At 38.0% G+C, this 72,089-nt stretch overlaps 1 protein-coding gene across 1 annotated transcript; it reads right to left on the bottom strand.

Annotated features, from left to right (window-relative positions):
• Positions 1-12,867: 12,867 nt before the first annotated feature.
• ADAM7 (ADAM metallopeptidase domain 7) lies at positions 12,868-68,672 on the bottom strand. The gene is made up of 22 exons (XM_010848225.1): positions 68,621-68,672; positions 67,070-67,173; positions 63,439-63,515; positions 59,984-60,062; positions 58,371-58,447; positions 54,741-54,933; positions 53,115-53,168; positions 51,870-51,941; positions 48,572-48,741; positions 44,263-44,347; positions 42,505-42,635; positions 40,785-40,959; positions 39,222-39,311; positions 37,962-38,157; positions 37,200-37,302; positions 32,365-32,551; positions 27,846-27,926; positions 26,428-26,506; positions 25,407-25,512; positions 24,929-25,028; positions 18,722-18,778; positions 12,868-12,924 (listed from the first exon to the last, which is right to left on the bottom strand). The coding sequence occupies exons 1-22, from the start codon at positions 68,670-68,672 to the stop codon at positions 12,868-12,870; spliced, it is 2,325 nt and encodes a 774-aa protein (XP_010846527.1).
• Positions 68,673-72,089: the final 3,417 nt, after the last annotated feature.

The raw sequence follows: 72,089 nt of genomic DNA, 5'->3' as shown, positions 1-72,089 counted from the left end.
GGGGGAGGAGGGATGGTTTGGGGATGATTCAGGCATGTTACACTTATTGTACACTTTATTTCTATCATTATTACATCAGCTGAACCTCAGGTCATCAGGCATTAAATCCTGGAAGCTGGGGACTCCTGCTCTAGGCCAAGCCTTACTCCTCATAATCCTACCAGCCATGTCTCTTTGTGTCCATATTTTATGCTTAAAAGAGGTGATGTGAATAGGAACAGGGCCTAATGCAAAGGATGGAGAGGGTAGTTTAAGGGGTTTTGTTTTTTTTTTTTTTTGCATATTTCCTGAGATTATAGTGAACTGAGTTTCATAATATTTTAATGACTTAACTAGATAAAAGCCGATTTGTTTTAGAGTCCCATGTATTTGCATGCGGCACCAAATGCGGAAAAAGGATGAATGTTCTCCCCACCTCTGCATGAAACTAAGCAGATTTTTGACGTGTAGTCAATGGGGTCTAGGCAGCTCACAGATGTCACACTCAGCTGAGGGTAATTGATGAGTATGCATGAAAAGAATAGCAAGAAGAGAATTTTCTGTTTTGGAAAAAGGTGTGATTAGGGTTTTAGGAGAGTCAAAAAAGATGGTAAAGCATCTCACGTCTACTCAGTGTCTTCCCAAGTTTTTTTTTGTTTTTTTTTTAAATAGGATTTCTCTCTCATACTAAATATTCAGCACAAAAGCCGTGTTTAAGTAAACAGTGGCCAAATGTCTTCATCCTAAGTGCTTATCCCCCAGTAGCACATTGGGTAGGTGGGGAACTCTAAATAGCTTCTTACTTAGGAGAGAGGTGGGCAGTGAGGCTGAAAATGCATGTTAACGATCTGCCTTCAGTGGTAGCAGAGGCTGAGCATGGGATGCCCTTGTTACAGAAGATTATTTGTTCTCGTTCTGACTGTTTTAGGACATCGACAAACCATTTTCTATGCTGAGAATGGAGATGGGAAATCAGGCATGACTCATTTTTCTAAGTTAAAAACACAGCATTTCTTTTTAAATTACAAAAAGTAATCTCCATTGGCTTTTAACTAGTAAATTATGCAAACACACAAAGAAAAGTTTAATAATCTTCTTGCTTCCTTTATTTCCTTTTCTCTACAATAACCAAAGTTTTGAGCCTGAAAGATGGCCTATCAGAAAGTCTCTGGGGTTCAAATCAATCCACACTCACTTATGCCACTTAACATGAGACTTTTTCCTTAAAAAAATTAACCTTTTTCCCCCAAGCTGATATAAGTAAGTGCCTTGAGAACAGGATGATTTAAAGTATCTTTTGGAGACTTCCCTGGCAGTCCAGTGGTCAAGACTGCTTCCTGGTGCAGGGGTGCAAGTTCAATCCCTGGTCAGGGAGCTAAGATCCTATATGCCTTGGACCAGAAAGTCAAAACATAAAAACAGAAGCAATATTGTAACAAATTCAATACAGAAGGTCTTTAAAAATGGTCTACATCAAAAAATCTTTGAAAACATAAAGTATCTTTTGTGTCCTATCAGATAAATCCTTACCTCCCAAACCAATCAAACCCACACAGCACCAAGGTGCTGCAGACCATGTCTTGGGCTTCCTACCATACTCTGGTTGCCGTTAGAAACACCAAAGTTTCCTTGGTTATCACTGGCTTTATTAAAAAAGCTAGCTAACTAAAGCAAATCTTGTAGTCCTATTTCTAATATGTTGTCAAAATGCAAGTGCCTTAAGGAGGAACTTTGTACGTTTTGTAATTAAGGGAAAAATATATATATAATATGCATGGGCTTCCCTGATGGCTCACACAGTAAAGAATTTGCTTGCAATTCAGGAAACCCAGATTCAATCCCTGGGTTGAGAAGATCCTCTGATTCCAAGGGAATGGCTATCTACTCCAGAATTCTTGCCTGGAAAATCCTATGAACAGAGGAGCCTGGTGGGCTACAGTCCATGGGGTCACAAAGAGTCAATCATGGCTAAGCACATACAACATATACATAGATCAAAATTTTGGTATGAAAAAGGGAAGGATTTTAACCATAGGACTGCAAGTATTAGCATCACTGGCTTAGAAGATTTTACCATTTTTCTTGTGACATAGCTATTCCTCTTCTAAAAACCATTTTTAGTTATCTCATACAAGTGGGCATTCTCTGACTCTGCTAATAAAATTTTTTCTCAGTGATAAGAAGAAAATTGCACTACCATCTGCTAAGTACTGTAGTGTAATGTAAGATAGTCTGATCACCACTACATCTAATTAAAATAGTAAATCACTTTTAAAAATCCTTCTGTATTATGAAGATTTGACTATAACAGTCCTATATTAGCAGTGCCTCTTAAAGAGGTTAAGTAAACCCATTACCCAGAAGATATCAGCCCTCAGTGCCAGACTTCTTAGTCAAAAGCAGGATGCTTTGTCAAGTCAGTCAGATTTCTAGTGGCACTGACATCTTATGATGCTGTTTTAGCATTACAGCAAAGCTGGGTTCTGTCTTGATCACTCAAAGACTGGTAATCTCATGATTTACAGAAGCCATGCATTGAATTTCACAAGAGAGAAATTTACCCTTTGTATTCATATGTGTGTTTGTTTGTTCAATTTCTGAGTCTTTTCATAGGACTGAGCTTCCCTGTGGCTCAGATGGTAAAGAATCTATCTGCAATGCAGGAGACCTGGGTTTGATCCCTGGGTTGGGAAGATTCCCTGGAGAAGGAAACAGCAACCCTCTCCAGGAATTCTGTCCTGGAGAATTCCATGGACAGAGGAGCCTAACAGGCTACAGACCATGGAATTGCAAAGAACTGGACATGACTGAGCAACTCGCACTCACTCATTCACTTCATAGGACAGTCTGGTTTCTTGTCCCCTCCATCTTCTTTATTGGTTGAACTCACAGATGCCAATGTATATGAAGAATTCACACAAGGCTAGTGGCAGGCACAGACTCCCATCTCTCTAATTATTCCAGACCACCTCCTATTCTACTCATTCCAACAAATTGTCCCTAAATTGCCTAGCTCTCCAACTCCAGTTAATTTTCAATATGCAATTTCTTGACACTTCTTTTACTGCATTTTAAGGACCCACTTTGTACATGTCTCTTTGGATCAGCCTCAGTTTTGTCTCTTAGTCAATTTTACATTGTCCCTCTGGCAGAATGATGATGGCACAGTCGTGGTGCTTGTTGAATCAATGCCGGGATTTAGTCTGCCCTGCCTAAACTCTCCACTGCTGCTGCTGCTGCTAAGTCACTTCAGTCATGTCCGACTCTATGCGACCCTAGACACAGCAGCTCACCAGGCTCCCCCGTCCCTGGGATTCTCCAGGCAAGAACACTGGAGTGGGTTGTCATTTCCTTCTCCAATGCATGAAAGTGAAAAGTGAAAGTGAAGTCGCTCAGTCATGTCTGACTCTTAGCGACCCCATGGACTGCAGCCTACCAGGCTCCTCCATCCATGGGATTTTCCAGGCAAGAGTAATAGGGGAAACGAACTTGTAATATAGGGGAAAAATTATTGTGAAGATCAGAAAATGGCATCTTTTGATTTTCATCCAGAAAATAAATATATTAAATTTTCATCACAGTTGCCTACATTATTTTATTTATATGAACCAAAACTTTGATTTCTAAATTAGGTTACTGAGTCTCATAAAGGACAGCTGTCTTATCTTTTTCAAAAGTTTTTTTTTTTTCCCCAAAAGAATAGGTGCTTGCATATGTAACACTGAAGCACTTTGCTGTACACCTGAAACTAACACATTATTAATCAACTATAAACCAATATATAATAAAATTTTAAAAATAAATACAGTAATTTTTCATGAAATACATATAGTTTAAAATATCCAATAATATTCAAGATTTATAATGAAAGATAAGGGCTTCTGCTGCATACTTCCCCATTCCTGGTTTCCATCCACTATACACCAAACAATCAATACTATAAGTTATTTCCACTATCTCAATATTTCTAAATAAGTCACTTACACTTCCCCTCAGCTATATCTCACAATGCTACTTAACTGGATACCTTCTTTAGACCTGTCATAAAACTTATTAGTTCTCTCTTTGGCTATGTCTAACATGCTGCTCAGCACATCCATTGCATTTTAATTTTTAATTATACTTTATCTATTTTTAAATCTACAGGTTATTTTTGTTCCTTCTTTTTCTAGTCAATTTTTAACTCTTTAAAAGTAATTATGTACTTATTTCTTATTTTTGAAACTGCTAATTCCAACATTAATTATATTTGTGAATTTTAGTCTGTTGTTTTTTTTCCTACTAATTCTCACTTCTAATGATTTAATTTCAATTCTGCTTTGAAATTTTCCAAAATATGGTATGCTGTTCATTGAATCCTTACTATGAGACAAAAATTGAAATTGTGATTAAAGTGGCATTCATTTAGCTTGCATTTCTGAATTCATGTTTCCCACGGTTTCTGAATTCATAGAATTTCCTTTGCTTCTCTGGTGGCTCAGACGGTAAAGAATCTGCTTGCAATGAAGAAGAGTCAGGTTTGATCCCTGGGTTGGGAAGTTCCCTTGAAGAAAGGAATGGCTTACCCACTTCAGTATTCTGGCCTGGAGAATTCCAGGGACAGAGGCTACAGTGCACAGGATTGCAAAGAGTCAGACATGACTAAGCAACTAAAACTTCCCCTTTCCTTCAGCTCCTCCTCTCTCTCCTCCAGCCAGTAACTCTTCTTGCCTGTTCACTAGATGCCAGCCCCTGTATGCCCGCTGTTATACTGTACTACTTTACTTTTCAAGGTACTGCACAGCAAGATTAAAAAGGTTTTATTTATTTTTTTGCTTTTATTTTTTATGCATTATTTGTGTGAAAAGTTTTATAAACCTATGACAGTACACTACTATATAGCCAATTGTGTTAGTTGGGTACCAAGGCTAACTTTGTTGGACTTACAAACAAACTGGATTTATGAAATGTCTTGGAATGAAACTTGTATTTAGGGGACTTACTGTAGAAGAGCCCACCCTAATGACCTCGTTTAACTTAATTATATCTTTAGAAGCATTATCTCCAAATACAGTAAAATTCTGAGGTACTAGCTATTAGGATTTCAGCATATGAATTCGCAGATGGGGAATCAATTCAGCCCATAACACACCTCCCTCTGGCTTCTCCATATTCATGTCCTTCATGCATGCAGAACACATTCACCCCATCACAACAGCCCTAAATGTCTTAACTCATTCTAGCATGTGCTCTGAAAGTCCAAACTTTCGTCTAAATATGATCTAAATCAGGTATGGGTGAGACTCAAGGTATGACTCAACCTAAGATGAAATTTCTGTCTAGCTGTGAACCTGCTTTTGTTTCTGGCTCCTTGGAAATGGCAGCTGGTTTTGGTGTTTATGTATCTTGCTGTCCATAATTTGCCACAACTTCACATGCACACATTTATTTTTAGTCCCTTGTATTAACAGTTACTTGGTGTTTTGTTGCTTGAGGAAGTATTTGTCCAGGTGCAAAAACTGCAGCAAAGGTCTCAGGTCCCAGGTCCCAGTCTGTCTCACCCGATCCAGCCATCAACCTGAGGATGGGGAGGAACTGTGTCCTGTATCAACATCTAGGGGAATTGAGTCCTGTGCCAAGAATTATCAATATCTCAGTTATTTTCCACTAAGTATTTGACATCATTGGGCTTTATTTTCATCACTTTAAAAAGCAACACATTTATTTTAAATCTAAACAGTAGGTAATGAACCTATCTTGTATTCAACCCTGTGCTACTGATCCAAGGATCTACTGGAAGTAGTCAGCTTTTAGCACAATAATTGAGACAGTGAAGAAAAAGTGAAAAGTGTTAGTCGCTCAGTCATGTCTGACTCTTTGTGATCTTATGAACTGTAGCCCCCAGGCTCCTCTGTCCATGGAATTCTCCAGGCAAGAATACTGGAGAGGGTTATCATTTCTTTCTCCAGGGTATCTTCCCGACCTAGGAATCTAACCCAGATTTCCTGTATTGCAGGTGGATTCTTTACAATCTGAGCTAAAAGAGGGAACAGAATAAATATTTTTAAGTCACCTTTTTAAAAAAAGTAATAAAACTTTTCTGAGTAATTTTCTCTAGTTTTACTTTGCTATCATATTAATTCACTACACTATCTACATAAGAGTCAGTTAAAAATGTCTCCAACTTACCATATTGCCTCTAGTCTAAGCTGGCTCATCCTCTCTCTTGGTGAAGGACCTGATGAAGCCTTGTCTATATAGAACAGAACCCTAGAAACCAATATCAACTTCCCCTCTGCCCCATTCCTCTCCCCTCACTCAGAAAAAAAGCTTTGTGAAGCCACTGTCTTCTGTCTGTCTTTACCATACTTGGTCTCTATAAAGCATGGCATCTTCTAATCTGGACAATTCATGAGTTTCTCTCTCATCCATATTTATTAGTGTCTTTTTTTCCTTTAAAGACAAGTTTGATCATGCTGCTGTCCCTGAAATCCCTTTAATAAGTCCCACAGCCTTTAAGGTAAACTCACATAGAATACCCTCTACAGTCACCTTCAACGTGTGCTGATTATACATGTTTTCCCATACACCTTATAATTCATCTACAGTAACTACTCACTATGAATGAACCCATTAAACCACATACTTTCCAGTTCTCCTTGTAGTCCTCATTTTCTGCTTGGTAAATCTTTGTATATTTGTTAAGATCTTAATGAAAATGTGCCTTCTTGAAGGCTCCTCCACTCTAACAAAGAGTGTACACCTCCTCTTCTTTAACCGGGGCAACCCCACCTATTACCTTCCTCCTTTGTGCCTTTCATCACCTGTTTTGCCTTTCTATGGGGCTTGGGTTCCTTGGGCTTTCCTAGTGGCTCAGGTGGTAGAGAATCTGCAATGCAGGAGGCTCAGGTTCAGTCCCTGGGTCAGGAAGCTCCCCTGGAGAAGGGAATGGCAATCCACTCCAGTATGTTTGCCTGGGAAAACCAATGGACAGAGCACCCTGGTGGGCTACAGCCCATGGTTTCACAAAGAGTTGGGCATGACTGAGCAACTGACTTTTACTTTGAATTTTTCGTTGTCGTTCAGTCACTCAGTTGGGTCTAACTCTTTGTGACCCCGTGGACTGCATCACGCCAGGCTTCCCTGTCCTCCACCATCTCCCACAGCTTGTTCAAACTCATGTCCATCGAGTGGGTGATGCCATCCAACCATCTCATCCTCTGTCATTTTCTTCTCCTTCTGCCTTCAATCTTTCCCAGCATCAGGGTCTTTTCTAATGAGTCGGCTCTTCGGATCAGGTGGCCAAAGTATTGGAGTTTCAGCTTTAGCATCAGTTATTCCAATGAATATTCAGGACTGATTTCCTTTGGGATTGACAGGTTGGATCTCCTTGCAGTTCAAGGGACTCTCAAGAGTCTTTTCCAACACCACAGTTCAAAAGCATCAATTCTTTGGTGCTCAGCCTTCTTTATGGTCCAACTCTCACATCCATACATGACTAATGGAAAAACCATAGCTTTGACTATATGGACCTTTGTTGGCAAAGTATTGTCTCTGTTTTTTAATATTCTGTCTTGGTTGGTCATAGGTTTTGTTTCAAGGAGCAAACCTCTTTTAATTTCATGGCTGTCATCATCATCTGCAGTGATTTTGGAGCCCAAGAAAATAAAGTCTGTCACTGTTTCCACTGTTTCCCCATCTGTTTGCCAGATGTGATGGGACTGGATATGCCATGATCTTTGTTTTTTGAACATTGAGTTTTAAGCCAGCTTTTTCACTCTCCTCTTTCACCTTAATCAAGGGGCTCTTTAGTTCTTTGCTTTCTGCCATTGGGGGGGTGACATCTAATGTACCTAGAATAATAACCTTCAATACAGCAAGTATGCGTTGAATCCATGCTGAATAATGGAGAAAATGGATAATTAAAGAAGCAGAACCTAAATGGTATCGATCCATATTTGCTATATATTTAGTTATTTTAAGCCATTTTTCCCCTCTGAAATGTATAAGGATTATTGGTCTCTATTTCTAGGTTTTTCTTGTTTGCTTAAAGAGTTACTTTAAGTGAGGGAGTTCCTAATGAAAAAGATCATATTTTGGCTGTTTTGTGATCCTGGAAATGATTTTCATTGTAACACCCTCTTTTTTAAATTAACTTTTATTGGAGTATAGTTGCTTTACAACGTTGCATTGGTTTCTACTGTACAGCAGAGTGGATCAGCTATATGTATTGTATACATGCATTCTCAGCCAGTCGCTCAGTCATGTCTGACTCTTTGGGATGCTTTGGACTGTAGTCTGACAGGCTCTTCTGTCCATGGGATTTCCCAGGCAAGAATACTGGAGTGGGTTGCTATTTCCTCCTCCAGGGGATCTTCCTGACCCACGGATTGAACTCTCATCTCCTGTGTCTCCTGCTTTCCAGGTGGATTTTTTTACCTGCTGAGCCACAGGGGCAGCCCTGTATGTATGCATATATTCCTTCCCTTTTAGATTTCTCACTCTTCTTTCTGAGAGTTGAATATCCAAGTGACCCCAGGGTGCAGTTGGCATTACACTGGACTTATGACTGATAATTCATTTCTGAAGGTGGGATATTACATGTCAAGTGTCCAGCTGGTGTTGTTTTCAGCATAGAACCTGTTAAACCACCAAGGCAGCATTAATAAGATGGAATGAATTGATTTCTACTCTGGATTGACCAGCACGGCCTCAATACTGTGGCACCTAATATGCTCTGTGTGCTACTTGGAAGGTATTTTTTCATTCCTTCAGCAGCATAAACACTCCAATAGGTAACAGTATCTAAATCCAAGTCTCTCTTCAAAGAGAGCACCACACACATTTCTGAGATCAAATTCATCTCCATTTACTTTCCCTGGACCTTAATAAGCATGTCCCTGAGTCAGGACCTGAGGTTTTTTTGTGTGTTTTTGTTTTTGTTTTTTTAAATTTCACCATTCCTGGGTCATCAGTATAAGCTATTATATCAAGAGCCTGATGCTGATAAGGTAAGAGAATGAAAGAGTTTAAATATGAGATGAGAATGATTTTTATTATTTCTTTATTTTTTGAAATCAATGGGACACTGTTATCCTTTTTTAAAAATATTAAAAAAATATATTTTGGCTGCGCCACGCAGCATGCAGAATCTCAGTTCCCTGATCAGGAATCAAACTCTTGCCCCCTGCAGGGGAAGCTCAGAGTCTTAACAACCAGACTTCCAGGGAAGTCCCAAGAATGATTTTTAAATGTTGGATGATTTGCCTAAAATCATTTGTTTTTCTATCCAATGAGCCTTTTTTGAGTCCAGCTGGAATGATGACAGACCTTTGAATATTTCCTTCCCTCTAATCATTACTTTGAAGAACCTGCAGAAGATGTGAAAATGAAATTGATATCTGCTGCTTTATGGCAAAAACACAGGCCCACCCACTGCACCTGGGTGGCAAACCACTTTCTAGATCAATGTTGCCTTCTCCAAGAGTGAACTCTGAAGTCATTCTGTGACCACCTGTGATGTTGTTGTCATCTTGGGGCATGACTCAGTGCTCAGTAGCTAAGTTGTGTCTAATTCTTTGAAACTCCACGGACTGTAGCCCAACAGGCTCCCCAGTCCATGGGATTTCCCAGTCAAGAATACTAGAGTGGGTTGCTATTTCCTCCTGCAGGGGCTCTTCCTGACCCAGGGATGGAACCCACATGTCCTGCATTGGCAGGCAGATTCTTTACCACTGAGCCACCTGGCATGACCAATCAGCCTCAAAACTGGAGTGGGGAAGAGTTCAGATTGTGGCTTTGGTCTGAAGCATAGATCAGATTTTTTTGTTTTGCCATTTACAGCTGCATATCTGGGGACCGGTTATGCTTAGTTTTCTCATCTGTAAAATAATACTGGTCACAAAGCTTTGCAGAGGACATCCCATGGGTGAGCGTATAAAAGTCTGGAAGTTTAGACCTGGAGTCTAAAAGGGTGCAGTACAAATGTCCTCTCTTTCCTTACCTATTAAAGATGACCATTCATCTGGTGCATTCTATATTCAAGCAAGCAAGAAGGTTTCATTAGAGACTCTGACTCTGTATTGATGCCTACCATCCCCCAACGCATTGGCTCCTTTCGAGTGTCAATAATTCTGCTGGTCTTCCTTCTCTGCACAGATGGTGGGGCAGCATCAGACAGCTTTCCTAGGCATGCTAAACTGAAGTAGAACATCACCCAGAAAGAGCCCTGTCCTGTTGAGAAAGCATCCTCCAGAGCCTAGAAAGTGAAAGTGTTAGTCGCTCAGTGTGTTGGACTCTGTGATCCCATGAAATGTAGCCCGCTAGGCGCTACCGCCCATGGGTTTCTCTAGGCAAGAATACTAGAGTGGATTTTCATTCCCTTTTCCAGGGGATCTTCCTGATACAGTGATTGAACCCAGGTTTCCCTCATTGCAGGCAGATTCTTTACCATCTGAGCCCCAAGGGAAGCCAGAACCTAAAGTAGTTGTAAAACACAGTAAAGATTCCGGGATCACAAGCACCTCCTAGGGAGTGGCCAACAGAATGGTAAAAGGAACTGAAGCCTCAGCTGTATCCCCAAACACAGCCCTCTGTGAACAACAGCATCTCAACTAGCGAGTTCCTAAATTGGGGGGTCACTACTGGGTGATTCTCTTGTCTTTCCTGGCTGTGTAAACCTATGAATCATTGTCCCTGTGGCTCCAAAGGTTAGGAAGTTTGCTGGATGGAAAATGAAAGTGGGAGTGAGATATATTCATTTCCTTTCTAGGAGTCTGAAATTGAGTGAGTCTGCCTTTTCCCTATCAAAATTATATTTACCCAAGAAACATGGGAGTGATTGAAAGCATACTCTTTGGAGTTAAGACTTCCTGGGTTGATGTCCTGACTATGATATTTAATAAGCTAGCTCTCTCTCAGTGGATTATTTGACTTTTGAGCTTAATTTTTCTCAAACTGTAAAATGAGGATAATAATATTAGCTCACATGTACGAATGTAAGAGTTAGACCATAAATAAAGATGAGCGCTGAACAACTGATGTTTTCGAATTGTGGTGCTGAAGAAGACTCTTGAAAATCCCTTGGACAGCAGTGAGATCAAACCAGTCAATCCTAAACGAAAGCAACCCTGAATAGTCATTGTAAGGACCGATGCTGAAGCCGAAGCTCCAGTATTTTGGCCACCTGATGTGAAGAGCTGACTCATTGGAAAAGACCCTGGTCCTGGGAAAGACTGAGGGTGGGAGGAGAAGGGGATGACAGGATGGGGTGGTTAGATAGCATCACCACCTCAATGGACATGAATTTGAGCAACCCGCAAGAGATAGTGGAAGACAGAGGAGTCTGGCATACAGTTCAGGAGATCACAAAGAACTGGACTCGGCTGAACAATGCTCACAGAGTTGTTTCAATTTAAAAATGAAATTATGCTATTAAGTGCTTAGATTAATGCTTAACAAATAGTATGCACCCAATAAATGCCGTCTTTGCTCTCCTGGTAGCAAATCGCTGGTGTCCACGGCTTTTGCAGTCACTTATCTAGGATTCTCTAAGATAGCTCTGGCATGGTTTCTTCCAAACTAGCCCTCCTTTATGTCTTTCATCTCTGGAGACCCCAGAAGGTTTAAAGTTATATCTTCTTTTCTGAGCAATCGATATCCATTATGTATAGCTTAGGATAGCTTTTCCTGGAGAAAGATGTTAATGCATTCTGTCAAAGCCTCCAGGCAGCCACTTCCTTACATAATGACTTCTGAGTTTCCTAAAAGCCTGACCTTCAGTCAGAAAGCGATCAGGAAGCTGCCAATCAGCTCAGTCTTCCAATTATTTCTCAGTCTTTGGTGATGATCCATTGTCATCAAGGGTCCACCATTGAGTCCCAGCAGTCACACAGGCTGTGGCTTCTCCTGACATTTAAAATCCATTAGGTGTACCTGGTTGGCGGGGGAGGGGGGGTGGTACCTTCAAGCGTCCATGGCAGCAGTGGCCAATCTGATGGATTCCAAAAACTAAGTAAACAAGATACTACAAAATTTAAAAACAAAAGCAAAACTCACAAGAGTCTTCAGGAGACTGGGTTATTTGGGGCTACTGACAAGCCAGCTTCAACAAGACTGGATTTCAAAACAGAATAAACAGGACTTGTCTTTCTAGTTAGAATCTCCAGTCAAAGCTTTCAGGCTGCCAACCCGGCTCTCCTTTCTTTTCAGCGATATGCTCTTTGTTTTCTCCCTGAACCCACGATCCTGGCAGACAAGGAAGTTATGTCTGTCAAAATTCACCCAGAGCTACTTCCTTAATAATCAGGAAGAGGACTTTAACAAAATTCTTAGTGAGTTTGTTTACAGTCACTGTTTCCTACGACTGCTGCTGCTGCTGCTAAGTAGCTTCAGTCGTGTCCGACTCTGTGCGACCCCATAGACGGCAGCCCACCAGGCTCCCCAGTCCCTGGGGCTCTCCAGGCAAGAACACTGGAGTGCGTTGCCATTTCCTTCTCCAATGCATGAAAGCGAAAAGTGAAAGTCAAGTCGCTCAGTCGTGTCCGACTCTTAGCGACCCCATGGACTGCAGCCTACCAGGCTCCTCCGTCCATGGGATTTTCCAGGCAAGAGTACTGGAGTGGGGTGCCATCACCTTCTCCGTTCCTACGACTGGTGTCTAACAAAGGAATGGAATCAGGCTACCTGCTCGCAGATTTAGTTTTCTATGTCGCCTCCTAGTGACCCTTCTAGGAACTTCATTGATGGATTTTCAGATACCGAGAGACCTGCCGCAGAAGGGAAATGTTTATAAGGAAATGTTTAGCTTTCTTCAGAATGATTTCACAATTGTAGCACATCCAAAGTCCATTTTTTCAATTCCACAATCACCTATCAGTCCAGATGCCTTGATAAAAAGGCAGAGTGGCTCTATATCTGGTTGATATTTGAGAAGACAGTTTTCTGTTTCGCATCTAGGAATTCAACCTAGATGAAAAAACATTAAAAAAAAAAAAAAATTGAACGTTCCAAAAGGCAAAAATTGAATTTGCCACATCTCAGCTATTATTTATGTAGCATTTACATTGTATTTATAACTATTAATAAAAGAACTATTTTCTTTGCATTAGGTATTATAAGTAATATAGAAATGAGTTAAAGTATACATTTGCATTGCATAAGTGTTAGATGCTCAGTCTTGTCAGTCGCTCAGTCTTGTCCGATTCTTGGCGACCCCATGGACTGTATGTAGCCTGCCAGGCGCCTCTGTCCATGGAATTTCCCAGGCAGGAATACTGGAGTGGGTAGCTATTCCCTTTTCTATGGGATCTTCCAGATCCAGAGCTTGAACCCAAGTGTCCTGCATAGCAGGTGGATTCTTTACCATCTGAACCACCAGGGAAGCCCATAGATTACATGCAAATAAAAAAAAAAAAAAAAAAAGAACAAGTTCACCATTTTATGTAAGCTACTTGAACTTGGGAGGAGGTTAGTCTTCCCTGGGGGCCTGGAACTAATCCTCTGTTGATACCCAAGGAGGACTGTAATGGATGCTACTGGGAATGTTGGGTTTGTTTTAGTTTGTGTTGTCATCACTGCAGTCCTAGGCTTCCCTAGTGGCTCAGATGGTAAAAAATCTGTGTGCAATTCAGGAGACCTGGGCTCTATACCTGAGTTGGGAAGGTCCCCTAGAGAAGGGAATGGCTCACTGCAGTCCTGGCAGGACTGATGTAAAAATATACTTGATATTCCTTGGTACCATAACATTTAGATAATATAGTGTAACAAATACAGATTTTAATTTATTTTTTCAGAGGATTTTTAAAAGTGACTTGCAGAAACTTACATTGCAGAATTCATCCCCTGCCCATCCTTCACCCTTTGAGATGTACAGCCACTAGTAGCTCTGATCAATTTGACTTCCTTTTATATTTTATACTGTTTTTTCTATGGGGTTCCCTGATCCTGCATCACTCAGTGGTTGGAGATTTGGGTACTGGTTTTGTCCAAACTCTGGGAGCCTATAAACCTTTGGCCCTCAGCCATTGATCTGCATGTGGGCTGGGGAGCATAGTCAGGGTTCAGCTGGGTTTCACCCCAGTCTTGGATTTTCCTCTTTGTGGCGTTCTCCTGAGTACTCAACACCCAGGCAGGTCGTTCCCCAGTTAACTGGGAGGATGTGGGAGGCTCATCAAACCTACCACGCTTCTCCTATGCCTACATCCTTCTTGTACCATTTCAGGCTGGTCCACTCTCACTCTCCCCGTGATTACAACTTCAGTCTAAGGTGCATTTTTGTCCTATTTGTTTCCGATTGGCACTTTAAAAAATTAATTAATTAATAATTAATTGTCTTAATTAATTAAGTCTTAAATACTTAATAATTAATTCTTATAAGTGGAATATAGTTGCTTTACACTGCTGTGTCAGTTTCTGCTGTACAACAAAGTGAATCAGCCACATGCATACACATATCCCTTCTTTTGGGATTTCCTTCCCATTTAGGTCACCACAGAGCACTGAGTAGAGTACTGTGCTGTATACACACACTGAGTAGTGTGTTCCCTGTGCTATACAATAGGTTCTCATGGCTGATATATGGTTTGAATTTCTTCTTCCCAATCCACAATGGCCCACTGAATGTCACTGAAAAAAAATATAAATGCAAAATTAGATAAAAGGTCTTGGAAGCAGCAGCATATGTGATGGGCCCTGAAGAGCCCCAGATTCGTTAGCTTCCAGATAAATCCACCTCTGTCCAGGGCAGAGGGCACTTGACTAAGTGCAGAGAGCCAGTCCAGCATCTCAAGACACAACATTCCAGGCTAGTAGCAAGTTCAGATTAAGCTGAGGCATTAATAAGGGTTGTTTATTCATGACTGGACAGCAAGATGTTCAGGGGGCAGAGGTGGAGGGCAGAGTTGCTTAGATAGTAGGTCTAGCAGGTGTGTCCATTCCCAGAAGGAGCCTTGACAGTGCTTGTGGATTCAAGGGGTAGGAGTCAAACCCCAGGGAAATGACAAGAGCCAGAAATATTAGGGCTATGAAATCGTAACTGCTCCACAACCAGAGACAGAACTGTGTCTACAAGGGGACCACTGGTTAGAGGTGGCTGTGAAAATGCTTCTGAGTCTGTAGACAGTATTAGAAGAAGATCCCTAGGAAATAGAGCAGAGAGAGGCATTTGAAACGAGTGTAAAGTCTTGAAGGCCTAGGGTGAGTGATATGGACGAGCATGATGAATATTACTTAAAATTAAAAAGAGGCTTAATTGTCAGAAGACTCCTGGGGTTGTTTGAAAAACAGGGTAGCAGATGAGAAGTCTAGAATGATTATCTAGGCAGGAAGCAATGAAGTGGGAGGACTTAGGGAATTCCAGACATTTATAATTGGAGAGAGAGAGAAATTTGGAAAAAAAAAAAAAAATCACTAGAAATTGGTAGGTAGTTGAATGTGGAGCCCAGGACAGAGGAAATGAGTGATGATGGAGAGTTCCCTGAAGGAGATGTGGGAACAATAAGGAAAGTAACAAATCAAAAACAAAAAATCATTCTTTTAAAGGGAGAATAAGATATCACCAAAATGTATATTGTTCATCAACACATGTATTGTCCAGGGGACTGGAATATGTGAACATCTCTCCATTTTGTCAAATTAAAAAAAAACAAACACTATTCATAGTTGATATACAATGTTGCGTTAGTTTCAGATGTACAGCAAAGTGAATCACTTGTACATATACATATATTCACTTTTTTATATTTTTTCCCATATAGGTCATTACAGAGTATTGAACAGTTATCTATTTTTATATAGATATGTGGATATATGTCAATTCCAATCTCCCTATTTATCCTTGCCCCCAGCCCAGTAATCATGTTTGTTTTCTACATCTGTGAGTCTATTTCTGCAAATAAGCTGATTTATACCACTTTTTTAGACTTCCCATATAAGCAGTATCACATGACATTTGTCTTGGACATGAAGATTATTGCTTGCTTTAATGAGGCTAGTGTATATGATACAGAATTTTTCTTTTTTCAGAAATTTACATAAAATGTTTCAATTAGCATGTTTTCTTTAAGCATGCATTTATCAGTATTCTTTCTCAAGGAATGGCTTTAATAAGAACAGATGCTTACTGAAAGCACACTAGGTATAAAGTGCTGAGTCACTGCTATCCTTTGCTGATTTAACTAGCTCCTCCCATCAACCAGTCGGCATTGCAACAGAAATGCACCAGGAGCAACCAGCTTTCTTCTTTCATTTGCAGCTTTTATTTAATTGAATCAGAAAATTTGCATTTAGCACTTAAAACCTTTATTTCAGTAAATTAAAAAATGATTGCGGATAGCTTGAGCAGTTAAGAAAAAAGAAAATAGAGAACATAGGAGAACATGATGAGATGCTTTCTTATAAGAAAGAGCTGAAATCATTCCCAGGACAACCCCACATACCAAAGTAATCAACTGGAAACAGCACAGAAATTGCACACTGGAGTGCTCAAACCCATCTCAAAAGCCTTTCATGGAAATTGTATTTCCTCTCTGCTGGAGTCAGTTTTTTGAAAATTTTGTACGTCTATGAGTTTTCTGGCTAGTTTTCAAGAAGTCTAAAAAATTAAGGAAGTTAGAATTGACTTCTAGGCTTTTTGAATGACCAGGAGAGCTTCATGTCCTCTTTGGCCACCCTCACAAGTTTAAGAAAGATTTGGTAGCCAAAATGATTATTCTTTTTCCTCCTTCAGCGATAGGGAATGATCAGAACAGCCATTGACCTTTTAATTAGGAAGTGGAATCTGATTCTTCCTGCATGGATTTCCTCGGCATCTCCGCAGGAGAGAACTTTATTTAAACTATAATTAGTGGTAATTATGTCAGGTTCAAATTAAGAGAAGTACTTTTATGTTCCCAAAGCAATAACCTGTAATAAAAGATGTTTTCCTTCTTAGATTCAACATTGTAATTTACTTCCAAGTTTTAAGTAATTAGATTAATATTTTGCAAGAACATACTAGTGTAAGAAGACTACTTATTGTTGTATGAAGCTAAAGGAGCATGTAAAAAAGGATAGTTTTTTTTTTTTTTGATATATTAGCATATGTCTAAGCCACAGGTTGTGAATTCTACAAGTAAATGTTATAGAAAGATACTGCTTCTCTTCAGCATGTTCTGTCTGGATAAAGAACACCTGAGAAACTATCAGAATTTGTGTAGCAAATATCTAGGGAAGGTTAAGAAGATCTTGCTTCCAGGATCCTCAGCCTAGCCTCGCACAGCCATTTTGGATATCCAATTTCAAGCTCTAAATAAAAAGAGATGGTTAAAAGTGAATTATTTTCTGCAAAATCTATAAGCATGTTATATTTCAGTGACTCATCTATATCTGCTAATTACGGTAACCTTTTTTACATTCTGTTGTACTATATTTATGCATGCTTTCCCAGATCTCCTTAGCCATGGCTGATTAAGCAGTTATTGTAAAATCGACCAGTCTGTCACAGAAGAAAGAAAGCCGTTTTGTTTTTTAATACAGAAAGGCAAACAGTTTGCTTGCCCTAAGGACCATCTCTCTCTGCTCTCCAATGTGAGACAGCTTCATCTTTGTGGAGTGGAAGGACAGCTTGAAAACATTTCTGGTGGCTCAGTGTTAAAGAATCTGCCTGCCAATGCAGGAGACATGGGTTTGATTCCTGGCCCAGGGAAGATCCCAGATGCAGCAGGGCAACCAAGACTGTGCACCGCAGCTACTGAGCCTGTGCTCTAGAGCCCATGCTCCACAAGAGAAGCCACCACAATGAGAAACCCTCACACCACAACTAGAGAGTAGCCGCCCCCCACCCCAGCCGCAACTAGAGAAAAGCCTGCACAGCAACAAAGACCTAGCACAGCCCAAAATAGAATAAATAAAGTTATATTTAAAAAAAGAACACATTTCTAAAAAACATTTCCTTCTCCATCCCAAAAGGGAAAGTGTATTGGGCAGGATTTCCAGGAGAATGCTTTCTAGGGAAAACCCTCCTATTAACCCAGTACTTTGTAAAGACTCAAGAAAAGTCAATGAACGGATGAATGAGGGAATGAAAACAAAAACTCTAAAATGAAGTCAGTCACACAATGCTCTTTTGTCTCCCTTTGCAAAAATTACAAATTTTTGATAAATTTTCTATCATTAGACATACTCATTCAAAATAAAATTATACATCAGGTTTAGTGAATTATTGATTTGTAAGTGAAAGCTTTCACAAAGCAATCATGCAGCAAACTGTTCCATTAGAAAGGATAACTTTTCTATAATCGTTTAGTTGCTCAGTCATTTTGGACTCTTTGCGAGCCTGTGGACTGTAGTCCTCCAGGATCCTCTGTCCATGGGATTTCCCAGGCAAGAATACTAGAGTGGGTTGCCATTTCCTCCTCCAGGGGATCTTCTTAAACCAGGGATCAAACTCTCATCTCCTGTGTTGGCAGGCAGATTCTTTACCACTGAACCACCAGGGGAGCCCATTTTCTATATCTTTATTTTGTTTTTGTTATTGTTTCCTAAATGCATTCAGACTCTGACACTGTTAAATTCTAGCTTACTCCTTTGGTAAGGTTGAAAACTCTTGGACTAAAATGAGCACTGCTGAATTATCTGTGAGACATTTAAGCACATCACGGAAAACAATTTTAATCATCTCAATCTTTTGATAAGAACAGAGAATCTCTCCAATCAACGAGTAGGCAAAAAACACAAAAATAAGCTAGCATTGAAAAGGAGGGAACCATTTGATGTGGGAACTTACCATTTTGGCACTTGAATTGGGATCTGCCATTCCTCTGTGTTCTTTATTTGCAGATTTCTATAATAAACGTTTTGTTGTGTCAGGAACTGAACCAGAAGATATCGTGCACAGACACACATACACACTCAGACCACCTCTTTTTGATCCATGAAAAACTAAGACTGTGTAGGAATGAAGTGGGCAAATGTGGGTGAGGGTGGGGGTGGTACTGGTTAAGTGATGTTTTATCAGAAACCATGTTTTCTTGTTAGCCTTGCTGTAACCACCCTGCCTGTCCAGCATGCTCTGAGACCCTTTTGTGTGATATGAGGATTCTGTGAAGCCACAGACTGAACACTGTCTTGGTCACCCCTTCTATTCATTAAAGAATGCATAATGAGAATTGCTGATTTTATAGAGACATAGTTGAGCATCTTGGTGATTAGCACCCAGCTCTAAATAATACATGTTCTATGTGTACTTGAGGATACTGGTGCAGATAAAGACTCCAGTGGTTCAGGTGATCTTAGAGACTCTGTAATCTCTGTCTTCTTTTTGCATCCAAGTAAATGACAACTTCGGGAAGTAAGCCCATCAAAGACACTGGAGATTATGAGATATTGGTGCATATTCAGAGATTGTATGATTCACTCAAATTTCCCGTCACAAATAATCATCTCCTAAAGAAGGCTGAGCACTGAAGAATTGATGCTTTTGAACTGTGGTGCTGGAGAAGATTCTTGAGAGTCCCTCGAACTGCAAGGAGATCCAACCAGTCAATCCTAAAGGAAATCAACCCTGAACATTGGAAAGACTGATGCTGAAGCTCCAATACTTTGGACACCTGATGCACAGAGCTGACTCATTGGAAAAGACCCTGATTCTGGGAAAGACTGAGGACAGGATGAGAAGGGGGCAGAAGAGGATGAGATGGTTAGATAGCATCACTGACTCAATGGACATGAGTTTGAGCAAGCTCTGGGAGATAGTGAAGAACAGGGAAGACTGGCATGCTGCAATCCATGGAGTAGCAAAGAGTCAGACATGGCTGAGCGACTGAGTAACAATATGGTGGTAAAAATTATAAAAGAAACCTATAAATCTGAGCTAAGGAAAAATATCTGGGCTCGTTTATCGTAAAGAAAGATATGTTTTACTTCTCTGCTTTCCTACTTATGTAATGTCTCTGTTTTGGCTCCATGTCTCTCATGCATGTGTGTGCTGATTTAACTACTTGGTTTCTCTGTCATCAATATTGATTTGGGAAACACACCTCCTCAGTTAGTGGAAAGCCCTCTGCTGCTCAAGGCCTCTCTGGAAGCCATCATTCAGCTTGACCCCTGAGAACCAGGGCTGGGTCTAGAGCAGGGTAAGCAAGGCATTGTCCCACGAATAACATTTAAGGGCTACAGACAAGCTCTGTGATCACAGTAAATAACATGTTACTGTGTTTTTTTAAAAAATCAGAACTAATTTCCAAGACTTCATGATGAGACAGTCAGTGTTTTAAATAAAGACAGAATCTGTGTACTTACAGGAGTCATTGTACTCCTATCACCGTAATCCCAGCCCTGCTGAGAAGTTCCTATTTCTGCCCAGAGTCAGAGAGCTGTGTTATATCACTGGACCTTTTCAAGGAACTGATGAGTGGTTAAGTGGCACCAAGATTATTAGTGATACGGACACAGATTAGCACAACTAATACAGAGGAGGGACATACCAAAGTGATGTAGTGTGGACTGGAGAAGCTGGTTGGAAGTCTCTCCAAGGACTCTGTGGTTCTTCGCTGGTGAAAAGAGATACTCTTAAGCCTTCAGTTAATGCTCAAATAGGACTGTTTCCCATGCCTACAAAATCATTTTTCGAGTCCTCCCTAGAATATAGTCTTAGTAAATGTACAAATGTTGCAACACACAGAGATAACATTCTTGCCTAGGTTGTTCTCTTGTGAAGGATGAGTCTAAGAACCTACTTATAAAGCAATCATACTTTTGAGAGAGTGGGAGTTTCTTTGCATGTGTTAATGCTAAGTTATTTTAAACTCTTTGAGACCCCATGGACTGCAGCCCGCCAGGCTCCTCTGTCCATGAGATTCTCCAGACAAGAGTAACTGGAGTGTGTTTCCATGCCCTCCTCCAGGGGATCTTCCTGACCCAGGGATTGAACCCATATCTCTTATGTCTCCTGCATTGCAGGCAGGTTCTTTACCACTAGTGCCACCTGGGAAGCCCAGGAGTTTCTTTATGTTCTGGCCTAGGTTACCCTTTGTTAGGTGCTGTCTCTTAACCCTCAGTGGTTTTTATAATACAATCAGAAAGAATGGTTCAGTGGAAACAGAACCGGGAGAGGCCCTGGGTACCAAAAATCTAACCAAGCATCATTAATGTAACTGAAAAAAGGATCCCAAACACCATCGTTCCCCAAACCACTGTTTTCCTAAGAACTAGCCTTTTGATGGGTAACTAATGTATCAAACAGGCATCAGTTGAATCATGATTTATATAATTTTATGACAAATAATACAAAAAGCCTAAACAAGAAATGCAAGGACTCAAACTGTCCTCTACAATCTGCTGCTGCTGCTGCTAAGTGGCTTCAGTCGTGTCCGACTCTGTGCGACCTCATAGACGGCAGCCCACCAGATTCCCCCGTCCCTGGGATTCTCCAGGCGAGAACACTGGAGTGGGTTGCCATTTCCTTCCCCAATCCATTAAAGTGAAAAGTGAAAGTGAAGTCGCTCAGCTGTGTCCAACTCTTAGCAACCCCATGGACTGCAGCCTACCAGGCTCCTCCGTCCATGGGATTTTCCAGGCAAGAGGACCCGAGTGGGCTGCCAATGCCTTCTCCGGTCCTGTACAATCTACACTTACAGTATATCATGCTATGTGCATATGTGTGCTCAGTAGCTTAGTCATATCTGACTCTTTGTGACTCCATGGACTATAGCCTGCCAGGCTTCTCTGTCCATGGGATTCTCCAGGCAAGAATATTGGAGGGGTGGTCATTTCTTCCTTCTGGGGATCTTCCTGAATCATGGGTCGAACCTGTGTCTCTTATGTTTCTTTCATTGGCAGGAAGATTCTTTATCACCGTGCTACCTGGGAAGCCCCATATTATTCTATATAGCTAAATTCGCCCAAATATTTATTAAACTCTTCTTCTAAGTTCCCTCATTTAACTAAAATTTCGGACTTCCCTGGTGGCTCAGACGGTAAAAGCATCTGCCTACAATCCAGGAGACCCGGGTTCAATCCCTGGGTTGGGAAGATCCCCTGGAGAAGGAAATGGCAGGCCACTCCAGTATTGTTGCCTGGAAAATCCCATGGACAGAGGAGCCTGGCAGGCTGCAGTCTATGGGGTTGCAAAGAGTCGGACATGACTGAGCGACTTCACTTTCACTTTCTAAGTTCCCCCATTTAACTAAAATTTTGGATAGCTCTTAGGGATTTTGTATTCTAGAAGTGCAACAAATATGCCCCAGGCTCTATTTGAACTTCTGGTAACTATTTATCATTGTTCATGTGGTCAGAGGATGAGATGGTTAGATAGCATCACTGACTCAATGGACATGAATCTGAGCAAACTCTGGGAGATAGGGGCTTCCCTGGTGGCTCAGATAGCAAAGAATCTGCCTGTAATGCAGAGACTCTGGTTCAATTTCTGGGTCGGGAAGATCCCCTAGAGAAGGGAATGCCTACTCACTCCAGTATTCTTGCCTGGAGAATTCCATGGACAGAGGACCCTGATGGGCTATAGTCCATGGGATCGCAAAGAGTCAGACACAACTGAGTGTCTAACACTAACTGCTGCTAAGTCACTTCAGTCGTGTCCAACTCTGTGAGACCCCATAGACGGCAGCCCACCAGGCTCGTCCGTCCCTGGGATTCTCCAGGCAAGAGTACTGGAGTGGGGTGCCATCGCCTTCTCCTAACACTAACAACAGGAGTTAGTGAAAGACAGAGGAAACTGACGTGCTGCAGTCCATGGGATTGCAAAGAATTGCAAAGAATCAGACATGACATAGTGACTGAACAACAGCATATAGTCAGACTACCTTCTCCCGACTACCTTCTCTGAGAGTGAAACTGTTTTGCATATTACTTTAAAGAAAATACAATTGGGAAATCTACTGCAACAGTGCATGAGGCATAGTAGATAATTAACAGACATTAAGTGCTAAATATATATAAACACGGGGCTAAGTGCAGTTATATACAGTTTCTTATTTAACCCTGATATTGACATCCTGTGTTTCCATATCAGAAAATCTCAGTGTAAGCTTAAAAAAGTACCACACAATATTTCCTGTTCATCTGAGTGGACAATGAAGACTTGTTTCTTGGGGTCACTATTGTCATAATAAAAAGTAAGCATGGATAAAAATGAGAAACCATCATATTACCACAGAAGGAGTATACAACCCTGAGTAAGAGAAGTTCAGTAAAAACCTTTCTACTATCATGTCATAGATATGTCCCTGGGGGTATGGTGGGAGCATGTTCTATAATACTGTACAGTAAAAAGCACAGGACTTATCAGAAATGGAGAGTTGGGGCAAGATCACTAACCAAAAAAAATTCCTAATTTTAAACACTAACACCACTATATTTTCATTGGCATTTGCATCTATCAATAATCAGTTCATACTTCCTTCAAGAAATAGGTCCTTGTGGGCAGTTGCATTGGTATAATCTTATCACCAAGTTTTCTTCATTGGTTAATTTTTTTAAAGAATGCTTTCGTAGCTTCTTAATCAGCACTCACACTTGTTTTCCCCCCACTGAGCCAAATACATTGGAAATCATAACTATTGTTAAAGGTACTAAACAAGCCATAACTTGCTGGGATTTCTCCAGGATTGTCATCTTTTTTTTATTATTATTATTTCTATAGGTATTATTTTAATAAGCTTTCCCTTTAAAGTAAAAAGATACACAAAGAAATATATGAATAAAAAGTGTTGAGATGGGTGAATTTTCCACAAATGAGCACATCTGGGTAACCAAGCTCCACCAAGATCAAAAAAAGAACTGTACTGCCACCCCCTACCCCCCAAAAATCCACTCTTCCCTGTGATAACAACTACCCGGACATCTAATATCATAGATTGGTTTTGTTAGTTCGAACTTATGTAAGTTGAATTGTACAGTTTGCCTTTGAGTCTGACATGTTGTCTAGCAGTATGTTTGTGGTAGTATTACATCACCTATAATATGTTGTAAACATCTATAGTTTGTCCATTTTTCCTTCTCTGTAGTATTCCACTGTATGAATATATAGTGAATCGTTCCCCTTTTTTGTTACTAAATATTTGTATTATTTTTGCTTTTTGCAAAAAATGCTGTTGGAACATTATTGTTGATGTTTTCTGATATGCACATGTACCTCTTTCTGTTGGGTGTATTCATATGACTGAAATTGCTAGATTACAGGGAATGTATATGATCAGTTTTAGGCCATAGTATCAGTTTTACCTACTGGTTGTACCATTTAATTTTCATTAGCTTTTATGAGAGTTTTCACTCTGTATATCCCCACTAATAATTGGCATTATCATCCTTATTCATTTCTAGTCATTTCATGAGAAAATACAATACAGACTAAAAAAAATACACAAAACAGATTCGTGGCTTAATGAAACATTTAAGGTAAATACCCTTGTAATTACTAAACTGATTAAGAAATTTCAAGTTTCCCATCATTACTGCCACCCACTTCCTACCCCTCTAAATTAACCACTTTCCAATCTTAAAGTAATGACCTCCTCCTTGCACACAATTATACTTTCACCCCTGAATATTAATCTCTTAACACTATACACTGTACATTTTTAATTTTTATGAGAAAAAGACTTTTCCCAATATTTTTCTGCCACTGATTTCTAATAGAATTTTATTTTGAGGACATATTTTGTATGACACCAACTCTTTTAGATTTATTAAGACTTGTCTTATATCCCAGTGGTGGTTTATATTTGTAAAATTTTCTAGCTGTGCACAAATTAGTATTGTATTTAACCAATATATTCTTCAGAAATAATGTCTTGATTTATTTCAGTCCTGACATTCTTTCCTTCCTTATCTGTCAATAGAAGATCATTGATATGGAATCATGTTAGACTATTCTTCTACATTTCCCACTTCACTTAGCTTAGGGATAGTTCACTTCAAACATACATACAGCTACTTTTGCAATTGATTAAAACTAGTGCAATCAATATTTTCTTACATGTAGAGGATGAATATCAGGTAAGATGGGCTCATTCCTTGTCTGCTGCTCATCACCAAAGTATCCTTTATTCTCCACTCCTAGGGTTTCTCGAGGTGGGCTGTCAAGAAGGAATTGAATATTGATACCAGCTATAGTATGGGATAAGCCTATGGTTAATAGTAAATCATCTAGGAGATTTTTAAAAGACTGATTGATACTCATGTGCCACTCTATAACAATTACATCTGAAGGAGGAATCAAATTTAGCGTAAAAAAAAAAACAAACAAACTTGTAATTCTGATGTGCAGAGAAGTTGGGAACCATGGGGCTAACATCTGAATGAGAATGAAGTGTGTAAAAGCTCAACTTGTTACACTTTTACTTGGTCTTCAGTAAGAGGTTTATACCTTCTTCCCATCAAATATTCTTTGTGGCCACAAAGTTTATACTGTCTTGGTAATGGTCCCCTTCAACACATAAAGAATACAGACCTACCTTTGAACTTGCTTCAACCTAATACACTTTTTGTAACGAATTAGTAATATGACAACCACAACACCAAAAATAACCAGGAAAAGCACGACCACCAGGATGGAGAGATCTGTAACATGAAAACACATGAGCTTCAGCCAAGACATCAACCTTGGAACAATGGAATCTTAACATTTAACTGAGATGTTAAAGTTATGTTTCTGTCTTCCTTGAAGGACTTTAATTCTACCCTCCTCTGTTTTTTGGTTTTTTTTTTTAAATAAAGTCAAAGACCAGGACATTGTACAAATTATTATCTGTATTAGGAATGGACTTTCCACCCAAGATTACATTATGTTTAAGAGAATCCCAGTCGGTGGAAAAATTTGGATTATCAGTGTTTAACTGACTAGAAAAGGTCTTACTGGGTTAAGGGTTCTTGAAGGAACTAATCTACATTTAACTGGAAGAAGATACATTCATTCCAGATTAATTGTAGTAAATTCAAACTTGGGTATTTAAACATTAACAATAAGAAAAATATCATACAAATCCATACAGAAATACAACACATGTGTAGCAGACCTGGCATATAAGCAGAAAGTATTCTCACTGGTGAGGTTTCTGATATATATGCAAGATATTATGTGTACATACTTTGTTGTTTTATTGTTTAGTTGCTAAGTCGTGTCCGACCCTTTGTGACCCCATGAACTGTAGCCTGCCAGGCTCCTCTGTGCATGGGATTTCCCAGGCAAAAATACTGGAGTGAGTTGCCATTTCCTACCCCAGGGGATCTTCCCAACCCAGGGATCAAACCCATGTCTCCTACATTGGCAGGCAAAATCTTTACCACTGAGCTACCAGGCAAGCCCCTATATATTTTTTAATAATTATTATTTATTTATTTTTTGGTCGCAGTTCACAGAATGCAGAACTCCCCTGACCAAAGATTGAACCTATGCCCCTTTTAGTGGAAGCACAGAGTCTTAGCAACAGGACCACCAGGATGTTCTAAGATAGTATATTATTCTGGGATGCTCACTGGTAACATTTAAGGTTTCCTCCCATTCCGTAGAGGCCTGAATTCCCTCGCACTGACACTCAAGTTCACCGTCATCCACCTGCAAGAGCCATAAATCAAATAATTCATCACATGACTGACATAAAACTTGTGTTTTCCACCTCATTCAGCTTAGTGTTCACACACACCCAAAATACACACACCCACACACTATGAACATTTTATTGACTAATTAACTAATCCAAAATCAAGGTTGGGAAAAATAAGGCAATAAAATACAAGGAGCAGCTATCTTTGAAGATGGCCTTGGAGCAAGAGAAGGATTCTGACATATTTGAAACTCAATGAACCAGATGGTTTGGCTTATCTTTCCAGAAGCCATCAATCTTATTGAATGAATAGCTCTTGCCAAATTTGGGCATATCATAGCCAAAGAGAAGACTTCAACTAGATTTTGTGAGATGACATTAATGTGAGGGAAAAAAAGCAGTGACATAAATGCTTACTTCATCCAAAAGCATTGTGTAATGGTTAAGGACATACACTGTTTCTATACTGAAAGCTCAGCTTTTCCTTTCATAGAATATCAGTGTGATTGCTTCACAATCTCTGAAAGAAGGCATAGGAATAGTACTTATCTTTCAATTATGAAACTTTTAAAATTTAATATATACATAAAACTCTTGAAAGAGTACAACTCTATATAGTGTTACTGATTAATTTGATTTAGGAAAGATATTATCCACAAAAGCAAACTGCTAGATACTGCTAGTATTGAACAGCGTCAAAATGAGTGAAAAAATTGTTGTTGCTTTTTTTGTTTGTTGTTTGTTTGTTTTTCTCAAAAGCTTTGGGCTAATGTTAGTACTGGTATAATTTAACTGTAAGAGAAATTATGATAGATGCAACTTTTAAAAAAGTTTTTTTGGAAGTAGATCATTTTTAAAGTCTTTATTGAATTTGTTACAATATTGCTTCTGTTTTATGCTCCGGGTTTTGGGCCAAGAGGCATGTGGGAGCTCAGTTCCCCGATGAGGGATTGAACCTGAATCTCTTGTATTGGAAGGTGAAGTCTTAAAGTCTTAACCATGGTCTGCCAAGGAAGTCCCAATAGACCCAACTTTAAACTTTTGGTTTAAACTTCATACATACATAAATTACTGGGTTTCTAGATTACCAGTCCAATGATAAGACATATACTTGCAATATTGGCATTATCTATGTATAACACTTGGTTTGGCTCTTTGGTTCAGTATTATTACTGCATGAAAAAATATGGATCCCAAATGCATATTTGATTTAAAAATCACCATGCATACATATATACATACACACACACACTCATGGGTGCACCTGTACTTATACACAGGCTCAGAAATGAAGTCTTGTGCAAACAAGTGACTGGTAAGACATTAATTTAAAAAGGGGTCAAACCTTACAGAATTTTCATTGCACTGAGCAGAGCAATCAGTTGAATTGTAGGCCTTTTCAATAGTCACACATTCACCATTGCTGCACACCTAGAAATGAAGTCACCAAGATCAATTAGAATTACTCACTCAGAATTTGCATTATTTGTCCTAATGAAAAACCACATGTAGAGTCTTCTGTGGAAAAAGAAATCTTCTATAAATGTTAAGTGGGTATTTGAAAAAAATGCACTGTACAATCAAATATTGTTATATACAAATACATTAATCATTATAATGTCTATGTCCTCATGACTTCTTCAAATGTTAACCTATCAATGATTCTACCATTGTAATTGCAGCAATTTCTTCTATTATTTCTACCATATTTTCTTCTAATTTGATAAGGATCCATGTTTGTTATATCACAGTTGCTAGCTGGGCATTTTGTCAATATCCATTAATCTTATTATTATGATTTATACTTATTAATTTTGTTTTAAATTATGCTTTTGGGGGGGTAAGTTTTATGACCAAATTACTGTTCTGTTGCTCTTGGTTATTACCTGGCTTATCTTAGCTCATTTATTTGCAAAGAGTCAGACACAACTAAGGGACTAAACAAACAGTTTCTTTATCTAGAATTCCTATTAAATCTGTATCAGATTTCTTAGAACTACATATCTTACTTTAATTCACTTTCTTTTCTTTTTAGAAATTTCATCTTAGTTTTATTTTTTAAGAAGAGTAGCTTTCAATTTACTGATTTTTTATAGTTTTGATTCCATGGCTTACTGCATAAATTGCATAAAAGCAATCATGATTCATTTTGTACTCTGAAGGCAGTGCTTCTGGATTTCAAATTGTATCATTTTTATAAATTTAGTACCCTTTTTAAAAATTTTAAAATAATAGCATCTTTTATTTTTTAAATTAATTTTTAGTGGAGCATAGTTGCTTTATAATATTATGTTTATTATATATATAATATATATGTTGCTATATAATGTTATATATCCATTAAAATATAAATTTAATTTATTTCTAAAGGATTTTCCTCTTTCTAAAAATGTATCAGTTTCACAGAAACTATCATCTTTGATTTCTCAGACTGTCTCCTTTGTTCACCACCTGGTTTCTTTCATGTCTGTTTTTCAGTCTTCTTTCCTTATGTTTACTGAATGGGTTTTCTATATACATGATTAAACACTGAGAAACTTTGTTTTAAAACCCATGCTGACCTCTTTTCAAGGATTTCAGGCTCAACCAAAGGAAAATACTGAGATGTTTCTTATTTTTATTTTGCAATTTTAAATGTTTACTAAAGAGATAGCTACAGAGACCAATTTTGAGCAATTCTGTATGAGAGAACGAACCAGCGAATTTCCTCTTTTCTCTACTCTTAATCTCTCTGCAGTCTACATCTTTCTATCTTACCTTCTCTTCTCTTTTTGTCTTTTTTTTTCTTATCTATGTTGTACATTCTGTAGTATAACTAAGGAAAAGGGCACCTAGGTGTAATGGCATATGCTTGCCCTCTTTTGCTATGCCAAATCAAATTGACCAAGAAAGAATAACTGCTAAGAGAAACTAGAATGCTTTTAAGGCATTTGAAGTTCCTCATGTCTAAAAAAACTAGTAACTCAAGTCTAAAACATACTGTAAATATGAAAATGACAAATTCTATAAGTAGTGTCTTTGTGATACCTCTATAGACTAGCGTTTGCTATGCACAGCTTCCCTTATGAGGAACCAACAGCATTATGAGTGGTGGTGCACTTCTGCACAAGCTTTCTCTTGAAGGAATCAGGTACTCTGTGCGGTGGTGGTACCTAGTCACGGTGAGTTTGCACCATCACTAAATGCTCTTTAACAACTGCTCCCCTTTCAACTTCTTTGTTGAATCCCAGTCACTCTATGAAGGGGACCTCATACTTTTGCTTGATACCTCTGGCTGATTTTCCTTACCTGAAGTGAACAGAAAACTATTTGGTATTTTCTTTAAACTGATGCCTCATACACTCTGTTATTGAAAGCTCTTGACCTTTCTAGATTGTGGTTGCTACACAAACAAATTTTCATAACTATTGACTCCTCACCATTTTTATATTTATTTAGTCATTTTCATGAGGTGTGTAGCTCAGTTGTGTCCGACTCTGTGACCCATGGACTGTAGCCTGCCAGGCTCCTTTGTCCCTCTATACTTAAAATTATGCACTTGAAATATAGGTCTGTATGAAATTAACTTCTGATTTCTTTTTTATATGCTGAATTTTTACTTTCCAATTAATTTTTCTATCTCATTATATGAATGCTACTGTGTTTGTGGGTGGTGGTTTAGAGAGGAGAGCCATGTCATAGATACTTTTCAGTTTCAAAGTTGCTGATTTTAATACAGTATTATATTTTTCAAAAACTCTGTGCTTATAAACCTTGATGTGCTGGTTATTGTTTTTAGTATACATTCTCAAGTTTTCATCTCAGAGTGATAAAACCTTTCCAAATCTAGCTTCATTCCACCTGTTCAACTTAGTTTTCTACCATTTTACCTAGAACTCCAATCACACTAAAACTGTCAGTTACCTGGATATGCCATATATTATACTTTGTACCTTGTATATTATGTAGGTATGCCTTTAAAAAAAAAGCATTTTCTCAAATCATGAATAAGACGAAAAGACAACCTTCAGAATAGGAGAAAATAATAGCAAACAACATGAGTGACAAAGAATTAATCTAAAAAATATACAAGCAGCTCATGCAGCTCAATTCCAGAAAAATAAACGACTCAATCAAAAAATGGGCCAAAGAACTAAACAGACATTTTCCAAAGAGGACATACAGATGACCAACATACACATGAAAATTTGCTCAGTCATGTCCGACTCTGTGTGACCCCATAGACGGCATCCACCAGGCTCCCCCGTCCCTGGGATTCTCCAGGCAAGAACACTGGAGTGGGTTGCCATTTCCTTCTCCAATGCATGAAAGTGAAAAGTGAAAGTGAAGTTGCTCAGTCCTGTCCGACTCTTCACAACCTGGCCCACCAGGCTCCTCCATCCATGGGATTCTCCAAGCAAGAGTACTGGAGTGGGGTGCCATGGCCTTCTCCCACTAATTATTAGAGAAATGCAAATCAAAATTACAATCATATATCACCTCACACCAGTCAGAATGACCATTATCAAAATACATACAAACAATAAATGCTGGAGAGGGTGTGGAGAAAAGGGAACCTTCTTGCACTATTGGTGGGAATGTAAATTGATACAGTCACTATAGAGAACTGCATGTAGATTCCATAAAAAACTAAAAATAGAGCTACCATATGGTCCAGCAATCCTACTACTGGGTATATACACAGAGAAAACCATAATTCAAAAAGACACATGCACTCTAATATTTATTGCAGCACTGTTTACAATAGCCAGGACATGGAAGCAACCTGAATGTTCATCGACAAAAGAATGGATAAAGAAGATGTGATACATATATACAACGGAATATTATTCAGAATAACATTTAAAAGGAACAAAATTGGGTCATTTGTAGAGAGGTGGATAGACCTGGGGTCTGCCATACAGGGTGAAGTAAGTCAGAAAAAGGAAAACAAATATATATTAATGAGTATATGTAGAATTGAGAAAAATGATCTTATTTGCAAAGCAGAAGCAGACACAGATGTAGAGATCAAACACATGGCCACCAAGGGGGAAAGGAAGGAGTGGAAGGAATTGGGAGATTGGGATTGACATGTACACAATATTGATACAATATATAAAATAGATAACTGATGAGAGCCCACTGTATAGCACAGGGAACTCTACTCAGTGCTCTGTGGTGATATAAATGGAAGGAAATCCAAAATAGAGGGGATATATGTAAACGTATAGCTGATTCATTTTACTGTACAGTAGAAGCTAATACAACATTATAAAGCAACTATACGCCAATAAAAGTTAGTTAAAACATAGAAACATGTCTTTCTCTTCTTCTGTATGTTGAAAAACGCTCATGAAGTCGAAACTGAAATGTCTCTCATTTAATGGCATCTGGAGATGCCATTCCACATTCTCTAAGAAATGTCAGTCACTTCCTTTGGACTCATACATATTGATCACATCACAGTGAAAGCAACTGAGTTGAATTGTAATGATACACTTGATTTAATCTAAGAAATTCTCAAGTACACACATCTTTACATCATCTGTGTCCTGCACAGATACTGACATCGTCGTGCATGCCCAGTAAATACATCTGAATGAATAAAATAGATGAAGACTGTATGGCTACTTCATAGTCAATTAAATTCAAAGCAGTATAATTTCATTAAGACACTAAGCACATTTGTAACATTTACATAATTGGTATAAAAATATTAAAATGAATATTTACTAATAGTGTTATTGCTATTTTGCTCATTTAAAAACTGTTGCAGATTTTTTTCGGTGTTCCCATAGATAGGCCCTCTGGGGCCAATTACAGGATCCAATGAAGTTTTAAGTGACTGAACAAGAAGTTTTAATAAAACAAAGGGCATTCATCTTACCATTCCATTGCCACATTTTGTGCCAGGTGCAACCAGGCCAAAATCCTTAGAATCATGGTATAAATAGAAGGTTTTGCATTCACTGGTATTCTGTTTCAGATGCTTCTTAAGGTGGTAGATCTTCTCTTCTCCAAGGACAGAAGAGTGATGCCCACCTGTGCAAAATATCTTTCCACATTTGATATCTCTGAAGGGAAGCAAGAATATTCTCACACTTGGGACAAGAAATAGAACTTTAGAAACTAGGCTGGCAGTGGAGTGGCCTGCTTATTTTTTTCTAAACCTAGGCTTGTCAGAGCCTACGAGAAGCCAGGTAAGCCTCTGGACAAAGTCCTGACCCTGAAAACTGAGATGAGCAGACAAAGATACTAAATGGCTATATTTCTTTATGATACCTAGGCAATTCTCATAAAGCAATATTAGCTTAAGCTTACAGGAGAATATTATTAGTAATTTGGATGAGCATAACTTGAACCAGTAGCATATTAGGCACCTATCGACCTGGGGAGTTCATCTTTCAGTGCCCTATCTTTTTGTCTTTTCATACTGTTCATGGTTTCTCAAGGCAAGAGTACTGAAGTGGTTTGCCAGTCCCTTTTCCACTGGACTACATTCTGTCAGAATGTCCACCATGACTCATCTGTCTTGGGTGGCCCTACACGGCATGGCTCATAGTTTCATTGAGTTAGACAAGGCTGTGATCAGTTAGACAAGGTCCATGTGATCAGATCGGTTAGTGTTCTGTGATTGTGGTTTTCAGTCTGTCTGCCTTCTGATGGAGAAGGATAAGAGGCTTATGGAAGCTTCCTGATGGGAAAGGGGGAAACTGGGTCTTGTTCTGATGGGTGGAGCCATGATCAGTACATCTTTAATCCAATTTTCTGTTGACCAGTGGGGCTGTGTTGCCTCCCTGTTATTTACCTGGGGCCAAACTATGGTGGAGGTAATGAAGATAATGGCGACCTCCTTCAAAAGATCCCATGCATATACAGCTACACTCAGTGCCCACAACCCTGCAGCAGGCCACCACCAATCCACACCTTCACTAGAGACTCCTGGACACTCTCGGGCAACTCTGGGTCAGTGTCTTGTGGGGTCACTGCTCCTTTCTCTAACAGGAGATGGCAAGAGTGAATGGTGACGTTTTAGGAATCTGCGAGCTAAAATGGACTGGAATGGGTGAATTTAACTCAGATGACCATTATATCTACTACTGTGCGCAAGAATCCCTTAGAAGAAATGGAGTAGCTATCATAGTCAACAAAAGAGTCTGAAATGCAGTACTTGGATGCAATCTCAAAAATGACAGAATGATCTCTGTTCATTTCCAAGACAAACCATTCAATATCACAGTAATCCAAGTCTATTCCCTGACCAAGAATGCTGAAGTTGAATGGCTCTATAAAGACCTACAAGACCTTCTAGAATTAACACCCAAAAAAGATGTCCTTTTCATTATAGGGGACTGGAATGCAAAAGTAGGAAGTCAAGAAACACCTGGAGTAACAGGCAAATTTGGCCTTGGAATACGGAATGAAGCAGGAGAAAGGCTAATAGAGTTTTGCCAAGAGAACGCACTGGTCATAGCAAACACCCTCTTCCAACAACACAGGAGAAGACTCTACACATGGACATCACCAGATGGTCAACACCAAAATCAGATTGATTATATTCTTTGCAGCCAAAGATGGAGAAGCTCTATACAGTCAGCAAAAACAAGACCGGGAACTGACTGTGGCTCAGATCATGAACTCCTTATTGCCAAATTCAGACTTGAATTGAAGAAAGTAGGGAAAACCACTAGACAATTCAAGTATAACCTAAATCAAATCCCTTATGATTATACAGTAGAAGTGACAAATAGATTCATGGAATTAGATCTGATAGACAGAGTGCCTAAGGAACTAAGGACAGAAGTTCATGACATTGTACAGGAGACAGGGTTCAAGACCATCTCTAAGAAAAAGAAATGCAAAAAATCAAAATGGCTGTCTGGGGAGGCCTTACAAATAGCTGTGAAAAGAAGAGAAGTGAAAAGCAAAGGATAAAAGGAAAGATATACCAATTTGAATGCAGAGTTGCAAAGAATAGCAAGGACAGATAAGAAAACCTTCCTCAGTGATCAGTGCAAAGAAATAGAGGAAAACAATAGAATGGGAAAGGCTAGAGATCTCTTCAAGAAAATTAGAGATACCAAGGGAACATTTCATGCAAAGATGGGCACAATAAAGGACAGAAATTGCATGGATCTAACAGAAGAAGAAGAGGAGGCAAGAATATAAAGAAGAGGTGGCAAGAATACACAGAAGAACTATACAGAAAAGATCTTCATGATTCAGATAATCACAATGGTATGATCACTGACCTAGAGTCAGACATTCTGGAATGAGAAGTAAGTGGGCCTTAGGAAGCATCACTAGGAACAAAGCTAGTGAAGGTGATGGAATTCCAGTTGAGCTATCTCAAATCTAAAAGATGATGCTGTGAAAGTGCTGCACTCAATATGCCAGCACATTTGGAAAACTCAGCAGTGGCCACAGGACTGGAAAAGGTCAGTTTTCATTCCAATCCCAAAGAAAGGCAATGCCAAAGAATGTCCAAACTACTGCAAAATTGCACTCATCTCACACACTAGTAAAGTAATGCTCAAAATTCTCTAAGCCAGGCTTCAACAGTATGTGAACTGTGAACTTCCAGATGTTCAAGCTGATTTTAGAAAAGGCAGAGGAACCAGAGATCAAATTGCCAACATCCACTGGATCATTGAAAAAGCAAGAGAGTTCCAGAAAAAAAAAACTATTTCTGCTTTACTGACTATGCCAAAGCCTTTGACTGTGTGGATCACAATAAACTGTGGAAAATTCTGAAAGAGATGGGAATACCAGATTACCTGACCTGCCTCCTGAGAAATATGTGTGCAGGTCAGGAAGCAATAGTTAGAACTCCACATGGAACAACTGACTGGTTCCAAATCAGGAAAGGAGCATGTCAAGGCTGTATATTGTCACGCTGCTTATTTAACTTACATGCAGAGTACATCATGAGAAATGCTGGGCTGGATGAAACACAAGCTGGAATCAGGATTGCTGGGAGAAATATCAATAACCTCAGATATGCAGATGACACCACCCTTATGGCAGAAAGCCAAGAAAAACTAAAAAGCCTCTTGATGAAAGTGAAAGAGGAGAGTGAAAAAGTTGGCTTAAAGCTCAACATTCAGAAAACGAAGATTATGGTATCTGGTCCCATCACTTCATGGGAAATAGATGGGGAAACAGTGGAAACAGTGGCAGACTTTATTTTTAGGGGCTCCAAAATCACTGCAGATGGTGACTGCAGCCGTGAAATTAAAAGACGCTTATTCCTTGGAAGGAAAGTTATGACCAACCTAGATAGCATATTCAAAAGCAGAGACATTACTTTGCCAACAAAGGTCTGTCTAGTCAAGGCTATGGTTTTTCCAGTAGTCATGTGTGAATGTGAGATTTGGACTATAAAGAAAGCTGAGTGCTGAAGAATTGATGCTTTTGAACTGTGGTGTTGAAGAAGACTCTTGAGAGTCCCTTGGACAGGTAGGAGATCCATCTAGTCCATCCTAAAGGAAATCAATCCTGAATATTCATTGGAAGGACTGATGCTGAAGCTGAAGCTCCAATACTTTGGCCACCTGATGCAAAGAACTGACTCATTTGAAAAGACCCTGATGCTGGGAAAGATTAATGGTAGGAGGAGAAGGGAACGACAGAGGATGAGATGGTTTGCTGGCATCACCGACTCAATGGACATGAGTTTGAGTAAACTCTGGGAGATGGTGATGCACAGGGAAGCCTGGCATGCTGCAGCCCATGGGGTCACAAAAATTGGGAGACGATTGAGCGACTGAAGTGAACTGACTGAACTTGAGTCAGGACAGTAAATTTTTTTCTTTCTTGCATAGAGCACATCAGTTGATTCTCATTTTAAAAAATCTATAAGATTGCTATTATCATAACCCCCTTTTCACAGATGATGTAACAGTTGGAAATAAAGCAAATTAAGAGACTGCCCATTTTTAGAAGTGTATTTAGAAGCAAAGTTGAACTTGACTCTAAGTTTTTATCATTGCATTCAGTACAGATCCTGTTCGGGAGAATACAGAAACCATGTCATACATCAGAAACAAACCCAGAAGATGGGTTTAACACATGTGTTTTAGAAATTAGATCTAATATTCAATTCTCCCATTCTGTCTTCAGTGTCAGTGTCTATCATTCTTTCTTCTAATGACTTTCCTTCTTTCTTTTTCTTTTCCCCTTTTCTACCTATTTCCCCCTCCTTCTCTTTCTTTCTATCTCTTTCTCTCTTTTTTGCTGTTTCTTCCCCTCCTTTTCTTTCTAAGAATCTTAAATCTTTCCCATCCTTCTTCCTTGTATTCCATGATTTTCAGTTACAAAATACAGAACATAAAAACCAGTTAATTCCATCAGGAATGTGTGCTCTCTCCCTTCTTGCTCCCCTTTCTTTTACAAAAGCAAAAATTTTAGTTGCTCAGTCATGTCCAACTCTTTGCCACCCCATGGACTGTAGCCCACCAGTCTCCTCTGTCTGTGGAATTCTCCAAGAAATAATTCTGGAGTAGGTCACAATCCCTACTCCACAGGATCTTTCTGACCCAGGGATCAAACCCAGATCACCTGCATTGCTTGCAGATTCTTTACCACTTGAGCCACCAGGGAAGCCCTCTCTTCCTAATCCCCTGAGTGAAAAAGAGAGACTGTCGGCTATTGGAATAAAAGCTGTTCTGATTTTGCAAAATGCTTTGAGAGGGCACATGCTTTTCCTCACAATGTACTTACTTTTCTTCACAAGGAATTAAAATGCGTCCCTTGTTTTTGCAGTATCCAAATTTATTTCCAATTGTATTCATCTTGTAGCAAATATCAGAACTGGCTTTCGCTTCTGGGATCCAAAGCAGTATGATAAAAGTAAAACAATGACAACATGAATGTGACAAATCATAAATGCCTTACTTTTCTAATATTATTGAAATTTCATTATCACTTACATAGTAGTGAAACAGAATGGGATAAATAAATAATTTTAAAACTATCTTATTGCCTCAGGAGGATATTTTAGGAAGGAATGTGGATATAAAAAAGAAACAAACATACCTTAACCCACATACTTAGATAGTTAATGTGTGTGTGTGTGTGTGTGTGCGTGTGCCTTCTCAGTTGCTCAATTGTGTCTGACACTTTGCGACTCCATGGACCATAGCCCGCCAGGTTCCTCTGTCCATGGGATTCTCCAGGCAAGAATACTGGAGTGGGTTGCCATTTCCTCCTCCATGGAATCTTCCCAACCCAGGGATTGAACCTGTGTCTCTTACATCTCCTGCATTGACAGGTGGCTTCTTTACCACCGAGCCACCTGGGAAGCCAGTCAATTAATATTAGAGGTAAAATCAATGAATATTAAAGGTTTTATTTAGAAAGGTGCCAGGTCATATCTTCCATAAATGACATTATCTCCAATCTTGCCCCCAAATTCCTAAAGGACAGTAACAGAGAAATAGCAGCTATTATCTTTATCCATCATTCACTATCACTGTCTCTTACCATGATCAAACAATTCAGAGCACTGATCATCCTGGGTGGGACAGTTCCCCATGAAGCAGTAGCCTTTTGCGTTCTTGCAAGGAAATCCATTTACTTGGAATTGGTCCTTAGGACACCCCGAAGAGTGGCCAGTGCACCTCTCAGGAAAATCACATTCAGTTTTTGCTGGCCTGCATATAGACCCTGCTTTTTTCATCTGTGGAAGAAAAATGAAGAGATTGATTTTTGGGCATCCTTAGGCAGGCAAGGAAGGGTTAGTTGGTAGGAGGAAGTAAGTAGGTTGACCCATTTAATTTAAAAGAAGTTTTAAGGATGGGTCATGAGATCGTGATTTCCTTCTCCTTTCCACTGAGAATTACTATCTTTATTGGCTTGTATATAATTTTAGGAATGACAAGCTGGTGGTATTGAAATTTGGTATTAGAACAGCCTTGGGGCAGAGTTAGAATGGTTATAAAATGGGGAAATGAGCTTGTGTTCTTCTCATCTTGCCTTCTTCATTCCTTCGTCCCTCTCTCCCAGCCCACCATACACAGAAAACTGGGAACCCCTGACTCTAATGAGAAATCTCCACCACTCCCAAGAAATCAGATCTTTTCAGAAGAAACTAATATATAATAGTTTATATATATATATAAAGCCAGCATATATATGTATATGCTGGCTTTCATTTAGGGAGGGCATGACATGGGAATATTCTCCATTTAGTCATTCAATACGTATTTGATTGTGCTGGGGTTTTGGAGAGATTTGAAGATGAATTAAACACACTTCCTTTCCTTTTTAAGTTCATGATCCAGTGGCATTAAGGAAGAGTCAGTGAATGCTTGGACAGAAGCATTTGGGTTTCTGGTAATCTTTCCTAGGGATCTATCTCCAGGTACTAGTTACTATCGCTTTCCAATTCCAGTATAACTGTTTTCGCTGTTAGTTCACTGCAGTTGGGGTGCCATTTTCCCCCTCAGCTAAGGTGAAATCGTCTAGTAGTCATTGAAAAAAGACCAAAAATAATGTTGGTTGTATGACTCCACTTCTAAAATTCTAAGCACTGCTTACCCACTTCTCCACTTCCCAAACCACAGCACCTATCAGGGTTTAAAAGTCAGAGCATTTCAGAAGAGGCTCTATTGAGTACCAGCATATCTGGCTGCAATCTGGGATTGGTAATGTAAGGTCACCCAGTGATCAGACAACTCTTTGGTTCTATGTATACTTAATAAACTGAAAATAGAGAAACCCAGTCCTAGCAAAGTCTCTTACCTGGCAAGATTCACAGCATTCTCCTTCAGCACAAGTGAACCCTGGCTTCAACATACATTTGCGTGCATCACAACAAGGATTAGTGCAGTCCTGGCAATTACCAGAAATGAAAGATCAGAAGTGCTTTGTACTTTGGCTCCTGTTTAAAGAGTTCATTTACTGTGTTTCTGTGGAACTTAGCCTTAGTTGTTTTTCAGAGTTCAATTTAAATGCATGGTCCTTGACTATGATATGTGTATGAAGGCTACTGCTTACAACTAGAGTTTGGGACTTTTACTTTGTTTCCTTCCCTTGGAGCTGTTCAGTACTCCACAAGCCCAAAGTTTGTGACCATTTTGGCACCAGGGGCCAGTTTTATAGAAGACACTTTTTCTATGGACTGAGAGTTTGAGGGATGGTTTCAGGATGATTTAAGTGCATTATATTTATTATACCTCCGATGATACGATGGGAGGCAGAGCTCAGGTGGTAATGTGAACAATGGGAGCGGCTGTAAATACAAATGAGGCTTTGCTCACTCTTGCACTGCTCACCTGCTGATGTGCAGACCAGTTCCTAACAGGCTACAGACTGGTCCATGGCCTGAATTAGGAACCCCGAAGTAAGGTATTTCAAGTGGTAGAATGAAGCTGTAGCAATATTCCAAACAATGCACATGGGCAAAAGCATCAGTTTCCGAAGTTAAGATTTTCTTCACATTTAATCCTAGACATTTGAAAACTAGAAGCTGTCACCTCTGGACCTGTCACAGTCTCCACTCTGATCATGGAGTCTCTTTGTGGCCATCTTACTACACTTCTTTTGAATTGTGCAATGTCTACAGAATAGCTACTAAAAATGTGGTCCTTGGACTTCCAGCATCATCACAATGTTACAGGTTGGTAGGAATAGGATCTCATTTCTACTCCAGACATACTGAATCAGAGTCCACATTCTAACAACATGCCGGGGTGACTGATGAGCACTTGATAATGTGAGAAGTCATTATCTAGGGCACATATCTATATGATGAGCTCTTGAAAGAAAGAGCTTCTATGTAGGAGAAAAGCAGATTAAGAATTAATTTAAAATATGTCTGCAAGGCTTACTCTAAATGTTCCAGAGACTGCTATAAATCTGTGTACATTTGGAAGGTTTCTGCTCAATTAAACTTTCTAATAATGTGAACTGGTCAACAGGGATATAGACTAGTGTCATAAGGCCTTGAATCAAACTCAACTGACTGTGAGGGATTTTGTAGAACAAATCCTACTGTGCAAGAGAGATTGGACTTAAGGAGACCTATGGGCCCTTCGCACTAGAAGAGCCAATTAGCATATAAACCAGGCTAATGAAATGCTTTGGACCTGAGGCAACATCACTATACACAATTCACGACTTGGGAAGAAGCTTTGCAAAGAGGCTACCCAACAGCATGTTTCCAATTCTTCTTTTTTTTTTTTTTAAAACATACTTGTTGAAGCTTTACAAGGATTACCGTGGTTGACTAATGGCTACATCCCTGCCTAGGTTCTAGCTGAGTTGACACTTTGTAAATTGAAAAACAGCATCATTTGCAAATACCTGAAGAAGGCCACAATCACACTCCTCTCCATCATCCAACCTGTTGTTTCCACAATATGGGTAATCAGAAAACTTGTCAGAAAATGGAACATTGAACATGCATGTTAGACTGTAATCCTTGAGAAATTGCTGGTACTGGGTTTTGCTGCATTTACTGAATTTCAGTGCAGGAATGCTAGAGATAGGACAAGTTAAAAATAAAGATTAATCATATCAATGCATAGTGGTAGAACAGCTGTGAAAATTCTATGAAGAAATGAGAACAAAAAACAAAGAGAGGACTGCTCTGGTGGTCCAGTAGTTGGGAGTCTGCCTGCCAGTGCAGGGGACGTGGGTTCGATCCCTGATCCAGGAATATTCCACATACCTCAGGGCAACAAAGTCCATGCGCCACAACTACTGAACCCATGCTCTAGAGCCTGTACACCACAAGAAGAGAAGCCACTGCAGTGAGAAGCCCATGCACCACACCTAGAGAATAGTCCCTGCTCCTCTCAGCTACAGAAAAGCCCACACGCAGCAACCAAGACCCAGAGCAGCCAAAACAAAACAAATAGAAATGATGGACTCAAAGTCCATTTACCTTTCTTATTCTTGCCTTACTGTTACAGCAGAGCAGTAACGGGGCTCTTTATTATATGAAATGTCTTTTTGAAATACAGCCAACACAGGCTAGTTTAGTGAAAATATTCAGACTATATATCTTCCAGAATATGCTTCCTGAAGCCTGTGTGCATATGTGCTAAGTCACTTCAGCTCTGTTCACCTCTGTGACCCTATGGACTGTAGCCCACCAGGCTTCTCTGTCCATGGAATTTTCCAGGCAAGAATACTGGAGTGGGTTGCCATGCCTTCCTCTAGGGAATTTTCCCAACCCAGGTATTGAACCCACGTCTCTTGTGTTTGCTGCATTGGTAGGCAGGCTCTTTACCACTAGTCCTACCTGGGAAGCACCCTGAAGCCTACATCTAGGCCAATTGTATCTGCTGTTTCCATGTCACTTCTTATTGTTCCACTTGAAATAATCTATATTTTTGTCTGTCATGTATGCAAGATTACTAGCTTCTCAGTACAGGGTCTGAATCATATTCAAGTTTTTTAAAAAATAAGCACTAGCTAACAGGATACCTGGCAAAAATTGTTCTCTATAACATTTCTTGAAGCAATTTATTTTCGTAAACTTCCTAGGAATGAGATATACTTCTTTTCAAAATGAAACTCACCTCCCTTCTACATTCCTCTGGTTTTGAGTCCCTGCTTATTATTATTGATACAATGATTAACTACAGATGGATTTTTAAAGACATTTGAGAGGGATGGTGTGTTTCCCTCCCAAATATTACTAATTATGTAGATAATGATGTAAAATTAGATATCAGTTACTAAGTTCTTATCTAGGATATATTAGGAAAATTCCAGATAATAACCATAGTGCTACTTATTCAGTTGTGACCCCATAGACTACAGCCCACCATGCTCCTCCTGTCCATGGGATTCTCCAGGCAAGAATACTAGAGGGGGTTGCCATTCCCTTTTCCAGGGGATCTTACTGACCCAGGGATCAAACCTGGGCCACCTGCATTGTAGACAGATTCTTTACCCTCCAAGCCACCAAGGAAACCATAGCCATATAATAACCATATAACCCTGTAACACTGAGTTTTAATCAAAGTCATTCCTCCAATATTGAAATATTTTCTCTATATTGTTGGAATCTCACCTTCCACCACTGTTCATCACACATTTTTCCAAATCACAGGTACACGGGTAATCATCATGACTCATCCCAAGGTTATGCCCCAACTGGTGTGCCATTCTGCTCGCAATTGCATTGAGGTCAGGTAAAAGATCCTGAGGCCAAAAAAGTCTTGCATTAGAAACTTCTATAAAATAGCACACTACAGTACATAAGCTTTGAAGTAGTCGCTAAGATCTCGTTTCTAGCTTCTGGCTAATTAGTATCTTATCTGAGAGATTATGAACTTAATTATCTTCCATTCTTGCACCTTAATTTCCTCACTTATATAATGAAGTTGGACAAAACCTTTTTATGGTCTCTAACATTTGTAATTTTTTTGTGTGTGAAGCAATACTCATTATTGATTTTATATAGACTCATTCTTACAAATAGCTCAAACTTATTAATTAACCTCCCAACAATAAAATAAACATTATTGATTATCTCCTGTTACTAGATATTCAAAGGGCATAAAAATAAAAATATGTGAGTTTAGGGTTTTCAATTTATAATCTCACATTAGGCAATAATGTGATACAATCATGAGGAGGGAGTTACTACTGTGAAAAAAGTCAGAAGATCAGTAATGGAAAATCAAAGGCAGCATTGATTGCTATCACTGTTCTTAGTTCTATTTTATATTTTAATTTCTGTGTTAGTGGAAAATTTTAATTTCTGAAGAGGGGTGGGATATCAGGTTACTATAAAGGAAAAACACCCCTAATTTGGTAATTTCGTCTTACCCATATGACGTTTAAAATGTATCCTGGATGGGCTATAATGTCATAATTGGAGTGCACAGCCTATATTAGATTAATTTGACTCTATTATACAAAATTTTATTTCTGAAATACTATAGGCAAAATCATAATCATAAAAAGAACCATGGGAATGAAAAATCAGGTAGTCATCTTAATAAGTACTAGCTTTTAAGTTCAAGATCTTACAAGACTGTCTTGAGCATAGCAACAGCTAGGTAAAGACAGGAAATCAACTTTGACATTTTAAAGCTTATCTTAGGGTTACTTGGACAGAATTTACTGGAAGCCTAGTGACTTGGGAAGGGATCAGGTAAACAAGGGGTGTTGGCAGTTTGTAGGTGGTAGGCTTGCTAAAATTGAATGGTAAGGCCATATAGATAAGATATTTGAAGTAGTTTATACATTTTCTGAATAAAAGCAGTTATGTTCACTTGCTAAACCAGCCATCAAGTTTTATGTACATCACATGTACTTATAAATAACTATATGTAAAAGGCAAAAGAGCTTTCCTAGTCTTTGCATGTTAATTCATATATTAACATAAGTACTGAATGCTCTTTTCATACGTAAGAACCATTAAGTAGGTTTATACCATTAATAGGAGTTTGACAGAAAGTTGCTGCTGAAATCTTCAGATTTCATATTTGACTTTGTAAAAAAATAGAAATATATACCAAAATTCTATCAGTGTGATTATTTTTATCATGCTAGAGAAGGTTTCAAAGGCAGGAGGAATCATCCAAAATCCAATGTTCTTTTAGATTCTGAAAAACACTGGTTTATCTTCATTATGTATCTATAGTTTTTATAATACATTTCCCACTTAAAAAAGAAACAAGACAGCTTCATCATGACATATTTTGATGGGAATGTATGATAAGATGCATACGTGGTTCTTTTCAATAGAACACAGAAAATTACAGTAATTTAAGGTAAACTTTCTAATTAAGTAATGTAACATAAATAAAACACAGCTCACCTTAACAACACTGGAGGAATAATAGGGCAGGCACATCCCCCCTGGATAGGAAGTTCCATGTGCCTGTGTGTAGAGCCACTTTCCACTATGAACAAGACACAAATAAACCCATAGTTCAATTAACACAAAGACTGAAGTGAAGTGAACCCCCCAGTGCTAGTACCCTGGCACATGAAAACTGCCTTTTTTTCCTGGAGTTCTGGAATGGAGGATGACCTTAGTTGATATCAAGCTCATTTTAAACCTGTGGCATTTTAGAGGCATTGAGAAAGTCAATGTAATCTTGAAATTAAATCATAAAAATGCCCTTTCCAAAAAAAATAATAATAAGGTCAGAGTCCATTTGACTTAACTTTAGTTTGCCCTACACTCAACTTTGGTTAAGGTCACTTAAAAGACCGGAATATTTAAAAGGGTTCAGAGGGGAAAATGCAACATAGTGAACAGACTCAACACCATGATTAGTTTGCTGTGCTTGAAAATTAAAACAAAAATAATTAACCATACAAACTCATAGAGAATTTGATAACTATTATCAGATATTTAAAAACACATGTCATGTAAAAAAGGCCTATTCCTGGATTGTCTAAAAATACAGATGTAGATGCATATACTAAAGGGACCCAAATCTGATATGCTTTCAAGAAGAACATTTAGAGTTTTACCACTCTAAAAAGAACTATCATAAGTTGGAGGGCCATTCTTAGAGTATAATAAAGTGAAAGTAAAAGTCACTCAGTCATGTCCAACTGTTTGCTATGCCATGGACTATACAGTCCATGGAATTCTCCAGGCCACAATACTGGAGTGGGTAGCTGTTACTTCTCCTGGGGACCCTCCCCACCCAGGGATTGAACCCAGGTTTCCTGAATTGCAGGCGGATTCTTTACCGTCTGAGCCACCGAGGAAACTCAGAGTATAATACAGAGAGTTCAAATACAAGAAAGGTTGTCAGGTCAGATGACCACTCTCAATCTTCAAATTTTTTCATCAAGAAGAGATGTTATTTTTCTGTCTTCACTACTGAAATATTTATCTCCTTATATTTAAAAGTCTTAGTATTTGACTTTGCATCTTGGAAGAATTTAGGATTCTGATCTTTCTAGACTCTGGGGATCTTGAGATAATATCAGCTATGGAGATGAAACACCAGAGAAAGCACCATCTGGATTCTAACTTAGCTCATTGTCACTGAAAACCAAGTCACAGCATGATAATGTCATATATGGTATCCAATCACTTCTAGATCTATGTGAATATAGAAGGAAGACATATAAGAAACCCAACACATAAGAAGTTCCAAATATGATGCTCAGTTAAATATTTAGCATTCCCCTCCCCATATTCCTATTTGTAGACATACTATTAGTGTGTGAAGCTACTGCTCAGAATAAGAGACATTCGTGGAAGTAAAAGTTTGTCTACGTAAAACAAATTAATATTCCTAGACTAACTTATTATGTATTTTAAGACATACATACATGGATTAGGCAAAGGGGCTAGTCTTGCCTGCTATGAAGGTCAGGATGATATTTTAGTTTACCCCCTATGATTTTGGGACATAGCAGTACATGAATGTGTGAAACTAAACCAGATACAATTATTCCCCTGGAGCTATGTGTTACAGCCATTGTGATACCAGAAATGATATCTGGAGTTCTGGTTTGCTCATCAATCTGCCAAATGACTAGACCTGAGCTCCGATTATGGGCCTTGCAAGCCTCATAGTTCTGAGCTCAAACTGAAAGTTAACATTGAGATAATGCTGTTGTTATTGTTGTTCAGTCACCAAGTCGTGTCTGAGTCTTTGTGACCCCATGGACTATAGCATGCTAGACTTCCCTGTCCTTAACTATTTCCTGGAGTTTGCTCAAACATATGTCCTTTGAGTCAGTGATGCCATCCAATCATCTCATCCTTTGTTGCCCCCATCTCCTCCTGTCCTCCCAGAATCAGGGTCTTTTCCAGTGAGTCAGCTCTTTGCATCAGATGGCCAAAGTATTGGAGCTTTAGCTTCAGCATCAGTCCTTCCAACATTCATGGTTAATTTCCTTTAGAATTGACTGGTTTGATCTTCTTTCAGTCCAAGGGACTCTCAAGAGTCTTTTCCAAGACTGCAATTCAAAAGCATCAATTCTTTGGCACTCAGCCTTCTTTATGATCCAACTCTCACATCCTTACATGACTACTGGAAAAACTATAGCTTTGACTATACACAGTTTTGACTATACACTAAAACTAGGCAAAGTGATGTCTCTAGTTTTTAATACACTGTCTAGGTTTGTCATAGCTTTCCTTCCAAGGAGGAAATGTCTTTTAATTTCATGGCTGCAGTCACTGTCCACAGTTATTTGGAAATCCAAGAAAAGAAAATATGCTGCTGCTTTCACTTTTTCCCCTCTACTTGCCATGAAGTGATAGGATCAGGTGCCATAATCTTTCTCTTTGAATGCTGAGTTTTAAGCCAGCTTTTTAACTCTCCTCTTTCACCCTTATCAAGAGGCTCTTTAGTTTCTCTTCACTTTCTGCCATTAGAGTGGTATCATTCTCATATCTGGGCTTCCAGGTGATATGAGTGGTAAAGAAGCCACTTGCCAATTCAGGAGACCTAAGAGATGTAGATTCTATCCCTGGGTCAAGAAGATCACCTCGAGGAGGGCAAGGCGACATACTCCATTATTCTTGCCTGGAGAATCCTGTGGATAGAGGAGGAGCCTGATAGGCTACAGTCCACAAGGTAGCAAAGAACTGGACACAACTGAAGCAACTTAGCACACGTACACATCTGCATATCTGAAGTTGTTGATATTTCTCCTGGAAATCTTGATTCCAGCTTGTGATTCATCCAGCCTGGTATTTGGCATGATATACTCTGCATGTGACAGACAGGGAGACAATATATAGCTTTGTTGTACTCCTTTCCCAATTTTGAACTAGTCAGTTGTTCCATGTAAGGTTCTGACTGTTGCTTCTTGACTTGCATACAGGTTTCACTGGAGACAGGCAAGGTGGGCTGGTATTTCCACCTCTTTTAGAATTTTTCACAATCTGTTGTGATCCATACAGTGTATTCAATGAAGAAGAAGTAGATGTTTTTCTGGAATTCCCTTGCTTTCTCTATGATCCAATGGGTGTTGACAATTTGATCTCTGGTTCCTCTGCCTTTTCTAAATCCAGCCTATATATCTGGAATCTCTCTGTTCATATACTGCTAAAACCTAGCTTGAAGGATTTTGAGCATAATCTTAACAGCATGTGAAATGAGCACAACTGTTCAGTAATTTTGGAAAAGGCAATGGCTCCCCACTCCAGTACTCTTGCCTGGAAAATCCCATAGACGGAAGAGCCTGGCAGGCTGCAGTCCATGGGCTCGCTAAGAGTCAGACATGACTGAGTGACTTCACTTTCACTTTTAACTTTCATGCATTGGAGAAGGAAATGGCAACCCACTCCAGTGCTCTTGCCTGGAGAATCCCAGGGACAGGGGAGCCTGGTGGGTTGCCATCTATGGGGTCACACAGAGTTGGACACGACTGAAGTGACTTAGCAGTAGCAGCAGTATGGTAATTTGAACATTTTTTGAAATTGCCTCTTTGGGATTGAAATGAAAACTGACGTTTTCCAGTCCTGTGACCACTGCTGAGTTTTCCAAATTGACTGCCATATTGAATGCAACACTTCAACAGCATCATCTTTTAGGATTTGAAATAGCTCAGCTGGAATTCCATCACCTCCACTAGCTTTGTTTGTAGTAATGCTTCCTAAGGCCCGTTTGACGTCACACTCCAGGATGCCTGACTCTAGTTGAGTGATCACACCATCATGGTTATCTGGGTCATGAAGACCTTTTTTTGCATAGTTCTTCTGTGTATTCTTGCCACCTCTTCTTAATCTCTGCTGCTTCTGTTAGGTTCTTATTGTTTTCTGTCCTTTATCATACTTATCCTTTCATGAAATGTTCCCTTGATATTTCCAATTTTCTTGAAGAAATCTCTAGAAAGTGTATTGGTGGGCTGTTTTGTAGGCCTTAGGAGAAATACTGGGATTATAGATAGACTAAATAGGTAAAGCTGGTATCACCCTTATATAGTAGCTTTAAGGACATCAAAAGAGATGCTGAAAGACCATTATTAGGAAAAAGATCATTTACAAGGTCACTTGGAAATATTCTATATAACCACACATAATGTTTTATTCCTGTGACTTTTATCCAAAAGTCAACTGCTTTAAAAATATTTTAGTTTATTTGTATTATTTTCTTTTTAAAAATAATCCATCTAATACGCAGAAAAATAGAGCAGTTACATACCTGAGTAACATACTGTGATCAAAATTTTTCCTTTTTTTAAGGATTATTTCTTGCCAAGCTGAAAAACGCAATAAGGTAGTTTCTATGTTTGAATCTACTTCTATTTTGTCTCCATTTGTCCATATTTCAAGGCCAACTAATGTCACATGAATGTTCAAGGTTTTATAAATCTGTTCAAAGGAGAAACAATTTTTCACAATGTCAAATTGCAGAAGGATCCTTTATTGTGACTATATTTCTTTATATTAAAAAAGTAATTTTGATGTGTGTGGTACATAGTCAAAAGTTCAGGCCTCATTTTATAAATAGTTGTATTGAAACAGAATGTGAGGTTGAATCATCAATATTGGGTGAACCACCATGGCCAACCAAGAAACTTGACTAAAAACATCTGATTCTCTTAGAATTATAATTCTGATAGACACTGGGCTCAGGATATGTCTAAAACAAATACATAAGTAAAGCTCCGAGATAATACCTGGCCTGAAAACATGAATTTATGAACACTGGCACACAACGGAATGAATATTCCTTATCCGTCTCTCTACTGAGGTCATGAGTTGGTTTGGTAGTAGACTAGAACATTGATATTGCATTGTCTGCAAAGGGATTTGTGCAAAAATGTTCATAACAGCTTCATTCACAGTAGCTCAGATTGGAAACTACTCAAATGAATATCAATGGGAGAATGCGTGAACAAATTGTGATTTCCATACCCTAGAAAACTACCTAGAAATGTCAGAACAAACCACCAATATACACACAGCAACATGAATGCATCTCAGGCATTGTGCTAAGCAAGAGAAGTCAGACACAGACGAGGACACATGGCGTAATTCCATTTGCGTGAAACTCTTAGAGTAGAACTAATCTACAGAGAAATTTTTCAGAAAAGTGGGGAGCCAGCAGATTACTCCTAGGGATACAGGAATTTTGTGGGAAATGGATTCTATTATGGTCATAGGAGTGTGGCTCACATAGATGGGTTCATTATTCAAATTTTTATAGCTAAGATGTGTGCATTTCAAACTATTGAACTTACCACTCTCAAACCTGTAAAATAATAAGAAGAAGAAGAATGCATAGTTGTGTATTTCAAAGCATTGAATTTACCTCCCCAAACTTGTAAAAATACAATAATAATAATGCAAGTGGTGGGCATTGGCTAGTGATATTGATAAAGAGTAGAATGATGATAACTGTTGAAATTGGATGATGAATATACAGAGGTTCATTATACTGTTCTGCTTACTTTGTATGTGATTAAAATTTTCTATGAATAAAAAGTTGTAGAAATTAAAAAAGAAAAACAAAAAACAGTAACCTAGGTGTCATGCTTGTGCTCCATGTTTGATTTTTGGAATTACTTTGTTGTGTAAGAAAACTTATTGGAAATTGCTCAAAGCCTCAAAGCAGACAAAAATAGTTGTAGCTCAAGCCTTGTCACCCTTATTCCCATCTGCTTTTGTAAACACATAGTTGGTAGATACTTTGATGCCAGGACAAAAAGAATTTAAGCAAATATTATGAAGATTTTGAGACAAAGAACTATGTGTTAAATCAATTTTATATCTCAAAATAGCCAGTACAAGTCAGTTGAAAGGAGGAGTGGATGATAAACTATAAACACTGAGTTAAGAACTGAAATAGAGAGGTCAACTTGATAATATTCATAGAAGATGTAACTTATTATTAAGAAGTTTAATATTCACATCATTGCTATAACAATAATCATGTACTAATTTTTCACTTTTTTAATATGACTATATAGAATTTCATGTATCGACACAATAATCATGACTCACGGTCATTTCATAACCATGAAGAACTATGGTTTTCATAAACTCTTATAAAGTTAGATCTTTAGCTAAACCATGGTCTCAAACCTAACTAGATGTCCACTCCTTTGTCTTTTTTGATGAGTTAGGTCCAGTAAGATTTTTTCTTAACTTGGGTTCTTTGGACTCTCTACCTTCTTGGGTGGACTTCAGGTTCATAAAATTGTAATCAAGTGCAACTGGAAATGATATTTGCCATTCTCTGGATATATTCTCTTCTAGTGAGAAAATATCACTGAACTGAACTGAAAATATTTAGTACTAATTCAGCAATGTGCAACAGTTTGTGGATGGGAACTCAAGGAGAGAGATAGATCTGTGTTATATTTGGATCCATATTAGGGGAGTAATAAAGATAACTGCAAGAAACAGGAGAAGCAGCCCTTGAGATTCCCCCAGAGCAAACCCCCTTCTGGACTGGTGAAAACCCCTAAAAGATGGGCCTAAGAGATGGGCAGACAGAGCTAATAGTCTTCAAGCAAAGTCAGTGATCCTGTTCAGCTAGGAAAGGGGGTCAACTTGACTTAAGACAGCTAACAGAGCTTTACCAGTTTCAGAGCTGCTTCTCCTGCTGTTCCCAAGCAGGGAATCTGATTTGCAGCCCTGTTCATTGCTAAATATAGACTTCAATCTGTCTGACCGGGGACCCTCACCATGGAATCTTCATAGCCTATTCAACAGCCCTAGGACCAGTAGAATTTGAATAGAGGTCAGCTCATGACTTCCCCTATGTGCAGAGCAAAACTGGTGGCCTTACTTAACCTGGGAATTCAGTGCACAGTCAGGGCTGGTTCAGGTCCCCAAAGATTCTAGTGAAAAACTAGAAACAGATCAGCTGGTGAATGAAAAAAATCACTGACCTAAAGGGGTGATTTCTACAGTGTCTTTTTGGGGGGCCCTCTTTATCCTAGTAAAGGAGCTGGCTAACTCAGAAGGAGTCAGTTTTTAAAAGATGTGTAAAATTTACAGTATTATTTATTTAAAAGGGTTCTAGTTCATTCTAAGTTAGACAAAGTAATCATTTTGCTGCTTTTCATAGAAATATTTCCCCTGATCTCTCTGTCTGAAGACGGATTATATATTAGTGCTTGATAGCCTTTCTGCTATACAATGCAAGGTCATGGAACAGTAATTTCAAAGAATGGGTTTAATTATTCATGGTGGGTAGTCAAGTCTTTGTACACTGCCTTGTAAATTTTGTGCTTAGTAACGAATGTTTAAAACTTATGTAAATATTAAATGTCATTTACTTAGAAAACTTAAAACTTACAGTTGTGATTCATTTGTTGCTTTGATTTTTTTTTTTTCCCCCCAATGGAATTTTGTTAATTAGCCGCCTTGGTGAATTGTATTTTGGGCTGTATCAGTATCAGGATTACTACAAAAATCCAGCAGAGATCTAGCCTAAAAGTTTCTTTCATTTGTGTTTTTGGCTTGATTCAAACTGTGTCAAATCTTACCATGTTGACAAAATTGACCATTCCCCAAACTCGGTTCCTCAGTCTACTATGAGGTTGACTATTTCTGCGATACTGGAAAAATAGACATTCAATTAACATTCATTAATCATAGAAACTGAATGCAATTTCAACAAAATTATTTCCATCATGGTATATTTCAAAGAAAAAAATTCATTGGCTTTCCTTCCAGTGAGCTGAAAAATCTAGACAACTTATGCAGAAATATACTTTTAATATAAAATAACCAGATATAGCAGTTTCTAAAGGCAGCTTTAACTTGGCACTATTTAAAGGTGTTTCTTTATAACTCTGTTCCCTCCTCACATTACATTATATAGCATTATACCTATTTATTAAGCCAACTGATAACAGTTCTTTAAAGCAGGGGTCCCCAACCCCTGAGATCAAATGCCTGATGATCTGAGGTGGAGCTGAAGTAATAATAATAGAAATAAAGTGCCCAATAAGTGTAATGCACTTGAATCATCCTGAAACCATCTCCCTGCTTCCTGGTCCATGGAAAAATTGTCTTCCAAGATACCAATTCCTGGTGCCAAAATGGGTTGGGGACTGCTGCTTTAGAGTCCATATTTATAACAAAACTTATTAAAGCTGCATAGCAACCACTATATTGCAAAAAACAACAACTTCATCAGCCCTCCTATATCCATGGTGGCCACAGACTCAGGAGCATATAATCAAGGATCATCCTGGAGCCAGAGATATGATGGAGAAGGACAAGAAACTGTGGTCCACCCCACTTCTCTCCACTTGGGCTTCCCTGGTGGCTTAGCAGTAAGAATCTGCTTGTGATGCAGGAGACTGCCAGTAATGCAGGACATACAGCTTTCAACTCTGGGTCAAGAAGATTCCCTGGAGAAGAAAATGGCAGTGCATTCCAACATTCTTACTTGGGAAAGACAGAGGAGCCTGGCTACAGTCCGTGGGGTGGCAAAGAGTCAAACGTGACTGAGCAATTGAGCACAAACCCACATATAGACTGTAAACACATTTTCAATTTTTTTGTAAGTTGTTATCATTTCCATATGTTCATAATGGAGAGAGAAGGTTCTATTTTGGCTTAGTCTGCTGTATACCCAAAGGACCTTATAGTCTCTTACATATGTCCGGGGAAGCTAAAAACAGAACTTTGAACCTGGAATGAAATTCTGATGAAAATACTACTTTCTCTTTGCTAAAAGATCACAACTACAATAGACAGCAAATGTTTAAGTGAAAACTTACCACATTATCATCAGCAACAATGAATAGTTCAATATGCTTTTCTTTTTCCTTGCTCTGGAAATGTATGGAAAATTAAATGAAGTATGGTTAATATTTCTTATCTTAACATTTTAAGTTAAAATTTTCTAGGTGAAAAATGTTGGTATGTAAGGTGAGGTCCAAGAATATATCTAATAATTCTAGAAATTTAGGTAAATAAAACCCATTATGTTATTAAAACATGTGGCTCTATTCATCAGGTTTTAGTGAAACTGAAGCAACATTCCATATTTTATATTCCTTCATTTCTTTGTTTAGTCTTTCAGGTAAAATAAGAGTTATTATAAGTAAGGAATCATGAATACAGTTTTTAACATTTAGTTTTTTTTTTCTTTTATAAAGTAAACACTTACTAAGTAAGTTCATATAAAAAAAGGCCATCTATAGTTGAGAGTAGGACATAAAATCAGTCAATAGGACTGACCATATTCCTTCTACTCTTCTGTCTCCCAATCTCCCTTTGTTGAAATTCAATTCCAAGGAAACTTGTAAAACATTGCTAATTATAGGTCTTTATTTTATAAAACACAGTTTCAGGAAATTCTAAGTTTTCAGCCTTCAGTATCAGGTGCTAGGTACATGCATATTCTCTTGAGTATAAACCAGAGGCATATCGTTCAACTATTTGCCTAAGTTATTCTTTTCTGAGCTAACTTATCATTTATTAATTGATTGATTTAATCAGAAAACTCCTCTTAGGCATCTAGAAAGTTTCAGACACAGTCTAAACCATGGATATGTGAAGAAGACAAACACTCACAGATCTTAAGGCTAACGCCTTGTGGGGATTTAAGATGATATGAGCTAGCATGCTGCTGCTGCTGCTAAGTCGCTTCAGTTGTGTCTGACTCTGAGCGACCCCATAGACGGCAGCCACCAGGCTCCCCTGTCCCTGGGATTCTCCAGGCAAGAACACTGGAGTGGGTTGCCATTTCCTTCTCCAATGCATGAAAGTGAAAAGTGAATGTGAAGTCGCTCAGTCGTGTCTGACTCTTTGTGACCCCATGGACTGCAGCCTACCAAGCCTCTCTGTCCATGGGATATTCCAGGCAAGAGTACTGGAGTGGGGTACCATTGCCTTCTCCAATGAGCTAGTACAGAAAAGCCTAAAACACAGAAGACTATCACTGTAGTGTCATTCCACTAGAAATTCCACCTTAACAATTAGACTATTTGGCTTGATGTGAGGGAGATAATCTGGTTTATCACCAGCAACTCCTCCCCAAAAAAATGTGGCAAGAAAGACAAGGAAAGAAAAGACAATATTTAGGAGCGATTTCAAGATGTAAATTTCATTCCTTCCAACCACATTTAGCTCTAATACTATAAATCTATATATTTAGGGTTGTAGATAGCCACCTTCTTTGAACTTGTTGAGACAAACTGAGATTTGCTATAGGAAATGAACACTTCCTATAAAGATAAGAACAACAAAAAATTGACATTTCAGATTTCAAACAGTGAAGAGTCAGATTCAGGTAGCATATACACTGCTTTCATTGGGCTTATAATCTCTGTCTTGAGATGAGAAGAAAAATAAGAGGCATTTGACATGGGATAAAAATGATTTAAAAATAAAGCACTCACTTCCATTTTGGAATCTTCCAGGGATTTAGTATTACCCTTTGGAATAGTTGTCCTGGTAAAGTTGAGCTCTGTACAAGAATAATTGGCAGGCTGCTGCATCAGGGGGTCATATTTGAACACCAAATGTTCTCCCTCATCTGAATATTTCACTGGTTCAATAAGGTACCTTTGATCTCTCACCCTGAAGAACCCCCTGTGGAAATTGGGAATACAATGTCTATTTAAAATCTCTCTCATTTTACTGCTACATTCAGTTCAGTTCAGTTCAGTCACTCAGTTGTGTCCGACTCTGCGACCCCATGAATCACAGCATGCCAGGCCTCCCTGTCCATCATCAACTCCTGGAGTTTACCCAAACTCACATCCATCGAGTCGGTGATGCCATCCAGCCATCTCATCCTCTGTCATCCCCTCCTCCTCCTGCCCCCAATCCCTCCCAGCATCAGAGTCTTTTCCAATGAGTCAACTCTTCTCATGAGGTGGCCAAGTACTGGAGTTTCAGCTTTAGCATCATTCCTTCCAATGAACACCCAGGACTGATCTCCTTTAGAATGGACTGGCTGGATCTCCTTGCAGTCAAGGGACTCTCAAGAGTCTTCTCCAACACCACAGTTCAAAAGCATCAATTCTTTGGTACTCAGCTGTCTTCACAGTCCAACTCTCGTATCCATACATGACCACTGGAAAAACCATAGCCTTGACTAGATGGACCTATATTGGCAAAGTAATGTCTCTGCTCTTTAATATGCTATCTAGGTTGGTCATAACTTTCCTTCCAAGGAGTAAGCGTCTTTTAATTTCATGGCTGCAATCACCATCTGCAGTGGTTTTGAAGCCCCAAAAAATAAAGTCTGACACTGTTTCCACTGTTTTCCCATCTATTTGCCATGAAGAGATGGTTCCGGATGCCATGATCTTAGTTTTCTGAATGTTGAGCTTTAAGCCAACTTTTTCACTCTCCTCTTTCACTTTCATCAAGAGGCTTTTTAGTTCCTCTTCACTTTATGCCATAAGGGTGGTATCATCTGCATATCTGAGGTTATTGATATTTCTAGTACAGTATTTCTCTGTTTCACTTTATGGAGTTTGCCTTTTTAAGAAAGGGAAACATATTATAAAGCAATTATCCTCCAATTAAAATAAATAAATTTTAAAAAATAAGAAAGTGGAGTCAAGGCCTCATGTCAGCAGGTAGCCAGGTATTCTGAGTGAATAAGAGGTGATATACTGATGAGATGATTGGATGGCATCATTGACTCAATGGACATGAGTTTGAGCAAAGCCTTGAGGATAGTGAAGGACAGGAAAGCCTGGTATGCTGTAGTCCATGGGATCACAAAGAGTCAGACGTGACTTAGAGACTGAACAACAACGACGAGAGGTGATATGGCATGTGACTCTTTGCTAAGAGACAACTCATCTGGATTTCAGAAGTTTGACAGCTCCATCTTTCCTCTGAAGCATGAGTAGAGTAGCAATTCCCACTCATGGGGAGGACCCCTGGAAAGTCTGAGTTCATGCAAAAATTTTGTGAATTTGTATGTATTAATTAAAGAGTAAATATGTGAAGGTACAGACACTGCTATGTGGTAATTGTGTTGTTAAAGGGTTTTTTATTCTTGCAAATACTGAAAACTGAACACGTAAAATCCTCATAAATGAAGATACAAGTTTCTTGTTTTTCTACTTTGCCTCCCAACATCTTCTTCCTTTGTCCTTGAGCCCAAGAGCTAGAGACATCTTATATAGGCTTTACTTCTGACTTTTTTACTTTCCAGAGACTGGAAACACTGCCTAATTTAGTAAAAAGCTGTGAAGCATTGTGCTGTGATGTGGTAGGAATGTATAGGATTAGGAAGTAGAAAGCCTGTTTTTGGACAGAGTTCAACCACCAGCAAAATTAATGTTTAGGAACAAATCTCTGATGTCAGTATCCTGACTGATAACATGAGAGGCCAAGCTGGATAAATCTCAGTTATCTTCCAGTTCTGAATCCCTTGATCATATATTGAAAAATCAATCTTGCTTAGAGCATGTTGTACCTTTTTGTCTAAAATGAACATTAAAAATGGGCTAGGCTGGATATTCATGCCAAAAATATACAGTATGTTTTTTGCCATTAATTTTTCTGTATGAAGTGTCTTTAAAAAAATAAAAGATAATGAGTGATGTTGAGCATCTTTTCATGTGTTTGTTAGCCATCTGTATGTCTTCTTTGGAGAAATGTCTATTTAGTTCTTTGGCCCATTTTTTGATTGGGTTGTTTATTTTTCTGGAATTGAGCTGTAGGAGTTGCTTGTATATTTTTGAGATTAGTTGTGTGTCAGTTGCTTCATTTGCTATTATTTTGTCCCATTTTGAAGGCTGTCTTTTCACCTTGCTTATAGTTTCCTTTGTTGTGCAGAAGCTTTTAAGTTTAATTAGGTCCCATTTGTTTATTTTTGCTTTTATTTCCAATATACTGGGAGGTGGGTCATAGAGGATCCTGCTGTGATGTATGTCGGAGAGTGTTTTGCCTATGTTCTCCTCTAGGAGTTTTATAGTTTCTGGTCTTACATTGAGATCTTTAATCCATTTTGAGTTTATTTTTGTGTATGGTGTTAGAAAGTGTTCTAGTTTCATTCTTTTACAAGTGGTTGACCAGTTTTCCCAGCACCACTTGTTAAAGAGATTGTCTTTAATCCATCGTATATTCTTGCCTCCTTTGTCAAAGATAAGGTGTCCATATGTGCATGGATTTATCTCTGGGCTTTCTATTTTGTTCCATTGATCTATATTTCCATCTTTGTGCCAGTACCATACTGTCTTGATGACTGTGGCTTTGTAGTAGAGCCTGAAGTCAGGCAGATTGATTCCTCCAGTTCCATTTTTCTTTCTCAAGATTGCTTTGGCTATTCGAGGTTTTTTGTACTTCCATACAAATTGTGAAATTATTTGTTCTAGCTCTGTGAAGAATACCATTGGTAGCTTGATAGAGATTGCATTGAATCTATAAATTGCTTTGGGTAGTATACTCATTTTCACTATATTGATTCTTCCAATCCATGCATTTGAATCAGTTCTAATGAGGTGGGTGAAACTGGAGCCTATTATAGAGTGAAGTAAGCCAGAAAGAAAAACACCAATACAGTATACTAATGCATATATATGGAATTTAGAAAGATGGTAACAATAACCCTGTATATGAGACAGCAAAAGAGACACTGATGTATAGAACAGTCTTTTGGACTCTGTGGGAGAGGGAGAGGGGGGGATGATTTTGGAGAATGGCATTGAAACATGTATAATATCATATATGAAACGAGTTGCCATTCCAGGTTCGATGCACAATACTAGATGCTTGGGGCTGGTGCACTGGGACAACCCAGAGGGATAATATGGGGAGGGAGGAGGGAGAAGGGTTCAGGATGGGGAGCACATGTATACCTGTGGCGGATTCATTTTGTTATATGGCAAAACCAATACAATATTGTGAAGTTAAAAAATAAGATAAAAAATTTAAAATAAACTCAACAGATGAATGAAGCAAAAAAATAAAACATAAAAAAATTTAAAAAATTAAAAAATAAAAGAGAATGTCTTTGAAAATTCATAGAATAACTCATTTAAGTAGAAAGATACAGTGCTTACCTCAGACCATGACATGTGCTGATGCTGACAGCAGAATCAAACTCATGTAAGATAGATCCTTGGTAAAAACAGTGATCCTAAAAGAGATGAAGAGGCTATTGACAAAAGTACATGTTTTGGTATTATATAAATATTAATATATATACATTTTATATTCATAATAATAATAATTATTTTATTTTCACAAATTACACTTATATTCATTAATGCATTCATTCACTGCATTCTTGTGTTGGAAGATTTTAAAGCTACTTTAGAATTCTTTTATTTTAATTGCTTGATTATTTTGTTTAAAACAGTATATAAATTCTTCCCTCACAATTTTAACAGTCTATGAGTTGATGCTAACCTTAGAAGTGTGACCCTTTTACTTAGAAATATTATTCCTTAATCCATCTTAATATCTCTATCAAATTACCCTCCCTGTGCTATCATTATACATTTCCCCCTGTTGCATATGAAATCAAATCAGTTTTTGATGATCGCAAAAATCAGGTCTCACTCTTTAACCAGTTTCCTTCATGACTTCCCTGCCTCTCTGCTTCAATCAGTTGATATCTTTATTACTTCCTCCTTGGTGCTCCATTCATGGTGATTCCACCAATAATTTCTCTTTCCATCAATTCCTTCTGTTCAGTTCCTGTCTATGTGTGACAATTTCTATGGCCCTAAACCTCAGGCCCTCACAGACTAATATCCACTCCCTTTGTAGAAGAATGTAATCCAGCTTTCTTACTGTTCTATTTTACAAAGAGTGCATGATGACTTAAATTTCATAGCTGATAACTGCCTTAAATAGAGGTGATATGGTTTAAAAAGTATACATTTGGTAGAAGAGAATAAAGTCATCCTTGGCTAGAAGGCTTCAGTGGGCATCTTCTGGAATGGAAAATAAATATAAAAACAGAACATGTATCCACTGAAATAATACTATAGTAAATGAACCAAAACTCATTTGGAGAATGAAAGAGAGGACTCAGTGTTGGTGCATCAGAAGGACTGGGCAAGGGGATTTTATTCACATAAGAGTCAAATAGATGGAGGTTTTAAAATTGTTCCATATCTTTAAGTTTTATCCTTTAGCTTAACTAGTACTCCATCAGGTACCTCATACTTCTTTGGAGTCCTGTTTTACCCTTCCTCCAGACTTAACACCATTTGGGGTACAAAGAAATCAATAAGATACATTAGCAGTCATTGATTTGCTTGTTAGGCAGTGATCAGCCTCCTTTAGCATTCAGAGGATCATAGCTTCTATTCTAGGATCATTCAGTGATGGTAGTCAATGCAAGATTAATTTCTTTTTTTTTAATTTTATACTTACTCTATGTATTTTCCACTCTCTTTGACCAGTGTTAGTGGGAGGAGCAAGTGGACAGTAGTGCTTAGAAGCTCTCATCAGTTGTTAGAACCAAGTTAACTCTTCAGTTTTTAAAATTTTTTTAGATTATTTATGATTATTATTTTTTAACTAACACTTCCCGCAACTTTCTGATTCTGATGTAACGCTTTCTGCAACTACTAGAATGGTTTCAAAAGCTAGAATGGTTTCAAAATTATGCAAGGAAATAAATATTTTCAAAGAAGAGACAGTGGAAGGTCCTGTAAGATACCGTGATCTGAGGATGTTTGGTGATTTCCTCTCCTTTTGTGGAGTAGTACGTCTCACTGTAATTTAAGGCTAAAAGCTCCCTGGAAAAGAGGACAGGGAGATGGTGAGATTCATTTATTCTAATAAGTGAACAGATAAAGCTTATTATGTTAGAGAGATGCCTCTAGGCTGCTTTCAATTCTCAGCAAGATCCTCTTATGCTAAAGATAAGCAAAATCAATCCCGGTCACATGAGAAGACTCTCTATCTAGATTTCAGGGTGTGGTACAGGCAACAAAATAAACAGAAAAAGATCCTGGCAGTTCTAAAACTGCATCATTTTGAGAAGAACCTAGGAAAAATATTATCTAAGGAAAAATCTCTTGCCTTAAGTGCCAAAATTAATGCAAAATATTTGTGATATTATATATCATATATGTATATATGAGATATATATATATAGTATATATTTTATCAAAATATATATCTGTTGGGTTAATGTGCATTAAGATATATGTATCATGTACATATGACACATGGACTTAAAATAATTGCAGGTTTTACATTTTATAAAAAATTATACAATATTCCCTTGTGGTTCAGCTGGTAAAGAAGTTAAAGAATCAGCCTGCAATGTGGGTTTGATCCCAGGGTTAGGAAGATCCCCTGGAGAAGGGAAAGGCTACCCGCTCCAGTATTTTGGCCTGGAGAATTCCATGTACTACAGTCCATGGGGTTGCAAAGAGTCAGACACAACTGAGAGACTTTCATTTCACTTTCATACAATATTAACTGTAAATATATATTTTAATCTCCAAAACAAAAACTTTAAATTAAAGCAGAGAGATATTGCTAAAAAGACAATAGATAAACAAAAAGCCAGTAGATAAAGTAAAAAAGAAGTCAAATAATTCAAAGATCCAAAGAAGAGTAGGAAAAGAAGGCCAGAGAAACAAAAATAGAGACAAACAGAAATTAAATACAACCATATCATTCTTTCATAACATTATAATGTATCATTCATTACATTAAATATTAATAGCTTAACCTTGCCAATTAGAAATCAGACTTTCCAGTTAGAAATAGTGTCAGAAGTCACTAAAAGGCAGTGACCAACCACTTGCCATCTTACAGGAGACACATTTTAAATGTTAAAGCACAGGTAGGTTGAAGAAAATGGATGAAAAACTGTACATTATGGAAACAGTAAACATGTGAAGACAGAGCTAAACTGTACTAATACCAGGTAAAATACACTTCCCAGCAAAAGTGACATTTTATAATGACATAATGAGAAAAGAGTCAGTACACCATAAAGAAAAAACGATAAATATGTATGAGTCTAACTGCTAAGCTTCAGAATACATGAAGCAATTGTTTTAAAAATTCAAAGGATAAAAATTCCAATTCATAATTGGATGTTTTAATACTCATCCCTTGGCAATTGACAGAACAAATAAAAGAGTAATGTAAGTAAAAATAAAAGATCTAAATAATTCTATCAACCTAGAACTCTTCATCCAATAACTGAAAAATATTTTCTTTCCCAAGGGCATATGATATGTTTAACAAGTTAGAACATAGGTTTGGCTATAAAACAAATTACAATAAATTTTTATTAAAAAAATGATATCATACAAATCTTGACAAAGGTTATACCATAAACTATCAGATATTGGTATCAAATAAATAACACACTCTTAAGTAATCCATGAGTCAAAGAAGAAGTCTCAAAAGAAATTACAAAATATTTTGAAAGGAATGATAATAAAAATAAAACATGTCAAGGTTTTTTAGATGCATTTAAATTAATACTTGAAGGAAATATTATGGTTTTAAATAGTTTAAATACTTATGACAGAAAAGATGAAATGTTTCTATAAAAAGAGAAAAGTAAACCCTAGATAAGTAGAAAAGTTAAATAATAAAGATAATAGATGGATTCTGTGAAATAAATAGATTAGAGCAATAATGAGCAAATCCAATTTTTGGCTATTTGAAAAGATGAACTAATTGATAAACCTCTTCAGATTTGTCAAGGGAAAAGGATGGAGAACTCAGATTACTAGCATTAGAAATTATAAAAGTTTTATCAGATACTATAGACATTAAAAGAATATTAAGAGAATATTATAAAAAACACTTTATACCAAAAATTTGACATCTTACATGAATGTACATTTTCCTTGTGAATTACAATTTAAAACTGATACAAAGTGAAGTAAAAAATTTGAATAACCCTCTCTGAATAAAATTGAATTTGTAATAATAAAACCACTCACACACACACACACAAATCCTCAAGGCACAGGTAGTTTCATTCATGAATTCCATCAAGCATTCTAAAACTGACATCTTTTGGAACATATAGGAAGAGAGAATACTTCCTAACTCATTTTTGAGGCCAACATAATGTTAATATAAAAATGTGACAAACATCACAAAAAAGTAGAAATGCTTAATAATATTCATCATTAACATGGTTTCAAAAACCTTTCACAAAATCTAAGTGAACTGAATACAGCAAAGAGGGTTTTACCACAAGGATTCAAGTGTGGTTTAACATTCAAATATCAATCAGTGTAAACTACCATGTGGACATTTCAATGGATGCAGAGGTTAACACTTTCAGAACTTTTGGGGACTAAAACAGAACTTTGAGGAAAGGCACATAGAAATTTCTCAATAAATATTAGCTTCCTTCCATCCTGAGGATGTTAGAATATGCAGATTTTGAACAAATTATCAATATAAGTATGTTATTAGGTTCATATTTCTGTACATTTGTCCAGTGGGAGACTCAAAGTGGAAGGAGATTTTGTTGTTGTTTATTTATTTACTTTATTTTTTTAGCTAATAGGCCAGAGTCTCAATTCTTCAGTGGAGTTATCCTTATATTTTACTCATTTGACAATTCTTCATGATTTCAATGTTTGAGGCTGGGAGGAAGAGCTATTGTGTGTAGGACCAACAGAAAAGAAAGAAGTGGAAATTCAACAAAAACAGCAGCAACAGTTGTGAAGAGAGCTATTGAAGAAAGTTTAATGCATTAGAATTATTTAAGGTACACAAAATAACTTGATAAACTAAATTCTTCCCATCCCTTAGAGTCCTCTCCAGCAGAACTCTATTTGATGTCTATTTTCAATAATTTAGAAGTCACTTAAAAAAAATTTAGTTTTCAAGTTTATTTTGTCCCACTGATTTCCAAAGCATTAATGTATGAACCCTTAAAGTGAGCATACTCCAGGTGCCCCAGATAGGAAGTAATTTAGGAACAGGAGAGCAGTGTCTATAATTGTTGTTAAATGTTATTAAATTGTTGAAATGATACAAGCTTATTTTAGAAGAGTAAGAATTCAGATTACATATACATAAGAAGGGCTTAAGGAATTCACTTTACCAGAAGTTTTTTATGAAAACTAGGATACTATAGACTAATATGTCTATAAGGTATTGAATTATCATAGAACTTACCTTGATTTTAGAAGGTGAATTATTAAGATTTTTCTATTTAGGTTTAGTTGATACAACAATTCTTCTTCATAAGCTTCCTGAAAAACAGTATCCATCATGTGACTTAAATGTGTGCCCATTGAGTCTGTGTTGGTGGTGGGTAGAGGGGTAGGTAGAGGGGAAAATTACAGATCTTTCACATTCTACCCAGCAACCCAAAAGTCCTTTCAGGCAAAATAATAAATACTGATAAAGCTGAATTTCTATGAAAAATTTTGTTTTCAAGTTATTTTTTTAAGTTTTTTTTTACATAGACCATTTTAAAAATCTTTATTGAATTTATTACAATATTGCTTCTGCTTTGTATTTTACTTTTTTGGCCAAGATCCAAAGATCTCAGCCTGTGGGAGCTTGGATCACCAACCAGGGATCCAACCAGCCTCCCCACATCGGAAAGTGAAGTCTTAACCGCTGGACTGCCAGGGAAGTCCCCCCAAGTTATTTTTAAAATTTTTATTTTATATTGGAGTACAGTTTTTAAATTTTATTTATTTTAATTGCAGGATAATTGTCAAGTTATTTTTTTTTAATTTTGGTGGACTTTTTCTCCAGTTATAAAATGAAATTAAATGAAAAAAAATGCATACTTTCCCCTTATTCAGAGGTATACAAGTTACTATATATCCTTATAGTTTTACTCCCCTGGATCTTCTGTTTATGTATTCTTAACAGTTGGTATACACTATCCTATACTCTACATCTTCACATAAAAATAAATCATGACCATGAGCATTTCCTGTTCTAATATATCTTCTTTTACAGTATGCGTATTTTTTTTACTTGAAGACACAAAATGAACTTATTTAATCTACATCTATATTAGAAATTTCACTTGGGATATTCACTGCAGTTAGAATTTCACTATTAACAATGTTGGGGGGGAGGAATGTAAAGCTTTTGGTAAATATTACCAGATAGCTTTGAATAAAGGAAGTTCAAAATTACAATTTCAACAGAAATTTATAGTCATTCTTGTTTCCTTGCCTTAGATATTGTTGCTAATAAAAGTCTTTTGAATAATGACATGATAACATTATGATAAATTGTTCTTTTTGATTACTTTTGAAAATGATATTTTCCTTTTATTTGTATATGACTTTTCAATTTATGTCCTTTTGTTGTTGTTGTTTTTCAGTCACTTAGTTGTGTCTGACTCTTTGTGACCCCATGTACTATATAGTCTGTCAGGCTCCTCTGTCCATGGGATTGTCATTTCTTCTGAGGCTCTTCTAAATCGTGTTAATTTTTCAGACTTCCCTTATTTCTAATGACCTTGATGGTTTTGAACAGTACTGGTCAAAGATACTGGTCAGGTTTTTCGTGGGATGTCTCTCAGTTTAGGTTTATCTGATGTTTTTCTCATGTTTAGACTGGAGTTATGGAGAATTGATAGAAAACAACAAAATCAAATGTCATTTTTCATAGCATCATATCAGAAGAACATACTGTCAATATGACTTATTACTGATGTTAACCTGGACCATCTCACTGAGGCAACATTTTTCAGCCTTCTTCACTGTAAGTTATACTTTTTTCTTTCTTCCATATTATTCTATCTACTCTTGGGAAGGAAGTCATGAAGTACAGCCCATACTCAAAGGTGGGGTGCTATGCTCCACCTCCTGGGGAGGGGGGTGAATTTCTGCATCAAGTTTCTGATTCTTCTTTAAGAGAGATTTGTCTATTCTCCCTCATTAATTTCCTTGTTCAATCACTTTTTATGCAAATATGGGCTCATGGATATTGACTGATACTTTGCATTATGGTCTAAAACCACATTATTGACTTTGTTGCTCAAATTTTTCTTTTGGAAACTAGGAGATCCTTCTGTTGATCCCTCTGTTTTCTTGACACATTCCCATAAATGTGAGCTTGGGTTTGTTTGAGAACTTCCTTACTTTCTACAGCTGCAAGATGCTCCAAACTCATATTTCCTGCCCTGTCCAGGCTTATTTTGTAGGTTCATCCTGGAACTTTTCATCTTAGTCTGGATTAAGTCTTCAGACAATAGATACCAAAAGAGCCCACCGGCTTTTGCACAATGGATAATAGAAAGCAGGTTTTGACCTCTTGGCTGAGCACCAATGTCCAACCATTAAAAGGTCTGGGAAGATGAGGAAAGAACTGAAGATCAAGAGAAAAACTATTTGCAAGGAGATTATAAAAAAAAAATAGACTTTATGGCAGTAGATGGAGAGTTAACTTTTTTAATCATCTCAAGCCATGGGAAAGAGGCCTTATGGGACCATTTGGAAAGTTGAACTGTGTCTTACTTGTGACCGAGAAACCTAAAAAGTGAGCTCCTGTTATGGTGGAGAGAGAACAAGTCATTGCATTTGAAAGGCCGGCTTTCTCAAGAAGTGCGGAGGCAAAGTGACAGTCAGGATGCTCCATGGGTCAAATGAAAAACCTAAGTCTCAAAATGGAAATGCCTGATAATAAGTATCTAAAAACAGTCATTGACATGTATATGTATGGCTGAGTCACTTTGCAGTTCACCTGAAACTATCACAACATTGTTTGTTAATCAGCTATACCCTAATACAAAATAAAAAATTTTTAAAAACTAAACAAAGTAATTTAAAAATAAAAATAAAAACAATCATTGTATGTCTTTGACAATGCAGTGTTGCTCAGTTGCTAAGTATCTCCAGCTCTTTACAACCTCATGGACTGCAGCAAGCCAGGCTTCCCTGTCTCTCACCATCTCAGAGTTTGCTCAAACTCATGTCCATTGAGTCAGTGATGACATCCAACCATCTTATCCTCTGTCACCCCCTTCTCCTCCTGCCTCTCAATCTTTCCCAGCATCAGTTTCTTTTCCAAGGAGTCAGCTCTTCACATCAGGCAAAAGTATTGGGGCTTCGACTTCAGCATCAGTCCTTCCACTGAATATTCAGGGATGATTTCCTTTAAGATTGACTGGTTTGATGTCCTTGCTGTCCAAGGGACTCTCACGAGTCTTCTCCAGCACCACAGTTTGAAAGCATCAGTTCTTTGGCACTCAGCCTTCTTTATAGTCTGAGCCACCAAAGAAGTCCTCTTTGACAATAGTGGGCATTGAACCTAATTTTGAAGCTTCCTCCCCATTAGGAGTATTGTGCATTTTCTACATAAATATTTATTATTTTGGGGATTAACATTTTAAATGTTTTTAAATTTTAACACTTGAATTAAACACTCTTCTCAGCAGCAGGCCTTTGTATTTCTGTGAAAGTTGTTCAGCCATGCTGTAGAATCTGTGAGGTCAATAAACCTGCAGATCAGATCACTGGGAGAGCAAAATGCTCAAGAGGGACACTCCACAGCCATCAGCTCAGAACAAATGAGGCTGTCTTGGATCAGCCTGGAAAACTGTTAGTGGAACTCTTCACGTAAACTGGAGGATTCACCCACCAACAAACCTGAACTTTTTTTGTTTGTTTGTTTTCTAATCCATTAAGGGATTGGTCTCCCCGCCCCACACCATTCTCCAACCAAGCATATGTGTTAAGAGGAGTAAGAATCCTTAGAAAAGACACCATATGGCACTTGTTTGCTCTCTGTATACCTGCGAAACAATGCATTTCATTTATTAAATCAAAGCCCATACCTGTATGTCATCCTCATGGATGTGCCAAACATCTCGCTTCTGAATCAGAGGAAGCCTTTTAGGATGAACCAGTTCTTGACCCTCTACTCCAAGGATGACCTTTTCTAAAAGGGAATATAAGCGGGGGGCCAGGGGTGGAGGAGATATATTTGACATTAACATTGATCCATGGTAATTGGATAACAGAATTATTCTCATGGAGTTCATTTGTTCCCAATTAGCAGCCAGGTAGAAGAGCATCCCCACTTTACAAGTATGGAAATTGAGACTGATATATCTAAGTTAGGAAAATATGGACTTCCCTGGTGGCTCAGACACTAAAGAATCTGCTTGCAATGTGAGAGACCCAGGTTCGATCCTTGGGTTGAGAAGACTCCCTGGAGAAGGGAATGGCTACCCACTCCAGTATTCTTGCCTGGAGAATTCCATTGGAAAGTAGGCAAACAGATTGGGGTCCTTCAGTTTCTTACATCTTTTCACTTTATTCTGCAGGTGTGACCTTTGTCTTCTCCTGCCTGTCTCTGGATCCTGCCTCCTGTTGAAGCCAGTCACTGCAATAGTTTGTTTCAATGTAAATTACTGATTTTATCTCTATGGGGCATTTGTATTTGAAGACAACTCTCAGAGCTAAATGTAAGACTTTCCCATGTGAAAGGGATTTTAGACATTTTGAATCAGTGCTAAAATAATCTCTATATTACCTATCAGATTGGTAATCATCTGTCAGGTGAGCCCTGCCAACCCCACTACAGAGTGATGTAAAGGAAAGAGCATAGGCTTTTAGAATCTGTTCTTATTGGAACCAGAGTTTTACTGGTTTATTACCAGTATGACTATGAGTGGGGTTTCCCAAGTGGTGCAGTGGTAAAGAATCTGCCTACCAATGCAGGAAACACAAGAGATGTAGGTTTGATCTCTGCATTAGGAAAATGTCCTAGAGGAGGAAATGGAAACCCACTCCATTTTTCTTGCCTGGGAAATTCCATGGACAGAGGAGCCTGGTGGACTACAGTTCATGGGGTTGCAAAGAGTTGGACGTGACTGAGCAACTGAACACACATACATGACAATGAATAATACATCTAATCTCTCTGATCCACAGATATTAATCTCAATTTTCTTACCACTAAATGGAGATAATATAGAATTTTAAGCATGCTAATACACAAAGTGGCTAATGGCTAACATGTTGTCTCAGTTCCAGTTCAGTCGTTCAGTCATGTCCGATTCTTTGTGACTCCATGGGCTGCAGCATGCCAGGCTTACCTGCCGTCACCAAGTTCCAGAGCTTGCTCAAACATGGTGTTTGCTGCCTTGCAGATATTCAGTAAAATCCTTCTCACCATCTATCAGAGTACTTAAGATTAATACAATGTTTTATAGAACTATTGAATCTCAAGATTAAACATAATCTAGTCCAAATTCTACGCTATGTTTTCAGCAAAATCAGTGAATATTAATATTTTATCATTTACAATTTAAACTTGGTGACAAAAGAGATGTTGCCTCATAGCATACTAAGAAAACTATCATAAAAAGATTAACACATACCTTTAATCTGAAAAATGAGTAAAATCATGAAACATAAACTCCCGGGAAACATTCTGAATGATTCTGGCAAACTGGGGCACATGTGTTTGAGAAAAGACGCACACAGTTCTTGGTCCTTGCTGCCACAGAGAGGACGAAGACCCTAGCAGACAGACAGGCAGTTTCGATCCAGCACAAGGAGTGTTCCTTATCGTGTTACACAATTTGTGAGGTGCTTTAGGCTAAAACCTGGAGGGTGGACGTCATGTACTAATTAAAGGCAACCACTGAGATGGTGGTGGTGGAGGAAGTGGGCTGGACAGAGATCCCTATATTATACCTGTTACAAATATGACTCCAGATGTACTAAATTATTTTTAAAATGAAAACATCACATTTGTCTTGGAAAAAATTACTGAAGCATGTTCATATAAACTGTGGTGGAAGAAAGTCATCTATGCTGAAAGCCACATGTAAGAACTGTCAAGGAAAATTTGATAAAATAAAGTAGATAGAAATATTGAGAACTTTCCTTCTTAGCCAAATAAAGGCCTGGACCATGTAGGACATGAGGATAATGATGTTATGGTACTAAATGAAACACAAGATATGAATCCATATTTTATCCCCACCCTGATAAAAGAATCCAGAGAGTCACTAGGGTAAGAGGGAGAGATGAAGGGAAATAACTTTCCCTTTCTCCCTGGATTTATTAAGATATAATTGACAACAGATTAAGGTATATGTCATACAGATTTGACAGTATATATTATGAAATGGTTCATGTCATATAGACACCAACCACCACCCCACCTTTTTTTTCTCTTTTTGATGAGAACTCTACAGATCTATTGTCTTAACAACTTTAAATATACCACCTAACCCTGTTCACTACAGTCATCATGTTGTACATTACATCCCTAGTACTTATTGGTCTGATAGCTAGGATAGATCACTTTCATCTAAACTTATTTATGAAAGCTCATTTATGCTATAAATCACAAATTAATTTCAAAAAAAAGGCAAATAAAAACTCCAAAAATACATACAACATATATAATAAAATGTGAGGGCATAGATCCTGATAATATAGAACTCTTTCAAATCAATACAAAAAGAAAACATTAATGGGCAAATGTGCAAAGGACCTGTACAAATCCTTCTATATGCAGGTGTTCTCTCCTTATATTAGAAGAGATATACCTTTGTAATATAACCCCATATCTGCTTGGGATTCTATCCCTCCACTATCTCCATTATTGATTATCCCCATAATATTCCCATAAATGGAACCAGTCTACCATAACTGGAAGTTTTCTTTAACTCTTTATTTTGTATTGGGGTATAGCCAATTAACAGACTTCCCTGGTGGTTCAGATGGTAAAGAAAATGCCTGCAATGCAGGAGACCCAGGTTCAATCCCTGGGTCAGGAAGATCCCCTGGAGAAGGGAATGTTTACCCACTCCAGTATTCTTGCCTGGAGAATCCCATGGACAGAGGAGGCTACATTCCTGGGGTTGCAAAAGAGACATGACTGAGCAACTGAGCACACATATTAACATATTGAAGAGTTTGGAAAAATACTCGGTAATAGTAAGCACCCAATAAAAGTAGACTATAATTATTTAACTTAACTAGGAGGAGGTTTTATAATGCAGTAAATAGAAGTGGACATTTAGATCCAAACCACCTGGGTTCTGTTCTCAGCACTTGTTTTTCCTACCTACAAACCTTGGACAAGGTCTGACCTCTCCATACCTCAGTTTTCTTTTCTCCCAAAATAAGTATAACAACAGTATCTTGGGGGTTCTCTGCTGGTTCAAATGGTAAAGAGTCTGCCTGTAATGCGGGAGTCAATCCCTGTGTTGGGAAGATCCCCTAGAGGAGGGTAGAGTTAATAACTAGGATTAAATGGGGTTAATTTAACTGAATCACTTAAAAGCGGTATCTGCTACATATTAAAGGCTAGATAAGTGATGATTTTTTAAAGAACTATATAAATGTTGAATTTTGCTTTTATTATTTTTTCTGTACCGATTTTATCCACTTCTCATCTTCCTCTCCTTCCCTGAGACTCAGGAGCTCTGGCTTCCTTTCTTTACCCCAACATGCGTTTTCTCTTATCCAAGAACCTCTGGATACACTTGTTTCTCTGCTTCTCTGTGGCCAGATTAATTCATCATGCTTCAATTCTTAGTTCAAGGGTCACTCTCTCAAGAAAGACTTCTCTTACTTCAGGGTCTAGAACAAGCTTCTTGTTGAAACAAGATACCTTTTTCTTTTCTGAAAAGTTGTTAGTTTATAACAAACTGATTCATCCAATTGCTTTTATCTGTTTCCTGAAACAAAATATAACTTCCAGAAAGCAAACTCTGCTTGCTTTTTCTTAGTCTGGAACCATATATGTAGAAGTGTCTTGCATATAGACAGTGTATTCAATATAAATTTGTTCAATGCAATAAAACTAATTTGCAATATGAGTAGGATCTGCTTCCATCTTCATGTGTTTCTCAAAATTTTGAACGTAATTGGAATAACTTTAAGTGATCACTTCTACCAGCAGAGTTTCTTTCAGGTCAATGCAAGAGATAGTTGAAGACCAAAGGGCATACTTAATATATCCAACCTGTTATCAAACAAATATTCATCCACATATCAGATGGAACTTACCAGCTTCATTCACAGTGATGGTTACAGACAGCATTTTAAATTGGATAATAGGTAGGAATCATATTGAAGTTGCCTTTATTACAGTAAAAATAGAAAAAAAAAATTAAATACCAGTTGTAGAATCCTAATTATTTATGGTGTCATGTTAAATGATAAGGCTTAAAGGCATTTGTCTAATGCCTTTAGCTATGGCTAAGCTAACTTTCCAGCATGTCTAAAATATTAGCGATACGGCATTATCCACAGTTAATCCAGGTGAAACAACCTAGAACTTTCAACGAAGAAAAATTTTTGTAACTTAATCAGGCCCCATAATCAATAAGGGGAAAGCAGGCATTAAAATTTCTGCCTGACCCCATGTTCTTTTTATATGCTAGTGGTTTTTTAGACATAGAGACAAGCTTTATTTTCCCCTAATCACTCTATAATCAAGCATTCAAACCTGGAGAATATTATACTTCAATTCTGAATCCTACCAAATGACTAGAGTAGCACAGTGAAATATTATAGCTAGTTTATATATTTTTTTCACTCTCAAGTCACAGCTTTCTGTTTTCAAAATAACAGCATCACTAAAGTATATAAAGTTTTAAAAACAAACAAACAATTAACCCTGAAGCAGATTTCAGTGAAAGTGGCTCTGGGAAGTCCAATTATCATACAAAAGCAGATTTTAAGGATTAAACAAATATGAGAATATTCTGTTTCCTCCTTATTTCTCTGCTGCAAATTTGTGGAGCAACCTCTCATAGGAGGTTTTCAAATCTACTCCTATCTTGGTTTCAGTGAGGGATTTGGAGGTTGTAAATTCTTTTTTTT

This window comes from Bison bison, unplaced genomic scaffold (genome assembly GCF_000754665.1).
Source record: "Bison bison bison isolate TAMUID 2011002044 unplaced genomic scaffold, Bison_UMD1.0 scf7180017864261, whole genome shotgun sequence".
Classification (NCBI taxonomy): domain Eukaryota; kingdom Metazoa; phylum Chordata; class Mammalia; order Artiodactyla; family Bovidae; genus Bison; species Bison bison.
The sequence above is the reverse complement of the archived record's forward strand: the minus strand, read 5'-3'. Positions and strand labels throughout refer to the sequence as shown.

What these genes read in the sequence shown, in the direction of transcription:
- ADAM7 (XM_010848225.1), bottom strand. Translation starts at nt 68,672, where the DNA reads ATGTTTCCCGGGAGTTTATGTTTCATGATTTTACTCATTTTTCAGATT. An exon ending in ACTCATTTTTCAGATTAAAG is followed by an intron (nt 67,174 to 68,620) that starts GTATGTGTTAAT and finishes ATTCCCTTTTAG; the next exon opens with AAAAGGTCATCCTTGGAGTA. An exon ending in TGGAAGATTCCAAAATGGAA is followed by an intron (nt 53,169 to 54,740) that starts GTGAGTGCTTTA and finishes ATACATTTCCAG; the next exon opens with AGCAAGGAAAAAGAAAAGCA.